Source organism: Hoplias malabaricus, chromosome 11 (assembly GCF_029633855.1).
Source record: "Hoplias malabaricus isolate fHopMal1 chromosome 11, fHopMal1.hap1, whole genome shotgun sequence".
Lineage (NCBI taxonomy): Eukaryota > Metazoa > Chordata > Actinopteri > Characiformes > Erythrinidae > Hoplias > Hoplias malabaricus.
The window spans coordinates 18,469,481-18,532,683 of NC_089810.1; the positions used below are offsets into that span (position 1 = coordinate 18,469,481).

Here is a 63,203-nt window from a genome sequence, read left to right on the forward strand (position 1 = left end):
CTACCTGCAGCACCACCTTACCACCTTCTAAAAAGAATCAAATGAATAAATAGCAGTGGTGGACAAAATATACAAACCATGTACTTCAGTTAAAGTACAGATACTGAATGAAAAATATTACTCCAGAAGAAGTAGAAGTCCTCGATTTAGATCTCCACTTGAGTAAATGTATGAAAGTATTTACCTTCAAATGTAATTAAGTATCAAATTACATATTACAGCTTACGATTATGTCCTGTTATAAGTTTTGTAACAAAACTCATGCTTAATCAATACATTGTAGATGAAAAATCTCTAGTGTCACTCTTGGTTCACTGGACTTTTAATAGAATTTCATTAATTAGTCTGAACACAGAAACGCCAAAGATTAATTACAATGAATGTCATATCAAATGTGATATACACCCATGATTTTTGCCCTCCAAACCAACAGGGGTCACTGTATCCTGAGTATTAGCCCAATTTATGATTCTGCATCAAACCTACGCAGTAGAGCACACATCGAACTGAACCCTACACCATAGCCTGACTAGCACCTCTCCAGAAATATAATTATATGTTACAACAATACAGTCTGCAACAACTGTGAAACATATAAATTCCTCCACATTACAGAGACTGCAGACAGCAACAAATTCACTACCAGAGATTTCCTCAGACAATGGTTTGGATGTCACAGAATGAATAAAAGGGTTAAACCAAGGAAAAGTACAGACATCTCAGAATAAAGAAGAAAAAAACTTACAACAAGGAATGGGAACACATGGGAAAAAATGAATCCTACTGTCAGGATTCTCTGGGGCAGACTGACGTAGGCGGACGCACACGCTGAAACACAAATTACTTTATTTACACAAAAGATACCAAATCAAAGACAGGCAGACTTAGATAGGGAAACACACACGACTTGACTTGACTTGAATTGACTTGAATTGACTTGAATTGACTTGGGGAAGGAAAACGAGCAAGAGAACGAATGAGAATGAATGACCGACAAACAGGACAAGACACAGACACGATACACCTGGACAGCTAACCAGGGGGCAGGTTAACAAATGACACAGACGAGGAGGCGGAACAAAGGCGGGACTAGAACAACAATAAACATAGCCATGTGCTAAAAGAGCACATGGGCGGGAAAACAGACATGATGAGGGCGTGACACCTACCTACCTTTCTTCAGTGCTGAGTCAAGATTAGCATTGACAGAGACTCTGTTCTCCCTATTACAGCACAGTGAAACAGCACAATAATTTTGAAGCTGTAATTTTAAGGAAAAAAATATTACATGGAGTTCCTTTAAGCTCTCAGTTTTGTCTTCATAGTTGCAAAGTATGCCTATTATTTGAGCTAATTCTGCAATTTTGAGCCATCTGTATCTGTAAAGTTTTTAGTTTTTCTGACTTTTTGCCTGATACTTGGTATTGATAATTTACGCTTTAACCTGTTAAACACGGTTAAATAAACCTGCAACTGATTCTCACCCACAGTTTGGATATGAATTTGATGTATAATACTATAACATGAATGAATAATAGTCACTGCTTTCTCTAACTAAATGGTACATTTTGTTAAGACATATTAAGACAAACTTGAGGTTTGCTTGTTTTAGCGCTCAGACTGTATCAGTCCATCTCCTGGCAACAGTGAAATTTGTTCAGACATTTTATGGTTTTACCCACAAAGATTGGTAGTAACACACTACATTTACTCCATTACATTTACTTTGTACTTTATAAGAGTGCTTTTAATGCAGCACATTTTTACTTTTACTTGAGTATATTTGTGAAGAAGGAGCAGTACTCTTACTCTGTTACCTTGAGCTATGTGCAGACTGTTTTGTTCTTCTTGTTGTTATTCTTTGTAATCTCAGCCTATTGAGCCTATTGTTGTGTTAGTGTACATGTAAATACACATACCTACACACATCTACACAAAGTTTATGGTTTACATAAACTTATGACTTCTTTTTCTTATTGCTCTTATTCTTTTAACCTCTACTTATTGAGCCCATTGTTTTGTTATTAAGTTATTGTGGCTGAATTTCATTTGTTACTTTGTAAAGATTTAATTTATTATTGTTTTAGCTGTTTAAGAGATATTCTCTGGCTCTGAATGATCTTGCTGTTTTATATTTTTGTGCATTCAGGTGTATCATTTGAGGTCCTGATTATTAAACATAGAGGTTACTTAGCAGTTACTCAGTACTTGAGTAGTTTTTTCACTTAGTAATTTTTACTCTTACTCAAGTAATTAATTGGGTAACAATTTTTGACTTTTACTTGAGTCATATTATTCTAAAGTAAAAGTAATCTTACTAGAGTAAAATTTTTGGCTAATCTACCCACCTCTGTTTACCCACACATAAACCATTATGAATTTTCATAATGTAGTGGAGTAGAAATAAGGTATTTGACTTTGAAATGCAGTGGGGATAAATTGAAAAGTTGGCCAAAATTCAAATAATTTAGTAAAGTATGGATACATCCAAAAAAAAAGTCCACCACTGATAAATAGGTTATCTTTGATAAACTAAAAATAAGACACCTGAAAAGAATAAACACAGACATTTCTGAAATTATATTTAGTTGTTGAGGTGTGGCATTCTCAAGTCTATTTGTGTTTTCTAAATTTCCCTGAAGCTGTAAAGTGGATGTACATGTACTAAACAAATACATGGTGATCTGTGGCACTGAACTTTTGTGCACTGTAATATAATTATTTATGGTTATATTTAATGTGGCATGTTGGCTGAGTTAAGCTTCTTGTCTGTCATCTCACATTGCACTACACAGGAGGAAATTCATAAAACGCTCCAGATTTAACTTCCTCTGACTGACACTCCACAGGAAATTAAACCTTAGGCACCCTGCATTGCACAGAGCTGATAATAAAGTGCTGAGTTTATTAGAAATCAGTCAAAATTTAGGCTGGATGTTAATTATTTCTATCAAAGCATGCAGTGGTGACATCTCCTTTTCTCTAACTATAACAACATATAAAACATATAAAACCTAGCAAGTATTGTCAGCTGTGCAGCAGCGTACATCTCCCAAACCGCCAACAAGAATAAACTGATTTATTACTAGAACGAGAGAGAGAGAGAGAGAGAGAGAGAGAAATAGGTGAGAGAGAGATAATGTGAGAAAAAAAGAAAAGGGAGAAGAAATGGAAAAGAGAGTTATGAAAATAGAGTAAGTGTAAGAAAAATGGAGAGAGTGACAGACAGAGTATATAGTAATAGACAATAGATCAATAATATGTCAAATAAAACAAAACCCCACATGAGCAATCCCAAAGCAACAGCATCAAGGAAATATTCCCTTGAATCTGAAAGGAGAAACTTAAGAGGAATCATTCTCCTCTGGTCAAAACCATTTAGAAATTGTTGATACAGAGTCACAGTACCATCAAATAAATCTGTTGCATGTTCTGGGGTACTGAAATAATAACAGTGTTTATTGATTAAAATGAACAATAATTCATGGAAAAAACATTTGCATTGTGTGATGTACGTGCAGAGCCAGAAGGAAATATTTATCAATACCACCAGCACCCTAGTGGTTTTGGAGACATTGGCAGTCAGTCTGCTATCTGGAACAGGAAGGACAGGTTGACAGTCAATTACTCGGACAAAAGTAAAGAGATGGAGTTAGTTTTGTTTTAGCTGTATGGAGTATTTGCCGTATCAGCAATTTCAGAGTGAGGGCAATGTGGAAAGTCAGAGGAAATACAGCATCCCAGTTTAATACCTTCCCCATAACCATGAACCCCTAAGTCCACCACCTTTGTGTAAAGGGAACCATCAATTCCTTGCAAGATATTTTACATCAGTAGAATTTCAAAATTAATATGAATTTTTTCTGGAAGCCAATGCATTTCTGATAGAATTACATGATGTTATTATTGAAATTATTTAAAAATATACCTGTTGAACCAGTCAGATCAGGGAAGTCAGCAAGATTTAACATTCATTCATTCATTCATTCATTCATTGTCTGTAACCGCTTATCACATTCATGGTTGCAGTAGGTCTGGAGTCTACCAAGAATCACTGGGCACAAGGCAGGAACACACCTTGGATGGGGCACTAGTCCTTTGCAAGGCGACACACACTCACACCTATGGAAACTTTGGAGTAGCCAATCCACCTACTCATGTGTGTTTTTTTTGTACCAGTGTGGACATGGGGAGAACAAAACAAACTCTTCACAGACAGTCAAGTTATAAAATTAAATTTGATTTGTTTCTGGTGGCTTTCTATCCCAGAAGGAAAACCTCTTTTTGTTACTGTTTTAAAGAAGGACGTTTTGTAACATCCAGCCTTTCACATATTTTATTCACTCCTCGATCACTTCAATCTACGTTTCTCATCAGGTTTACTGGATATGTATAATTGTATGTATTGTATTTACAATATGTATTTTCTGTGTAAGTGTAGAATTAAATGGCATTTTAATGTGTCCTAAATAATAATAATAATAATAATAATAATAATAATAATGGTCCTAACATGGAGTCTTGTATGATACCATTCTCACTTTTGTTTGATTTGTATCTTTTTAAACCGTTATAAATATAAAGTGATTGTTAAGGTTGGATTTGAGGCACTTAGGAACTGAACAAGAAAAATAAAGTAGAGACAGTACGAAGAGGTAGTTAATGAAAGAGTGGATAGAGAAAGTGTGTGTATGTGTGTGTGTGTGTGTGTGAGAGAGAGAGAGAGAGAGAGAGAGAGAGAGAGAGAGACTGCAGTGTATTTGGAGGAGCACTGTGGAGATATCTCCAGAGAAACAGCTCAGAACACTCAATGCACTGTGGCCTGTGCTAAAACAGGAAGGAGTCCAATATTGCAAGGCTGTGGGGGGCTGGCGAAAAAGAGATGGGATGAGTGAAGCAGGGATGGAGGGAAGGAGGGAAGGAGTGAAAGAAGGATTTTGGGCCCTTCTCCTCTTCCGCCCTGAAGAGACTCTTTTCATTCTGAGCAGCTTGAGTCTTCACAAAGACATGAGAGGTCAGTTTGTCCAAGCAGAGTGAGTAAGCCAGCAGTCTGAGAGAGAGAGAGAGAGAGAGAGAGAGAGAGAGAGAGAGAGAGAGAGAGAGAGAGAGAGAGAGATTGAAGTGTATGTGTGTGTGTGTGAGAGAGAGAATGATAGATAAATAAATAGAGAAAGAAAGAGAGAGAGATTTTGCAGGTAAGCTAAATGGTTAAAAAATTAACTGAAGAAAATGGGTAGGTTTTCTATCAGAGGTTCTATTTCTTTGGTTATTGTGGTCACGATGAGGCTTGTTAATATATATACACAGCATTATCAAAAACGTTGGTACACTGCAAAATGTAAATAAAGTGCAATGATGCAAAAAACAAAAGAACAAAAAAGTTAAACCCTATAATGTGAGACATCGTTTGTGTGTGTGTGTGTGGGGGGGGGGGGGGGTTCTGTTTGTTTTTTTTAATATATACCCAGTTAGTATTTGATGCCAGTAACACATTCCAAAAATGTTGGGACAAGGCAACAAAACACTAGTAAAACTGTGTATTGCTACAAAAAATAAATTGGGTTCAGTGGCAGCAGGTCTGTGACATGATTGTGTTTAGAGAGCATTTCAGAGAGGCTGTCTTTCAGAAATAAAGATGGGAGGAGTTTTAATATTCTGTAAACTGCACAGACAAATAGTGAAACACTTCAAAAAATAAAGTAAAATAGCAAAGAACCTGGGGGGGATTCCTTCATCTGCTGTACCAGCATCTCTGATGATTTGGGGTTATATTTATATCTCCACAGATGACAACAGCATTGTCTTTCAGACCCATTGAAAACACTTGGTGCATTATCAAATGAATAAATGCTTTACTCTGAAATGTTGAGCTGGTGAAATCCTAAATCATGCAAAATTGGGAAGTCATTTCACTTTCAAACATATGTACAGAGACAGGTTCTTTGAGGTGCAAACAAGAGCAGATGCAACAAATACTATGCTATGCTATTCAAAAACTATACAAGAATTCTACACACCATATGCTTTATACTCAGCTGATTTTACCCTTTATTATTGGTGAATCCAGCTATTTTAAGGTGCACAAGTTGTGTCTCAAAAAAGATGCATGGAAACAAATGAAAATGAGTTTAATGTCATTGTGTTCAGTGCTGATTATCTAATGGAGGTGTATAGATCACACAAGCACTGGGCTGCGTTCTCTGTGTTTGTATAATGTAAGTAATCATCCAACATCTGTACCTGAGGTCATTAATATTCGCATGGCTGAATGTTATCAAACATGTTGCTTTACCAACCAGTCTTCATATATTTTATCAGAATCTGGATGCACAAGCAATAGACCTATTTCATGGCATGAAAAAAATAAATAAATAAACGAAAAAAAAGGAATGCGCACATGGCCGGACCCAGGCCAGCAAATTCAATGTTTGTGTGTGCACTGTCTGTGGCAAGCTTTGCATAGTGCGTGTGTTTGTGTGCAGCTATTTGTGAGTGAGAATCATGCACAGAGATAACAGAGCACTTGTCAGTTTGGAGCGTTTCCTGCTACACACACTAGCCCAGTTTCACTGCCATCTACATAAATCCATAACAGGAGGGCTCCTAATCACTCAGTAAAGAGAAAAAGACAAGCCAAGCTGAGACAGATAAACAACCACCAAATCACACCATGATCACACACACACACCTAGTCCAATCTACCATGCATGTTAGTGTTAGCCTAAAACTGAACAATCTTCTCACATGATGACTGTGATTTTACTGACTCCATTGACTCAGCTTACACTACTTCCACTCCGGTTGAAGCGAAGGAGATGGAAGACTGGAAGGAAGGATGAAGTGTTGGCATGTGGTTTGGGCAACAGAGGCCAGAGGCACGCAGTGAGACAGGATAATTAGCCCATATAATTAGCTGAGTGTGCCCAAGTGTGTGAGTGACTTTCTCAGATGAGAGGATGCAGCAGTGACGCTGTGGACAACCACAGAGTGGACATCTGAGACCTGAGAACAGTGTTGTACACATGCGTGCCTGCACACACACACACAACATTGTATCTCTTACCTTAATTTTGTGAAGACCTAACACTAACCCTAACCTTAAACCAAACTTAAAGCATGTTTTTACTTTAAAATGTGATGATTTACATTGTGAGGAACAGTCTGTGGATACGACAAGTAAGATAAGTCCCCACAATGTGAATGTGTAAACAGTTTTGCTTGCCACAATGTGATATATTGCTGGTACACGCACACACACACGCACCACAATCTGCAAGAACTAGCCATCCGAAACAAACTAATCAAGTTACCATATGCTTTCCACATGACCTCTAACACGTGGTTTGTCATGCCTTCTGACTGAAAGCAATGGAGGACAATACACATAGACAGGGTTTTTTATATAAACTGTACGTGGTTATATATACATACTTGTGCTTCAACATCTATTAAATTATATCTAACAACACTTATTTAGTATTATACCTATCTGTCACTAGACCACATACTGTATATACAACCACACCTATACACAGCTCAGTAATACTCAGCTGTAATTTAGCCAAACTTACGTAACCTCATATATATGTAGCAATATCTGTATGTAACTACATCTAACTCTAATTTCAACAATGTGGAATTACACCTATGTAAGCTCACCTACATAGGCATATCTAGCTACATAAGTACATATAACCAATTGTAACATTATCATAGACACACAAGGAGTCATATCCCAGTGCATATCCAAGTACAACTAACCCTGTTCACCAACGTACATGCTGTACCACATATAAACATATCACCAAGATGCTTGTTAATGCTGGGCATGAAGGTTTTTGCTCTCTTTTTGTAATCTTGATACTGTAGATTCTTAGGGGCAGTTTTCTGTCAAGGTAAGAAAACAAACCCACACACAGACACACTTACAGTAGTTTAATTGTGTGCAGATACACGTCCACTTCTGAGGTATGCTCAGCATCTAGAAGCTGAATTGGGACTAGGCTTTTGTCATCTCAATGTGAGAAGAAAAGGAGCTTCAGTGGAGAAAACGTCTCTCAGTCAGAGGAGAGCGCTACAGATGAAAATGGATGTGTCTGTAGAACTCTGAGACAGATCGCTTCATAAATGTTACATCATTCCTTTCAGATCGCAGGATTAAATATTAAGCAGCAGGATAATGAACTGCACTGTACCTTATGCAGAACCCCAAGATCCATCCAGCTACATCAGATCTGACAGATAACCAATCACACGGATTCCACGCAAGCCTCAAAGACCCTGACAACCAGCAGGATCCACACATCACTACTATTTCTAGTTTTCATTTAAATTATTTCATGCCATAGTGAATGCATATCAGTAATCTAGTTTGGAAAATAGGCCAGTTTTAAGACCCTTTAGCATTCAGCATAAACAGACTTTATTACTGCCATATAAAATAAAACTGCAATTAATGTTGAATAAACCCTGTGGACATATTTTGTGTGTAATAAAATAAGAACACTGTAATTTTTTATCCACTGAAAAAGGCCAGATAAAAGTGCTGAAGCTAGTCCAGAAGCTTCCTCTCCTGTGTGACATTTTCCCCATTACCTGTGTGACTGCAGCTCTATTGAGAATGTATCTGTGCTCCACATCTCTGCCTCTCTCTGTGTGCCCCTCACACTAAGAGAAAAGTGTGACACTATCAAAGAGGCCGGAGACAAACCTGGGGAATTTGTTTCCTCTCCTCTCTGACCCCAGAAGCCCAGCACACCACACACACACACACACATACACACACACACACACACACACACACACAGCCTTTTTGAGAAACTGATCTTTTATCTGTGTGTTTTATTGTGCTATGAACTGTTTTACTACAAAATAGAGTGTATAGCTATTTGGTTAATAAAAAACTCCAATTAATCATGTCCACCCTCCAAAAATAACATAAATTACTCTCATGTTAGCTTTTGAAAAACTGTCATTTCTCAGGTGTCACCAGCCTGTGTCAGCAGCACTGCCCTTGAAAAGCATTGTAGTAAGCGCAAAATTTCACTGGAAAAAATCACACTGGAATTTGCTCATCTCATTCGAACAACATGCAACCACATGAGCAGTTATATGTCACATGTTCAAAGTCAAGATTTAAAGTTTATATTTCAAAGGTTTATATGAAATATCATGTGGCAAATATGTTTGTTGTTTTAAAGATAAAATGGCTAGGAACTACAGGAAGGGCTTACATTTTCTTACACACTTCAGTACTTTAGCAATAACAGGCATAGGATTATAACACTGGGAATGTATGGGGTTAATAGCATAATATATAACCTAGGATTCTAAATGAAATACACATTTAAATATGAAAAATTGTTTGTTATTTATTTCCATTTATTATATTATTTAATTTTTATAATGAAAGCTTACAAATATTCACCTCTCCATCTGGAGTAGAAAATGTAATTTACACAGGAACTGTGTCTAAACCACTGTTGTACCTTAAAAACTACATTTATACTGTTTCTAACAATAATGTACATGCAGTACCTTCTAAAATTTTATGGTATTAAAATAAAATAAAAAGTGAAAGTGTTTACTATTTTAATCATTCCAAATATATTAATGTAAACAGTTTATTTAGGTAGTGAGTGTTTAAAATAATTAACTCAAATTTTGATGGAATCTGATTCAATTTATTTCTAAAGAATGATAATCAAATCAAACTGATGTTGTCAGAGATTAATGTCCCTGAAATCCTGAACTTAATAAATGCCAATCTACTGTAAAATGCACAGTAAATTTGGTTGTAGAGGAGACTGTGTGTTTTATCGACCCATTGATGGCTGATAAAGCACACAGCAATAAGGTTCCTAATGAAGCAGGGACTGTGGTTAGACATACTGAGTGAAGGTAATGTGCTGGAGAAAAAAAGCCAAGGCAGCTGGTTGGACAGATGTCCTCCCTGTAGGAGGCTAAGGGACAAATGTAACAGAGCAAGCCCAGCACAACACATTCTCTCCAGGCTCCAGCAGCCAGCTTAGGACCCTCTCTGTGGGTCACCTCCAGAAGTTAATGACCCTCTCTGGGCCTGCACTAGCCCACCACAGGAACCATATTAGCCCCATAGCCCTGAAGAGGTGTTTGGGGTTATAGTGTGTAGCGTAACATGGCAGATCATTGGATGTGATGATAGCATCACTTAGATCATACATGTATTATTCATTATATGGTTTATCTTCTCTTCTTACTTTCTCTTTACAAGCATATTTACCTTAATATATGGAGCACAGAAAATGGGTCCATCAGGGCCAAGGTAAACAAAAATATCATATCATATTTCAACAGATGTATGTGCCTGAAACCTGTGCCAAAGGATTAGATTTGAATATCTGTTGAAAACTGTTCCACAGTCTCCACACTTCATCTTATATGTGCTCTGGGGATCACAGCACAAGCCCCACACTCTTAACTCTGCATCACCTGGATGAGGGCTGTATCCCATGTGATTTCAGTTATGCCCCTCATTGTAGAGAAGCCTTGCACAGCTGCTGTATCAGTAGGCCTGATGAATCAATAATTCAGTATGTTGGTGTTAATCTTTGATGAGCAGAGCTCCTGTGGTCAAGCACTAATGAATAGTGGCTGTGCTGGTTAGCTGACTGCGTTTACTTCACTGGGAGTGAAGAGGCTGCATGTAAACTGATGACACGCTGCTACGCTGGTCACACCGGCCTGTTTACTACTATACAAATATCCCTCACCTTTACTCTTCAAGTCCTTCTTATAGAGAGGGGAAATTGTCTTTTCATATCCTGGTAAAGCAGATGATGTAATGCGTAACAACATTGCCCTCCCCTCGATAGACTGAGGGTTGAGGCCCTGCTTAGGCAAGTACACCTAGCTACAACAATATGAATCTTTGGGCAAGACCCCTAGCACTCCAGTTTGGGTTAGCAATTGTGGATTTTCACAAAAAGTTTATAAATACTAACGCAATAATGCAGTAATATTGACTTTTTCTTGCGGTTTCTGATCACTTAAAGTGGAAGTGTCTCCAAATTCGGGAGATAGCCCAACAGCATTTGTGAATGTGCAACAAAATTAAACAACTAGAGTTACAAATGAGTTTCTGTGGTAATGAATAAACAGTAAATAAAATCTTACAGGCAAGTTAAGATTCAGCCACATACAAACAACAGTCTTTGTTTCCTCAAACATACCGTTCCACCTTAAAAGACATGGAGCTTCTACACTTAAACAAACTAGAGACAACTGCCTTTCTCCACAATCATAGATATCCTCTTTAAATATTTAAAGAGTGTCAGACACATATCTTTGATACATTTCAATTCATATAATGCATTTGACTTCTGGGTCTGTATTTAATATAGTACAGTAATAGTAAACATGTAATCATCAGCATCATTCATTTATTCATTTATGTTTGAATTTGATCCCCACTTCTACAATATTGCTCACACAGTTTTAGAATCTATTTATATAGGTCATGCCGTTGGTACACCTACTTATACAACATGCAGCGACTGACCATATTGCCCTTGATACATTTACATATACTGATGCTAGCCCATTTGTAAATGTACCATCCCCTCTGCCATGTTCTTCAGGGAAAAGGATCCAATGTAGCACCTCCACAAGGATATATTAGTAGTGGACCCTTGTCAGCAAGGCAGTGAAACCACCATGGTCATGGTATGGTACTGTTGAGCTGCTATGGTGCTATTGTCACTACTGGGCTCAAAACAGTCCACCAGACTCAAGAACTGATGAACAGTCATCCTGTTGTCTGAAACTGACCACCAAGGAAAGACTAGAAGGTGACCCAAATCATGCATTGCAAATGTCTCTAAATTTATGTCAACACGGTTAAGTATTTTCTATGTAAAAGGGACAGGAAGTGTGTTTCAACGCCAGTAGTGCCCTTTTCAGTCAAGTTCAGTCAGCTTCAACAGTCAACAATGTGTTCAATAGCATACTTATATATGTACTCTGATGCTATATGGAAATTCTCTCTTTTCCCCAAAGCTGTTTCAGACCTCTACTGTGCTGAAATCTGCATTCTTATCAGTGCATCATATACAGTGTTTGTGCAGCCTGCTACAGGCATTGTGACTAAGGTTCTGTATTGTTTTAAGCTTTTTACATTGGAAAAGAGCACACAGAGTGAAAGGCCACATTAGTGCGCACTGATGCACATCCAGTAGTCTTATTTAAATTAGGTTCTTCACAGTTCACCACACCATCTTGGCAAATACTGGAATCACCTTCATTAAAGAGAGCACATTCCTTAAATAATCCCTTTCTCTAATTGTGAGGATTTCTCACTGCAATTTACTGAAATCTTGGAAGGCTGGGGGCGATGGCTTATCCTTTCTACCCCACTACAGCTTATCCTGTGTATCAAAAAAAAGGTCTGCATATGTGAAGTGTTTTAATTACAGTATTTTAATCCATTTGCTGTGGAAAAATAAGAGAAGCAAAAGCAAAAGGACTTTGCGTAGTTTTTACACATTTTCATTAAAATGTATTTGTGCAATTCTTGGAGGTCTGCAGAGCATACTATGACTTAATCATTATTGCAACACTGACATTCACAATATTGATTCTATCTAATCTATTTCATTGTGAACATTCTGAAAAAGCATGGATGTTTTTCCATACTTGGATGAATCAAAGCATTCTCGTGTTTTAACTTAATTAACTTTATTAGCTAAATTAATGGTGCAGGCCAATCGAATTTTAATTTTAATACTATTTCACTAAAGTGTTCTCAGTGTACAGGGAAATGTATACCGTGTTACATTTGCATGTTTATATGTCTAATAAAGAAGTGTTTGTTTTAAAGGGAACTGCCCCATTCACATGAGCAATTTCTAATTTTATACAAAACTTACGCACAAGTTCTAGCAACAAATCTTAAATAAAAACTGCACAAGTATGAATGCATTCATACTTATATTTACATAGATTGTTTTCATTAAACAAGCAACATACTACAGCCTTGTTTTATCATATTTTATTGCTATCCAAAGAAAAGCATGCATCTCCATTTTTATTGATTTCTTAGTATGATTTTATTGACTACATCGTTTGAACACAGCAGCTGTTCTTCATACTGTGTTAAATTTCATGATGAGTGGACCAATAGAAATGCTCCAGAACTAATCTTAATACATGTTAATTCTGTAATATCATTTATCATTAGGTATATCTATGTGATTTTAGCAAATGCAGTAAAATCTTTGCATAAATTAACATAGTAAATGTTGTGACTAGAAACTGAAGTCTAATACTGTTGCTTTCAAAGGTCGTTGGTTCGATTCCCACAACAGGCAGGAAAATTGGGGGTGGTGGGAGTGAAGAACCAGCACTGTCCTCCTCCTTCAATCCATGGCTGAGGTGCCCTTGAGCAAGGCACCAAATCCACAACTGCTCCCCGGGCGCCGGGGATGGCTGCCTGCTGCTCTGGGTCTGTGCTCACAGCCTCTAGTGCACTAGTGTGTGTGTGTGTGTGTGTGTGTGTGTGTGTGTAAACTGCCACAGATGGGTTAAATGTGGAAGACACATTTCGTTGTATATTGTTCAATGACAAATAACTGCACATTATCAGAATTTATCTGCAGAATGGGTCCACCTAGAACAGGGGGTCAGAAAATAAGAAAAACGTAACGTAAGACACTACACAGCAGAAAAAAAGAACGTAAGACACTACACAGCAGACTGTGCCTTTGCTTTGTATGGCATTGTGCTCATGTGAGGTCAGAAGCGTGCTGTGAGAGCTCCTGGAGAGGACTTTTACTGCCACAATCTGGCGCCCATGCTTGCGTTACCAGGACTAATTACTGTCCAGCCCTGCAGCAATACTCTCTATCCACACAAACAGCTGACATATGATAGCTCTCCTTCTCCTTCTGACCTTTACTGAGAGACAGAGCATAGCATGTAACAGGTGTGTGGTATGTGAGAATGAAAGTTTTTGTAAGTTTACTATTGCGGTGTTAAGAATATTTTTTGTTCAGTCAATTGTTTCATTTGCTAGCTGACAACATCAGCATTGTGTTCACACAGGAGATCTAGACCTGTTTCTAACTTTTCTTGCAATTAGACACTAGGCTACTGAGATACTGATTGTAAGCTTAAACAACAACTCATTTTCACTGTCAGTGGATAATCATACTAGTGATATTTTCCCTCACAAGTTTGAAAATTTGACATATCAGGCCTTCAGTTCAGCTCCTGAAGACCTAACCAATTAGACAATTCCATTGACTGGGTCTACTTAGATATTCCTGGCAAGCCTGGAAAACTTTGCATGGCTCTGCCCCATTATCATCATGGCAACATCGAATGCCAAACAGCACACTTCACAAGAGCCAAAGAACCCCTAGTGGCCAAAGAACTGTTCACCCATGTAAGGAATGACATCCACTTTGGGACCTTACACAGCTGCCAGTAGAGGGCTCTGGAATGCATGCTTGGCTCCCGTAGTTACCTCAGATTCTGCAAGTCCGCCTCCAATCCACTGCCAAAGCTTGCCACAGCCAGGGGGCTGGTATTGCACTAGACATCCCTGTCATGACATCACAATGTTAACCACAGTTCACAATCAGATTCACTGAGGCACAATATTGAGGACCAATTGTAATATTGATATAATATTAAATCAAACAGTGAATAAAGAATCTGCAGACAAGTTAAACTTCAGCCATGTACAAACAACAGTCAGGTTTTTCCCTCAAACATACCATTCTATTTTTAAAAATGTGAAGCTTCTGAACATAAACAAACCAGAGGACAGTGTCCCCACAATCATATGTGTTCCCTTTAAATTTTAATGAAATAGTTACCTTTGTCTGAAAATTTGTGTGATCAGTGTGAGATAATTCCATGTTGCACTGAAGCCAAGGCAGAATCCCAAATGTCTCTATACACCCTCCGTAGGACAGGATGTCAGTCATAAAATAAAAGTTTCTGCACTCACATAGTGTGTTTTTGTTAAATATAATTTTGAGTGAGCTATGAAGTTTATGTTTCCCTACATAATTAGCATCTAATTATTATCTGGGTGCAGTTTTATTAGTTTTATTACCTGTTTATTGTCTATGTAAGAAGTATGATACTACTTTGGGACATGGCCCGATTTTTCTACTGACTGACGAACAGAGCTCTGTTGAGGTGAATAAATAGGTCAGGTCTTTCATCTTAATGTCTAAATGAGGATTAAAAGTGTTGACAGAAACAATAAAACAATTTAATTATTCATTCATTATCTGTAACCGCTTATCCAATTCAGGGTCATGGTGGGTCCAGAGCCTACCTGGAATCATTGGGCGGAAGGCGGGAATACACCCTGGAGGGGGCGCCAGTCCTTCACAGGGCAACACAGACACACATTCACTCACACCTACGGACACTTTTGAGTTGCCAATCCACCTGCAACGTGTGTTTTTGGACTGTGGGAGGAAACCGGAGCACCCCGAGGAAACCCACGCGGACACGGGGAGAACACACCAACCCGCAACCTCCAGGTCCCTGGAGCTGTGTGACACTACCTGCTGCGCCACCGTGCCGTCAACAATTTAATTATCACAGATTTATTTGAGTTTTGAGTATAGAGTAGGTTCCCTATATGATGGCTACTCAACACTGTGACATCAACAGCAACCCATGGATTGAACTAATTAAACACCAACAGCCTTTATTAAGACCTTGTCCACATGGATCTAGATATTTTTAAAAACAGAGATTGCCCTCAGAATATGAAAAAAGCTACATTATCATGCCAGTCCAGTAGGGGTCCATAGTAAATTTTTAAAGAGAGCCATCAAAACACCATGAAGCATGAGAGAGGCTTATTTTCAAATCCCTCCATACTCCTTTAAAGGAAAAAAGTAAGAATCTGTCGTGATGTGTGATTTTCAGCCATGACATTATCTGCGTGCCATTATTGGAGTATAGTAACAGTTATTGGATTTTTATAGAAATATTGCTCCATATGACTAAACCATAAAGGTATTGAATTTGCATTACTGCCTCCAAACTCCTACTTGGATATTACCAACCATTGCCAACCTGTGAACAATTCCCAAACTACGCTGTCAGAAAAACTGTCAATGTGGTGGTACCTTTTGCTGTCACTATGAGGGTAGTCTCAAGTGTACATATTTAGTACCTTCAATCAGAGAGCATTTTTGTACCTTATTCTATTGTAATTGTAAATTTTGAAATTGTGCTGAATTTTATATGCCCCATTTAACCTCCAGGTGTTTTTGTATTATGTTGTTTTATTTTACACATTTCTATGAATGATTACAAATATTATCAGTCTGCTTCTGGAGAGGAGGATGTAATGTACATTTAGGGAACACAACTGGATTTTAAACCACTGCTGCACCTTTAGTAAAGGTACCTTTAGTGACAATAACGTACCTCTACTGTATCTTTTTTTCTGAGAGTGTATAAACCCCCTGAATTCCACAGCTGGGTGCAGTACAGCAGGTACAGGCATTTTACTTGACAATTGTAGGACAGTTATATATGGTGTATGATAAATTATTAAATGATTGTGCCTTAGATCTGTGACTGTGTCCATGGAAGTGTGTATGTATGCAACTTTGTTTGTGTGTATGTGTGTGTGTGTGTGTGTGTGTGCATATTTGTCAGAAAGTGTTTGTGTGTGTGTGTGTGTGTGTGTGTGTGTGTGTGTGTGCATCCACTGAACAATAATCAATCAGTGGGGCATGGCTGCCATTGCGCTGATGATAAATGAGGCATTGATAATTGTATTAATACTCCGATTCACATCCAGTCGCTCAGTTAAACATTTGGGCTATGCTTGTCTACAGAGGGAACAACAGATGGACTCACCCTATGAGGGGGAAGTGTTAAAGTCTTTCTCTCCTTCTTCTTCCCACTCTGTCTCTGGCTCTCTCTCTCTCTCTCTCTCTCTCTCTCTCTCTCTCTCTCTCTCTCTCTCTCTCTCTCTCTCTCTCTCTCCACCCCCTAGACATCCCACATATAAAAGGGTGCAAGGGGCCTTGTCAACAAATTCTGAAACCTGTCTACATTTAGCGTCACTTTCCTAGTGACTGACATGCTCTCTCTCTCTCTCTCTCTCTCTCTCTCTCTCTCTCTCTCTCTCTCTCTCTCTCTCTCTCTCCCTCCCTCTCTCTCTCTCTCTCTCTCTCTTTCTTACTCTCTCACTTTTTCTCAGTTCCTATCCCTCTATCCTCTTTTTTTCCACAGACACCACATTCCTCTTCATTTTTCCCTTGCCTCTCCTCTTCTCTATTGCTGTCCTTTTCCTCCACTTCTTTTTTCTGACAGCTCCAGTTGGACCCTATGGAGAGGCACCAGCACAAAAGGGCCTGCTTCACTGTGAGAGGGGCTTCTGACCAAACAAAGCACTTCTGTCCACCATACATACATGCAAACACACAAAGCAAGCATTCTTTTGAGGGCCAGCGTGCGTGGTGGAGTCTAGCTTAAGAGCCATCCGTCAAAGCTCTGGACCAGCAGCAGGACTCTGAGAAACTGGATCAGGATCAATCTCCAACTGACAAGTGGATCATGGCATTCCCTCTCAGCAATAGAGATGGAGGAAAGGAGTTTGCCAGTTTCCATTCACATGTGGTACACTCAAGCATTAATTGCATTATTCACAGCAAGACCAGTAATAACTTGAAGTGACAAATTACATAGTTGCTGAAAATATGATAGATACTTTCAGCCATATCTATTTTGGGTTTGTACTACTACACAGTGCTTTTTTTTATTAGGAATAGGGATATAACTATACATATAGTTTAAGGTCCGACCGTAGGTTCAACCATAGGACCTTAAAAATTCTAAACAAAATTATATTTTTATCCTGAAAAAGAGTAAAGTTCACATACTAATAATTGAGTAAAAATCTGGACCAAACCGGTTACATCATTCATTCATTCATTCATTATCTGTAATCGCTTATCCATTTCAGGGTCGCGGAGGAGCCAGAGCCTAACCAGAATCACGGTGCGCAAGACTCGAACACACCCTGGAGAGAGTGCCCCTTTGCAGGGCCTGTTACATCAGTTTTCATTATATTTTTACTAAATTAGTTCTAGCACAAAACTAAAGAAACTTTAAGCTCTAAACATGTACTGACTACATTGGGGTTTAGGGATGAATTATGTAAATTTAACATGGCACTGTTTCTTAAACCACATGACTCTGAAGTGAGATTAAGACCTCTTGAAATTTAAGACCTAACCTTCATGTTAAATGCCGCACCTGATGATCCACAGTCTTTATTAAAGTGTTCTTGTACAATTTATATTACATGGTCCTGTTTACCCACAAGCTTTGATGATAAATCCCAAAACACATCCACACAAATTAGGCTGAAAAGCATGCCACATTCTGTTTTGGAAACTTCTGCAGTGAGTCACGCTGGAAGTGTTCATATGCCTCTGCAGACGTTTTAACTGGTGACAAAAAGATTAAACAATTCACATTAGTAAGCTCCTCATAAATGCCCTACATCTGGAAGTCACTGTTCATTCATAACAGCATACATCCCTATGCAATAACACCAGCGCCTCTGGAAGTCTCATGTGGAGCCGTAAACGGCCTAGCGGATTATCTATCATGTCTGGAGGACAGAGAGAAAGAGAAAGGAGGGGGGAAAGAAAGAGAGATCCAGCATACCCCTAGAGGGGTCCTCGCTGAAATAATTCCTCTCCGGTCTCATTGTTTTAGAAGCAACCTCAGTGCAGGTTTAATAAATGCTGCCTGCTGCCTCTTGTCTGGTTGTACATTACTCATCTAAAGCAGACACCACTGCCAGGTCACCGTCACACCGCCTCAGATGTCCCCTGCTCCCCTCCTGGCCCCGGGGCCCCAAACTTCTATTTATTATTAATTTATAATTTTTTTAATTAATTCATTTAGTTTGTTAGTTCGTGAAAGCAGGGGTGAACATCATGGTATATTATATGATTATAATGATTTATTAAAGTATGACAATATAAAAATATATATGTTTTCATATAAAAATAAAACAAGCAGTATGTATTAAAATTAAATATTTTTGAATTAGCTATTCAAACAACATAAATGCATTTTAGACAAGTAAATAAATGACCTGTATCTCAGATTATCTCATTGTCTGTAACTGCTTGTCTAGCTGTCTTATACAATTTACTTTCTTATTTTCTTATTTATGCTAATGTATATGTATTTTTACATTCATTCATCAATTCATTGTCTGTAAGCACTTATCCAGTTTAGGGTTGCAGTGGGTCCGAGCCTACCCGGAATCATTGGGCGCAAGGCAGCAATACACTCTGGAGGTGACGCAGGCCTTCACAAGGCAAACACACACTCACAACTACGAACACTTTTGAGTCACCAATCCACCTACCAACATGTGTTTTTGGACCATGGGAGGAAACCGCAGCACATGGAGGAAACCCACACAGGTACAGGGAGAACACACCAAACTCCTCACAGACAGTCACTCGGAGTGGGACTTGAACCCACAACCTGGAGCTGTGTGACTACCTGCTGCGCCATCGTGCCACCCCTGTATTTTTACAATTATTCAATATATTCCTCTTTCTGTACATTAATACATCTTTAATGTGGCACTATGCCTTGCAAAGCTCAGAAAATGACTTAATTAAATGTACAAGGCATGGCTCTTTGGAAATCTCAAAAACTTTTTCAAAGCCAAGTTAATTTTCATCCTGCTTAATGTTAGTGAGTGAGTGAGTGAGTGAGTGAATGAGGGAAAATGAATTTTATCATGGTGTTATTTTTTTACGCTAACAATCACTGTCATGCTAACACTCTGCATGCATTTGTTTTCAGATTTAAATAAATATATAATTCAGGGGAAAAAAACATATTTTCTTGCATGAATGCTTCTCGTCTCACCGGGGCATCAGCTCTGTCCCCTGTGCTGCGTGTACGAGTCACTGAGCTAAAGAGGCAGAAGGCAGAAGACTCGCACATGGATTGCTCACAAGGTCTGACGCTCACCCCGTTCTGCCTGTTTTTGTGTTGCTCTGTGTATGTGTGTGTGTGTGTGTGTGTGTGTGTGTGTGTGAGAGAGAGAGAGAGACTACGAGAGAGAGAGAGAAAGAGAAAGTGAGATTTTTATCCTCCCACGAGCTTTTGATGTATGCAGTGTGTATGATTCTTTGGCATCAATGGTGATTGCAAATGCATTGACGACATGCCATGCATCTGAAGCAGCCGAAGAAACACACACACACAGACAAACCCTGAGTAGGCCTACTTTAATTTCACCCAGTAAAGAATTTTTTTTTTCAAATTCTCCTCCACACCTCAGCAGTTTTGCACAGCACCCAATCATTAATACTGATTCAATTATTACATGTTTCCACCTCAAATGTACATATTTGCACTTTTCACATAGTTGAGCTCGGACAAATGTGGGGGAGGGTGCATGCTCCTGTTCAGCCATGCATGCATATTCCTCTCGTCCAATCACGGCCCATTCAAGAGGAACCACAGGCTTAAATACTTGCATTTTAATAACAGTCACCGAACAGCATCCAAAATGTGTAATTTTCTCTCCCAGCCAATGCCCCCCACCTCCAAGTGGAGAGAGATGAGGAGAAGAGGGAATGTGGCGGTGAAGGAAGATTTAAAAAACCCACAGTCCCAGGCCAGCCCTGAACATTCATTCACTAAGCCCCAGCCAGAGTGGGCCGATGACTCTCTCTCTCTCTCTCTCTCTCTCTCTCTCTGGACAAGTCACAATGATGCTCTGCGGGTGTTCACTGGGTAATGTCCTCTGAATGGATTAATTAGGGCCAGAGCTTTAGTGGAGGGTAGACACATAAATTATTTTTATATATTTAAAAAAATATTGATGGAGTTAATATATTTATATAAAGTTCATCAAATATTAAAACACACATGTACACGCTTGTATTTTGCTCACTTTCTAGATGTTACTGTGCCTTACACAATGTGGTGCTCTCAGAGAATGACACTCCACTCAGAAACATCTTGTGTTAATTGTTATTATGATTTTAAAGTTGTAAGTTATGAAAATTGCACGATCTGAAGGAGGTTTGGGAACAAACATGGGATACATTATAAATAAAAAGCAGATAATCAGAATTTGCTCAGTGCCTGTGGATCCACCTTAAACCAAAGACCCTCACCTGACAGCCTGGATGGCTGGCTCAATACCTCTATGCTGCCAACTTATCTAGAGTATGGGTTCATAGTTATTGCCACCTTAAAATCCACAGCTGAGAAGGCCCTCAACACACTTAGATCTCTCTGACCTAAAGAGAATTTATGGACAATGTGTCAGCATGCACTTTCTGCGGACAGTAGAGAAGCAGAGAAAGACAAGGTAAATGATGAATCCTTTCACACTTTCTACATGAGGAGCCTAAGGAAGACGACAACAACAAAGCCATCTTGCCTCCTGAACAAGTGTCTTACTAAACGTGTCCTTGCCTAGCAACTTTTACCTTGTTGAATTGTACAATACAGCAGAAAAAAGAATCTTTTCTGATGGTAAAGGCTGCCTGCTCAGTCTGCTCTCACCAAGCAGCTTCTTCTAGCACTGCCAGCTTGCCTGGTGGAGATAAGGTAGCACCGGAATAGACACTGCTTTTAATGGGCAGCTTGGGCTGTCTGGCAAGGCCAGTGATACACATGAGCAGGGGTGTGCTCAGCCCACCCAATCGAAATTAATGATTTTTTAATGGAATAATAGTACAAAAATTATCAGTACCATTTCTAATAACTTCTGATTTTGTTGTCAGTTGCTTACTACCCAACTTAAACAATAACGGTCATTTCACAACAGGTTTTAAGTCCTGCCCAGATGCAGAGCTACAATGGGAGTGAATGGAGTGTGGACAGGTGTGTTTTGCGTGGTATTTTGCACAGGAAAATAAAAACATCTTTGTTTATTGGACATTGCTAAGTTGAAGACACTGTTCTATGTCTGATGATTGGGAGACAACTCAAAGAAGGCGTGGGAGCACATAACCAACTGCCTATCACAGAATTACTATGAACTTTAGTAGTATTAGACAGTGTTAACTTTGACCTGATTTTTAAAAAAGGCTTTTGATGCTCATGCTTTTTAGGGGAACAAAGTCATGAAGCAATGGTCAGGACCATTGTCCTGTCCACTCACTCTCCACTCTATTAGACACACGTACCTCATTGGCCCACCTTGTAAAGTCAGAGGCAGTAGTTCATCGGTTCCTGCACACTTTGTGTTGTTTAACATAGTCCTTTATCCATAGCCACTGGACGCTTTTGGTTGGCGAACTACTCACATATCACACAAATGTATATAGCACCCAAATTGCTCACCTATTATTTCTGCCAGCCCACCTAGACCCCCAAAAGATCACTGGTTGCACATCACCTGTCCCCAAACAGGAAACTGGATTTTCTTCACTCCTGACCAAGATGGAATTCTTTACAGCCTCTGTCTGACAGAAGATTTGTAAAACCTTGGCTCAGGTACTCAAGTGCCTTCTCTCCCCTGTTGGCATACTAGTTGGAGCTGTTGGAGATGTTGGATTATCGTTCCCCACAGCCCACATTCTAGGAGGAGATCTGCATAGTCACTGCATTTCACACAGCACCAACCAGAGCTCCAGGTGCCCTATGGTTCTAGCTGTGGCGAGTGATAAAATGCTGTGGGTTAGGTTTTCTGACCGGAGTGACAGAGAGAAGCTAGAGATTCTGGAGGCTCAATCAGAACCCCAAGAGACTTGAATTGGACAATCTTAGGCAGGTAGGCACTGTTTGTTATATACAATACAAGAGTTGGCTAACAATATAGAAGCCCCTCCGGATTGGGCCATAGTGCAGTGGAAGTGCATCTTCTGAGCTGATGTAGCACAACCCAGTATCTTTAGAATTAGCTGGAATAGTTTTAGGGCTCAAGAATTAATATCGGTATCAGACCTCACTAAGATTTATGTTACTGAAAGCAAATTAAATCCTCATAACAATGCTTCAAAATTGTGTGTAAATCATTCAGTTTAGTAATATTTCTGACTGCAGCAAAGGGGAATAAACTCCCTAATAACACCCTTGATAGAACTATCATCCTGTGAGCAGGTGTCTATGATCCACATATCTAATGTTTCATTATTCCAAAAAGGAAATATGGACCATTTCTATTGCTCTATTCCTCATAAAAACTGCACATAATAATGTGAAGGGCAGCAGGTGTTTGGAAATGACATAAATTTTGTGAGGATTTTTTTTTCTTTTTTTTTTGGGGGGGGGGGTGTATGTTCTGTGCTGAGTTGTATTTAAAGATAAACAGGTAGAATTTCATCAGTCTCTCACCACCCCCTCTTTCACATTTTCTCACTCAAACACACTCTCTCTCTCACTCTCTCAGTCTCTCTTTTGCTCTTGCTCTGTCTTTTTCTCTCTCTGTCGCTGGTTCACTCTTTCAGGAGGGCATTCATCCTCTGTCTTGTCTTGTTTAACCTGTTACAGGTGAGTTCAGGCAAGTTTTCTCTCTCACTGTTCTCTCACAAGATCAGGTTTTGTTGCTAGGAGACACAAGCATCGCCAAGGAGAGACTCCTTCCTCAAAGCGCTCTCTCTCTCTTTCTCTCTCTCTCTCTCTCTCTCTCTCTCTCTCTCTCTCTTTCTCTCTCTCTCTCTCTCTCTCTCTCTCTCTCTCTCTCCCTCTTTCTTTCTCACTCTCTCTCTCTCCCACACACACACGCACACTCGTATCTGCTCTCGCGGACTTTCTCGCGTTCTCTCCGGTAAAAGGCGGGAGAATCTGCGGCACCTCTAGACCGCAGCGCACGGATTTATCTCGGACACAGTAACGGAGGTTTGCTGGGTCTTTACAGACTACGGAAACTGAACAGTAGACCCGAAGAAACTGCGCTGTACAGCAAACAAAATACCAGGTATCTTCTTTAATCACTTGTTTTTGTTGTGAACGTTTATAAACTCTAATCTCTGCTGTTTAAAATTGACGGTTAATTCTAGATGGGGGGGGAGTTAACGTTAAGCTGCAATTTACCAACAGAGAGCGTGGGAAAAGCACTGAGAAAGGCTGAGTTGAGAGAGAGTAAACTTTACAGTTTTAAATAAAAGACAGCAAAGCTGATCTAACTCGATTTTTGCACAGTGGAGTCGGTGGGCAATGTAATGGCAGATCATTGTTGATATATATATATATATCGTGGTAAACGGGAGACTTTTCTGAGAATATCGTCAGTAAAGTCCACAAACCACAAATGTTTCATTCACTTTTTAACTGCATTTATTTGCAGTATCATTTAACACATCTGGGGGATACATGATAACCTGTATGCTGTGTGTATTGTTAGAAAATTTCGTTCAGTGTTGTGCTTATATAATTTCGCTTCATACTTTCTTTTTCTCATAGTTAGTACATAGCTTAATAAACTGGGGGAAGTCTGAGGTCAAACTCGATAATTAGACTGCGTACTAAGACTTGTTCTTGCGCATTTGTGGAGTACAGTTTTTATACAAAATAAGCTTATTATTTGGATTTATTCAGAAAAAATACTGTTGCTTAAGGAAATTAACGGCTAAAATCGTAAGTGTAGAAAATCAAAACTGACAACTCGGTGTATTGTGTTTGATGTAGTTTTGTGTCATGTGGGACACGCAGGGTTGGAAGAGAAGTATACAGAAATCATGATTGAAACAGAATGAAATAGAAAACGGGAAAAGAAAGAAATAAACGGAGAACGCTATAGGATCTGTCCTCGTGCGGAGTTATTTTCCCCCCACCCCTTCTCCGATAAGTCCCACCCTTGCTTTGCTGGGATTGGATAATAGTTCTTACCTATCTGATAGCTTGCAGGTCAGTGTGGACTCCTAACCAATCAAAACACATGAGAAAACGACCAGCCAATCGTTTCGCAGAGAGGGAGAGCAGTGCCGGAATACGGGTGGGAAAAGAAATGCGCGCTGCTCCTCAGCGAGCCGTTTTTCTCCAGCGGTGAGGGTTGTGTGTGTGTGAGTGTGTGAGTGCGTACGTGTTATCCTTGTTAGGACTAAAAGCGATACATGAGAAATTATCGCCCCTCAGGTTTTGTAGATTTAAATCGTTTTACCAGAAATCTAAAAATGTAAGATTACCAACACAGCATTTTACTGAGGTTTACTGAGGTTATGTTTACACATGGTATTAGGTTTAGATGTAGGTACATTATTACTTGACTACATTAATATAGAACTGAACGGAAGCCTTAGTGTGACTACAGAATTTTGTGTTTGTGTGTGTGTGTGTGTGTGTGTGTGTGTGTGTGTGTGTGAGAGAGAGAGAGAGAGAGAGAGAGAGCGGCGAAACGTGGCCGTGTGTTTTTTTGTAAGATGTTAGAGGAAGACGCAGATGGTACATAATTTATGACGCCCAGCGCCTGCGCTGAATTTTAATCCGGCTGGTGGTTTCAGTATTGTGTTTGAACTGTGAGGTAAAACGCAGGCGCAGGAGACAGAGAGAGGTGAATAAAACACGGCAGGCACGTGACTTCTTTAGGACTAACTTGAATGGTGCAAGTATTCTTGTGAGAAAAAGGTACAGGATACATGTAGTCTAAAAGGGGCAGAAATGTCATTGAGGCCCAGCTGCGTACGTTTTAAATACATATATGTCATTTATGCCATGTGATATGTTTCTGGTTTTTCATAGCTCAACTTTTTAAAGGATGAATTCAAGTTGGATTTAAGAGGTGTACTGAGTCCGTGGATTTTATACAATGTTTTCCCACCGCACACCCCAGCTACCTGAAGACAGCCAGGGTGTGTGGTGGACTGAAGATTGTATGGTGAATCTTGAAATACATCACCGTATTTCAGCCACTCTTTATCCCTTAGAATAATGCAGCTTAATGATTTTGGTTGCTGTGCATTTGAGGGGGCAGCACAGTGGTGCAGCGGGTTCGAGCCCGTTCTGGGTGACTGTCTGTGAGGAGTTTGGTGTGTTGTCCGTGTGGGTTTCCTCTGGGTGCTCACTTTTCCTCCCACAGTCCAAAAACACACATTGGTAGGTGGATTGGTGACTCAAAAGTGTCCATAGGTGTGAGTGTGTGAGTGAATGTATGAATGTGTGTCACCCTGTCAAGGACTGGCGCCCCCTCCGGACCCACCGCGACCCTGAGCTGGATAAGTGATTAGAGAAAATGAATGAATGTGCATTTGAGTGAAACACCTAAATCATGTCTGTTTGCCTTGTGCCTCATTTTAAAAATAGTGTAGGCTGAAACACTCTATAATGTCAGTGTGAACAGATGGGCTAGACTTTTTTCAGACAGTGGATATGTGCTAATTTGTGTCCCAAACTTTATATTGTATTACAAATATAAGCTTTGCAAGCTATGCTATTAAGGACATTGACCAAAAATAATGTAATTAAAGTGTTCTTTCTTTAATGAGGCTGAAAGTGTGACTCTCAGTGCATAGCATGGCATGGATAGAATTACAAAAACATATAAAATGTATCTTTACCTCCAGAATACAATGTTATAACACACCGGAATCAAAAGGGGAAACATGATTCTCATTGCTTTTTGAAATTTTACCAGATTTTTTATTGTATTTATTATTTATTTTTCGAAAAAGTGATAGGAAAGTCTCCAATTATATGAAATATATAAACATTGTTCAGTGATGTATAATTTTATATGTGTTTGTGTAAGGTTTAAATTACACAGCTGCATTCAAAACAGTGTCTGTGTGAGGGCAGTAAAGTGGGTATGTGCCTGTACTCAGAAATCAGTTGGATGAGTTGTTGGCCTTGAAGAGGGTAGAGCTCCCTGTTGAGATTTCCGTGTGTGTGTTTTGCTTCTGCCTTTCTCTTAACATGCCGTAGGCCTACAGACAAAAAATACCAATGGGTTTCTACTTCTCACGCTGAAATTGCACATGTCCATAAGTGTAGGCTTAAAGAAAACAGTCTAGATAAAAATCTATTGGGGTTGTTTGCATGCATGAAATGTGTTTCTACATCTGAGCCTTTATAAATAAAAGTGTATACACCTATGTCTGTGTTATATTTGAAATGTTGTGTTCAGACCTAGACGTCCTTGGCCTTGGCTTTGGCTTTGAGTTGTGCTCCTCAGCTCTCAGTGCTGTGCTCAGTAGAAATGATGCAGTAGAAAGCAGTGCTGTAATAATTAGCCATTCAAGAGCATGGCCTGCATAGTGCATATAAATAAGTCCCGCTTAGCCCTCACTCTAAATTGCCGTGCGTCAGGGCTTTACAGACACAAGAATGTTGGCCTCTTCGCATCCTCAACTGTAGGCTGTCCGCTCTTCAGATGAGGAGAGAGTAGTTTATAAATAAAGACAGCACACTCACAACAAAAGAAGATATTTGCACGGCCCTCATTTTTGTAAAGCTTTAATTGCCTTATTGTAAAGTGTCCTTGGATGACTTGAATGTCCATTATAAATCAAATCCTATTAATATTATTACAGACAATAATACATCTATAGGGTTGTGCTAGACATGAACCAAATATAAAGCGATTTCATGCCTGTGTGAGTTCTGCTAGTCAGATCTTCTTAATCCCTATATGTTTGCAGCTCTGAGAACTCGAGAGATTTTCTTCCTCCCACGCATGTGTTCTCTGTTGAGGGAGCCCACCTTTGTCAGACTGTTTCCCTTGGATGAAGCCCATGGGTATGAAGCTGTATTATCAATTCTGCTATAGTCACGTACTCAGAGGCCCCATCAGCTTGCAAATGCCTTGTCTCTCATTCATTAATATGGAGGGAAAATGGTGCCTAAGCCCAAAGAGTGCCATATAGCCTGCCAAAGGAACATGCATATGCATCATCCAATATGTCACATACCAAATGGCAAGGCGTGCATTGACAGTGAGGCTCAAAACCCATACCTGCACATTAAGCCTATAAGTATATAACATCTGTATGCATGAGGAAGATTGAGGTGTCACTGGTATGAGGAGTGGCCCACCGAAAATGATTCTGTAAACGAGGCAGCCCTTTTAAAATTCCAGCCAAACAGGCGATAGTGCTGCAATAAGTCTTGCGTCAAAATCAGCAAAGAGCCGTGGTGCTATACGCGTCTATCTGTGGGTATGCACAAACAGAAGTGTGAAGAGATTTCAGCAGGCTGTCAGTCCCATTCGCTGCCAAGCAAATCCGTTTCTGAGCAGAAAAAAAGAAGAACAGCTTTGTAGTTGTGGAGTGTTTTTCTTTTTTTTTCCCGCTCTGTTTTGGAGGGGGTGCTGGGTGTAGTTGCTGCAGAGCACAGCTTCACATTCTCCTCTCTGCATCGCTCACATGTAGGTTGGCTTTAAAGGCTAAGCTTTTTACACACCAAATACCTCTTTCACAAGTGCGGGTTTGTTGTTTTTTTTTTTTATTCTTCAGTGCAACTCATCCCAAATTGAAATTCATTTGAGGAAGACCCTGCTGAGTCTCGTTGGTGTAATAATTGTACCCATCAGTGGGCGAGAGGACGAGGGGGGGATTTAGACATTGTATCTTGATGAAAGAGTTTGCTTTCAGCTCACAGCGAAGTGACGGATTGGAATACGTTTGAAGTGCTGAAGGTTTTGACAGGGTGGAACACGCAGTTCTTTCTAAACACAGAGATGAATATCTTTCTACCCAGACACAGTTCTGCCTAATGATAGTGATTATTGGTGGTAACTGCTGTATGACAAGCCAGATTACATTTCCTATGGAGTGTTGTGAGGTGGGCTAGCTCAAAGGATTTTGTTATTTATCTGATGTATCTGATCTTCTTGTAAGCTGTAATTACTGGTGTGTACTGTGATTTCGTCTAACTAGACTCATCACCAGTTTCACCTCATGACATCCTAGAGTTGAAGTCGGTGAAGTGATTGTGTGTTTGGATGTGTTTGCGTGTCAAAATGATGTGTTTATGCTCAGCCCGCTGACAAGGCCTCTCTCAGGGAGCACTGCAGCATTTTTACCCACACTCAGCCGTATCGGTCTGTAGTGGGCTTCCTCTCTCTCTCTCTCTCTCTCTCTCTCTCTCTCTCTCTCTATCTCTCTCTCTCTCTGCCTCTCCCTCACTCTCCATCTCTCAGGTGCAGTTCTCTTTTTAGTTAAAAACCCCAATGATAAACCAACATGCCTGTCCCTTGTGCTCACTTCAAATATCTCACTGATCCAATGCATATCTACTAAAGCGAAAACACTAATTCCTAACACTTGTTTGGTCACTGGAGGTGATACATCCTTAAACATTAAGGTTCTCAAATTGTTCTTAGTCAACATTACATTATGTGGAGTGTTTTAAACTTCTAAAAGGTTCTTCCAACTCTCATCTAACTTGCAAAAGTGTTTCCTTTGAACCATGCACTGAAAGTAGGTCTTCTATGGTGCTGCTTCAAAGAACCCTTTTTCGGCCCTATTATTATTAAGAGTGTATGAATATTAAAATATCCTGCATTTGATATCTGTTGCCTGAAATCCTCATATAGAGCATGTATGTGTGTATATATGAGAACCATACTAATAAATTTTAAATAACCATTTTCTGATTTTGCTTGGTCCTTTTAATTAAGTGAACAATTTTGTTAATGTTTAAATCAGCTGTTTATAATAGATCCCTGTCTGTTTGGCTGTCCTGTATTGCACCTCATTCCAAAAGCAGTCTGCACTGATTGACTCGATAAAGAGTTAGTGTGAATAGATGAGGCTAACCTGCCAGGGCCTGAATAAAAGGATATATATATATTAGCAAATTCTGTGACATCGCAAAAACAGTGAATTGAAATTAAACTCAGTCTCAGTATGTTGACTGTGTGGACTGTCAAATGAATAGAATGTTTAAACCTTTAAAAGAGAACAGTTTAACTGAGGCCCATTAAAATCCTCACTTCACCTCTTTCCTACAGCTCAGCAGGACATCACCTCCTTTCATGTCTGGTAAAGGGCTAACAGTAATAGCACAGTTCTTGCTCTCTGTGTCCAGGACTCTGCTGCAGTTTTGCTGTGTGTGAACTTTCTCAGTTGTTCTCTCTACCACCGTGTCCTGTTTATGGATCAATGGCCATAGCGCTGTAAGAAGTGCTCTGTTAATATTTAATAGTGTCCCTCACTATTGCTGCAAAAAACCCTGGCTTCCACCTAATCCTACCCCCACTCAGCTATGTATTGTGTACAACTAAAATTTAGTGTGTCTTCCTGTCTTTAGTATATTTAGTTATAGGTACAGGTTCAGATGAATAAAACATTAGGGCCATAAAAAGGGGTAAATATTACAGGAGGGAAGTTTGCATTCTCGAACAGAAACTCTACAGTCCTTTTGCACTTCAGTGGACAGGACGATATTGGCATTAAAAAAAGAAGCAAAAGTTGACTTTGTACTGCTACGTAGTACAGCAGGAAGTGACATTACAGTAGTATGTGTATATGTGCATCTGTGCGTGTGTGTGTGTGTGTGTGTGTGTGTGTGTGTGTGTGTGTGTGTGTGTAATAGTAAAGCTTTAGGCCTCAAACTTTGCAAACTCTCACCATGAGGTTCTCAAGTGGATCCTTTTGTTAGAAACGATATGCTTCAGTGGTGTAACTGTGCTCATGCAGACACCCCTCTCGCACACATACACACATTCATACAGCCACAGAAACACAAACAAACAACCAGTGGGCAAATTTTTCGATTGGAGTCTTAGTGTGCTTGTGTTTTCTGTTTTTCTTTTCCTCAGATCTGAAGCAAAAACTTGATTTGCCCAAAGATGAAAGCTTCATGTACTTATTATCTGATGGGGATTGTTTGTCTACTATGTCTTGCTCTGATCTTATGAATCCTAATTTTCTAAACATTTTAGATGCCCAGGACGTCATGGAACTGGCTTTAAACTCACTCACATACATGCATAGTTAAATACTGAGCTTTTAGAACTGCTCCACATGGTCTCAGTTCCTCATTCAGTTCTTCACATCAAAAACGATGTATCCTTGTAATTGTTGTCTTTAAACTCCAGTTAGGACTTTTATGAATGTTCTTATTTTATTTGAATTTAAAGAAATGTTGAGCTCTGTTTACTAAAGTCATTTTTTTGGTGCTTCACTGTAGCCTAAATCTGAAGCCTAACAATTTATTGCTGCCTTACACAGTTTCAGAGTAGGGTTATTTTTGTTGTTGTTGTTTTTTTAAACAAATAATAGTAGTATCGTAGGGAAAAGAATGCAGCTGAGGAATATTGGTTCTGTGTTGAGCGCGAGCACTTTGGGATTTTGTTTGGTGCCCAAGTTTGGAATTGATTTTGTGAGCTGACTGTTTGATTTAAGCATGCTGTTAAGGAACTGCCTGCAAGCAAAATCCAATTAATTTCAGTGGCTCTCTGTACCCAAAAACCCCCTGTACCCTGCTCCTATCCTACCCCACTAAGCTAATTAACACGATTAGCCAAGGGGAACTTCTTAAAGATGGGCTAAAGTATGTGGCTCAGGGAGCGACCTAGCATGCCTTGTAATATTTGCTGGTCAAAGTTACTGTGCTTGTCTTACAGTTTAGAGAATGCATGTGGATGTTGGTGAAATATGATGGAGTTCTGACCGAGAAGGGCTCAGTAATACAGAGTTTGTTTACTGTTATCATGATAACAGCCTTTTCAGTACTGATATTGCAAAAGGTAAAAGCAAAGAAACTTTCCTGATTTGAAAAAGTAATTTACTCTTAGTGCAACAAAAGTTAATCTTTTTGTCCAATCTTGAACCACGTTACAACTGACCTTCACCTTTCTTTTCTGGCAATAGACTTTTAGAAATGTTCAGCTGCAGAGCCATGATACTATGACTGTATATCCATTCCTTAAAGCCCTAGAAATGAGATTCTGTATATGGTAATGTCTCAGTCTCATATCTATCTTTATTTTTTCCATTCTTATAATGCACCCAGACTGATTGGAGCATTTTGATGGAATTCTATGCATAGATGGCTCATTCAGATTGTTCTAGGTGCTTTGACCATAACTAGCTCACATCATACTGAACATCAAGAACACCTCTCAGAATCACCCCCATTTCCTTGCAATCTGTGATTTGTTATTTTGTGTCTTTCATGGCTAAGGAAACCCAGCACAAATTCCTCTCGCCCAGTGTGGCTTCTGCCATCTCAATGTGTTAAAATGGTACCAGTCAGCAGCTCTTGAACAGTCAAAAGCTTCTGCCATCAAAGCAAAAATCTCAGCCCACATCCGTCTTGTTGCTGATCTCTCAGGAGAGCGAATATAGAGGAGAAAAAAAGTGTGAGGACATGTATTCTGAAATGTAGGCCCTCACACACACACACACACACACACACACGCAGTGTGAGAGTGATTGTAGCTGTTCAGCTGGAGTTTGTGGCTGGCAGACCGAATCGGCAGAGAGATAACAAGGCTAGCTGCTGTTAACGCACAGCCACCAGAGGCCCGCAGGATGGCGGGTTTTGTGTAGCGTAGCACCGTGAAGATAGATAGCATCGCCGGGATGAGCATTAGGCTATCTAGCACTCGAACCTTCTTCTTCATCCTCTTCATATTCTGGAGTGGGCCTGAAGGCTTTATGAGCCTGCCAGTGTGCTGAAAACCTGGCTGGCTCCTAGTAGGGGCTTCTAAATGCCTCCTCCGCAAGGGAATGTGGGAGAGGAAATCAGATTAGAGAAGCTTTTCCAAGCCTTGAGATCAAAACACTGGCTTAGATATCAGCTGCACATCTGAGTGGCTTCAGCAGCTTGTCGCCAGGAGTGGAACAGCAAGCATGGATTTGATCCGTCAATTAGAGTGCCATATCTTTCTGAACAATGAAAGCACACTATTTGAACAAGTATTTATCAATGCAGAGTCTTTAATTACTCACTAAAACAAATGCATTTTATCTCAATTTGTAATATTAATAATAATATTTAAAAATGCTCAGGAATGTTAAAGACACCGAATCAGGTTTATTTACTAGTGGGTCTGTACAGTATACGTGTCTTGATATATTTAGCCCTGGGACAGAAGCTATAGAGTTTGTTTAAATGATTGTAAGAATCCTGGTAGTTATTTGCGGTCTCTAGATAGTATTTGGTTTTCAGGTACTATTCTTCTCTGGCCTGTCCAAACTCCAGCCTCAACCTGTTACCAGATTGAAAAGCTTTACATAGTAATAAACATAATGAAAAATTGTAGCTCACGTTTAGCCCTGTCAGCTAATGTGAGAGTTGTAGGCAGTTTGCATTCTCCTCCAGTGTGTTAAGTTGTTGAGCCACACTGTAATAGTAGAGGGTTGGAAAAAAAGCAGTTGTTTTGCTTCATGTAGCTTGCAGGGAGCACTTGTTTGCCCCCACCCTCCCAAAGGCTGATGTGGGAGACTTGCTGTCCATGGAATTGGCAAAAACTAACAACTGAGGGGTGAATTTGGCAAACATTTTGGAATAAACAAAAACAAGCAAACAAAAACCCCCAAGCAGATTAGAAATTAATACTGTGCCATCAAGCTGCAGTAAACTCATTTACATATCTGATCATTGTGACCATTCACATGTGCACAAAATAAACATTTTAAATGAAGTTGAGGGTTCTGTGACAGATTCACATTAGTGCGAAAATATTTTATTAGTTTAAATAAAACCTTCCAAATGTCCAGCAGTTGCTATGGAAGAACAAATATGGGGAGCATGGATTGATCATTTCATGTGCACCTACAGTCTGTAAGGATTGTTGTAGACCTGCCCCTGGAGCTAAATGTTGCAGAGACAAATCTGTAATGAAGGATGCAGTGTCAGGATGGATGTTGGGAGGTTTACTGCATATGTATTCCTATGTCAGAATGCACAGATAGTTGAGGTTTAAAAACAAATTTTCATTATTTATTTATTTATTTATTTGCTCTTTAGCACTGACAGATATTGCCAGTTTCTTACTATGTGTACCCTTTTAATTCAACATTTTCACCCCCAGTGTAGCATTTTCACCTTCTCTCAGAGGCGGTGTGCTTATTGATTTATGTTTGTGTGTTACTTCATCCTTGTGTATCTGTTCTGACATATCTTTTCACAGGTGTGGAGATGAGGGAGGGTGAAGCTGGACTCTCTCTCTCACTCTCTCTCTCTCTCTCTCTCTCTCTCTCTCTCTGTATGTGTGTGTGTGTGTGTGTGTGTGTGTGTGTAAAGCATGCTGTTTTCAAGGGTTTAGCGAGCATATATAGTGGTTTACACCAGGTTCCTGGGAAAAAACAACCTTGGTATTAAACTTATATTTAGGTTATTTAAATTAGTTTTTCCCACTAGCACGTCTCACAAAAATATATAATAAGTAGAATCAGTTGTTCTTCTGTGGAATGACTTCTAAGAACCTTTTGAGAATATAATGAGAATTTTCTTTTCTGTCTAGCATTGCAGCTCCATCAGTTTCAGAATTAACACATTTCTGTCCAATGTTTTTGTTTCTTGTTCTCTCCATCTGTCCTACTCTCACCCTCTCTCTCTCTCTCTCTGTTTCCTTCTGTCTTTCTCTCTCTGCAGGTGGTAAGCTGACTTCCGCTAAGTGTATCTTAATGTGTGATCAGACAGAACCCTCAGTGTCCTGTCCATGGCTCTCCCCTGCCTCTGACATTCCCTCCTCACCCACTCTTTCCCTCATAAAGAGTTACACGGCCGTCTGTGCTTGTTCCGTCTCCGTGTAAGCATGTCATCCGCAGTTCGAGCTCTGCTGCTTGTGCTGCTAGGAGCCGGGGTCCTGCTGTCCAGTGGAGACTCACCCCGTCGGGAGATTAAGATAGATGGGGATTTGGTACTAGGAGGCCTCTTCCCCATTCACGAGAAGGGCCTGGGAATGGACGAATGCGGCCGCACCAATGAGGACCGAGGGATTCAACGTCTGGAGGCCATGCTCTTTGCCATCGACCAAATCAACCGGGACGTCAGCCTGTTGCCCGGCGTTGCCCTGGGAGTTCACATCCTGGACACATGCTCGAGAGACACCTATGCATTAGAGCAAGCTCTGGAGTTCGTCAGAGCCTCACTGACCAAGGTGGATGACACTGAATTTATTTGCCCTGATGGTTCTTACGCCTTTCAGGAAGATAGTCCACTGGCTATTGCTGGGGTCATTGGAGGGTCTTACAGCAGCGTCTCCATACAGGTCAGTGCTAAGCTAAGCTGCTGTGCACATGTACAGGACACAATATTACCAGTGACTAGTTAAATGAAAGATCAGACCAAGCTTTCCACATATGGACCCACTGTGACACTGAAGTGGATAAGCAGTTACAGATTATTAATGAATTTGTTAATTCATTCATTCATTAATTGCCTTTAATCACTTATGCAGTTCAGGGTCATGTTGGGTTCATTGCCTACCTGTTATCACTGGGCATAAGGCAAGGAAGCACCCTGGACGGGCTGCCGGTCCTTGTTGTTATTGTTAATAGTAGTAGTAGTACTTAATTATATTGATTAACAGAAAATGTTTTGAGTTACAAATTTTTGAGTTATATCAAGCATTAATTTAATGCACACTTCTGACATTTGAGTTTATGAATCTAAAAAATTCAAGGCAACGGATTGCCTTTTTTTCTGTTGAGTTTTGTTAACTTACAAAGTCTAACAAACATGTTTGCACACATTTACTGGAGAGGAAGACTGTACAGGTTAGGTGAAGAGGTAGCCCAGAGGTATCTCTACATTGACCCTGTAAGAAAATACAGAACACGATTTTTGTAAGAAAATGTAAGAATAATTTGTAAGATAATGCAGAACACATAATAGCAATTAAGAAACACGACAGGAATGTGGCACGAACAGAACACGAGGACAAGACAAGTACACTGGGACTGTAAACAAAGACTCGTGGAAACAGATCCGAACAGGGAAACAAAAGCAAAACAAAGAAGGGTAGGGCAGACACCTAACACCCCTTTTTACCTTTGTTCTTCAGTGGTCAGTACAGGCCAGTGAAGAATTATTAAAAGCCAGTGAAGGATTTTCAGTCTGAGAGCTCCCTCAGCACCCTCCAAGAACTGAGTAAAATACAACAGCACAGAAACCTTGCTCCTGTCTAGCTCCAGAGCACCTGATCCATTATTTAAAGGGCAGCATTACGAAAAAAAAAAAAAAGTCTGCCACTCCTTTTTCATTCTTCCATATTTAAATCCATCCAGCTCTAGCCCTATTTGCTCCGGTTGCTTCCCTCGTGCATACATGTCTGGATTAGCATTGTGACTATGCTATTGTACGCTTTGTGTGTACCTCCTTTTTGTGGCACTGGTAACAGAACTGGGTGAATGTGCATAGTTTTACATAACCTCCATCTGCGGCACCATAAAAGCCAGTTTTTCCTATCAGTTCCAGAATCCATAATCTGCCTTTTTCTAATTTTCTCTCCCCTCCCTCTCTGCCTCTATTCTCTATGCCCTTTCTTCAGAAAGTTAATGCCTTGTGTTTCTGGAGAAAGGCAGTGAGGACAGTGACCTCACTGTGGTCTCTCATTAGATATCCATTGTTATCAATCCTTCTCTTCTCACAGGCAACAATTGGTCACTGTTTATTCCTTTCTGCTGTTGTTTGACCATCCTATCTGCTCACTCCCTCTGGTAGATACACTCATGAAGGCTTTATTTTTTATTCTTCAACATTCCTATTGCAATAATATTATAGCACATATAAATAGGGAAAAAAAACCTTCTTCAATTTAGTTTTATGATGGAAGAGAGAAAGGAAAAAGAGAAATAACATTTTTATCATTGGATGTTTAAAAATGGAGGTTGCTTAAATGTGAACAAATAACTTAATCACTGACTAATGCAGTGTAAATAACAGATCTGCATGAAACAGTTTATAAGATTAAAACCAGTACAAAGAAGGTGATGTCCAGTGTGGGCAGTAAGGGGTAAAGCTGAAAAACTACATGACCGAAATTTATGAACAGACCTTGGCAATGTTTTTTTTTTTTCAGCTGCTGTTTAATGTAGAATATGACGCATTAAACAACAGATGCGTGTCCTCCAGCATGCCACAATCATAGAATGCCACGTTTCAAAATTTTACTACGCTAGACATGTCCAGACCAACTATAAATAATGTCATGGTGGTCTAGGAGTGTGTGTTGTAAAGGTCTAGGAGCAACATCAGCTTGTCCCTGAAGGAGTGGGTCACACTATCGTTCAGATCAAGACCTCAGAGTGCTGCAGTGGTTAGTAAGTGAAAATGATCTGTTCTCAATTGAGCTCATGACAGAAGGCCTCTGGAGCAACATCAGCTCAAGTACCCTTTGTTAGGAGTTTCACTTGATGTCTTTCCATGGTCTGCCACGGGCTAGGGTCACAAGGCACAATGAAAAGCCTGTCATAAACAGTTTTCCCAACAAACAAGGGAACTCCAGTTCTGTTGAAGACGATCTTGGACAAAAAATAAAGCCTAAACAATGTCTGAGCGGGCTGTTTAGGTTCTGGACCAAGGAACTCATCGCCAAACCACCAAACCTTTGAGATGAAGTCAAAGTCATGTGTAAAGCTCAGAAGATTGATGAAAGATATTATATCTGGAGATTTTATAAGGTTCAATAACAGCTGTTTTCACAAGAGCTCATTTTGACTAAGTATGTGGAAGCTGAGCGTACGTTCACTGCCCATACCTCATTACTTCCATATTCTGTAGAAGCCATAACCATTGAGGCCTTGAAACAGAAGAGTAAAGCATTAAAATTACCCTCAAATGTGCCTTTAAATCTACAACATTTTTCATCTAGACACGTCAGTGTAGCGTAAAGTGATGGAAATAAATAAAAGCTGACTGTGGTGACTCAAGGCCTTCTGCACTGGAGAGCCATATACTGTAGACTTCATCTTTTAAAGTAAACAAGTCCTTATTGTCATGAGTATATCAAAATTTCATGAGCAGCCGTAATAAGCAGCAAACCATATATTTTACATATTTACATGGATGGCAAAATGAGCAGCAATAGATTAGTCTTTCAAGGTAGATATTTGCTAAATAAATTACAGATTTACATGAACTGCAGAGTGGACTGTCGTTCGAGATTACTGTTCAAATTGTACATGCAGTTGAGACTAGATTTACAGTACAAATAATGTGCACTCTGTGTTTATGGAAGGCTGTATGAGCAGGACAATTGCCAAATATTAAATTATGAAAAAATAATACTGGTTTATTATTTTTAATATTGTGTTTATTTGTTTTATTCTATCTAAACTTTGTGAGGCTTTCCCTTTTATCCAGAAATGTCGTGTATATTATGATTATGGTATGGAACATTCACCCGTTGTGCACTACTCACTTTTGTAAATCACTGTGGATAAGAACATCTGTTAAATGATGTAAATGTAAAGGTTATGATACTGTGTTTTCTCTCACAGTTCTGTTTGAGAGTTTTTATTTGTCTGAGCCAAACCTGTCTGTGAAGATTAAAAGAATAGCTCAGTACAATTATTGTGTTTTGAACACTCAGAATACCAAATTGGACCAGATCTTGATCTCAGAATTAAAAATAAGTTTGAAAGCCAAAAATATCTGAAATAACCGAATATCATATGTAAGTCGACTGTTTGTACAGTGATCTTAACCCTAGCACAGTAAAAGCTGGCTTCTAACATTGCATTAATTTTGACAGTCTGTAATGAAATAGACAGATACTGTGCAATGTGTTATTTAATTGCATGTAAAATAAAGTCATCATACAGGACAAACAGTCAGTTCTACAAATAGCCTGATCGCGATGAGATAAAAGGCTCTGTAAAAGGATTGACAGTGAGGATTTTATACAGGCTGACAGCAAAGTGCTCAATACACTCACAGTCTTTTAGCACTGTATGGCAGTGGCAGCTTCCACATCACACTCGTGAGATATTTGTGATGTGTGAGAGCCAAGCTGAGTCTAACCAAAGAGAATCCTCCCCTCTCTGTCTCACCCTACTGGGATTGCTTGCGTACTCCTAATTGGGCTAATGCGATCTGATCCAATCAAATGGCTAAAAAAGAATATTTTATGTATCATAGACTTTGGATAATTAATTCATAAGGTGCTGATTTATTGATTGTAACAGTATTTCTCATGCAGTGCCTGAGTGCGATATGTTTTTTCCCCCCTCTTTTTAATCCCAGGTTGCCAACTTGTTGCGCCTCTTCCAGATCCCTCAGATCAGCTATGCCTCTACCAGTGCTAAGCTAAGCGACAAATCACGCTATGACTACTTTGCCCGCACTGTCCCTCCAGACTTCTACCAGGCAAAGGCCATGGCTGAGATTCTGCGTGCCTTTAACTGGACCTATGTCTCCACAGTGGCTTCTGAGGGTGACTATGGAGAGACAGGCATCGAAGCCTTTGAGCAGGAGGCCCGTCTGCGGAACATATGCATTGCCACGTCAGAGAAAGTGGGCCGCTCTAATGCTAAGCGTTCCTCGTATGAGGCAGTGGTTCGACAACTCTTGCAGAAACCCACTGCCCATGTGGTGGTGCTTTTCTTGCGCAGTGATGACGCACGTGAACTCTTAGGGGCTGCCACCCGTCTCAACGCATCCTTCCTGTGGGTGGCCAGTGATGGCTGGGGGGCGCAGGAGAGTATTGTCAAAGGCAGTGAGTTTGCCGCTGATGGGGCTATCACCTTGGAACTGGCTGCCCACCCCATTCCTGAGTTCAACCGCTACTTCCAGAGCCTCAATCCGCTCAACAACCACCGGAACCCCTGGTACAGAGACTTCTGGGAACAGAAGTTTCAATGTTCTTTGGGTGGGACCTTGACATCAACAGGGCAGGGCACCCCCAAACAACCCTGTGACCCGGGGTTGGCAGTGGATGAGTCCAACTTTGAACCTGAGTCCAAAATCATGTTTGTGGTGAATGCAGTGTATGCAATGGCTCATGCCCTGCACCGCATGCAGCGGGCACTTTGTGCTAACACCACACGCCTGTGTGACGCAATGCGCAGCCTTGATGGCAGGAGGCTGTACCGGGATTTTCTGCTTCACATCAATTTCAGAGGTAATGCACTGAAATCAAATTAAATAATTTTCTGTTTAAAATGCATTTACTGTTTGTATATATATATATATATATAACACTAAACTGAACACATTACTAGAGGCTATCTGATACAAACCTACACTAAATTATATTTCAAAAGGCATCATTTGTTATAAAGGCTGCTTCAGTCAGTTTCAGCAAAGAAATTTTGAAACAACTAATGCTTGTTAGAATAAGACTTCATAAATATATTTATTGATATATGTGAGTTATTGCTCTGCATACTTTGCTTGCCTCCTTTTACCCTGCTCTTCAATGGTCAGGACCCCCACAGGACCACCAGAGCAGGTATGATTTGGGTGGTGCAGTGACACTGACGTGGTGGTGTGTTAGTGTGTGTTGTACAGATTTGAGTGGATCAGACACAGCAGTGCTGCTGGAGTATTTAAACACCGTGTCCACTCAATGTCCACTCTGTTAGACACACCTACCTCGTTGGTTCACCTTTTAGTCACCCGTTAGCTTATCTGTTGCTGCACAGTTTCTGTTGGTCATCCCCTAGTCCTTCATCAATGGTCAGTGGAAGATGTGTCACTGCAGTATGCAAATACAAATGGCTATTGAGCTGTTTTCTTGTTCCGATTTGAAAGAACTACAAACTGAAGATCTTTTTAACCCAATTGTCTCTCCAGTTTTAGTAACTGGCAGTTCGGCAGATTGAGTGGTATAGTGGCTTGGTTCATAGCACGTTTTGATCTCAGCACTGGGATCTTGGGTTAAAGTTCCATTTGGAAGGAGTTTCCATGTTCTCCCTGTGTCATGGCAGAAACATGGCAGACATTTAAGTGAATTGTCTGTCTAAACTGTCCTAGTGTAGGTGAATTAGTGTGTATGTGAACCCCCTAGTGCCTGACGCAGTCCTCGAGGTGGACGGTCGTTCCTGGTGCAATTGGCTGTCACATCTCACCAATGTGTGTTGATTGAGTGTTGGTATGACAGAAGGAATTAGGTTCTGTGCAATGTTGAGCTAAGTGAAAGTGGAGAGAGAGGAGAGTATTTGGGTTCTCTTGGACTACTCTGAGTTCAGCTGCATCACATATAATAAATATTCCTTATAATTGTTAGTGCCATTATAGCTCTATTCATATTCCATATCCACCTTCTTTCCTGCTCTACATCGGTATATGTCAGGGTGTGTGTCGGTGCTTAAGGATCATGCTGTATTTCTTTTGTCAGTCTGTGGTTAATGTGAGTGGAGGTGCATAGTGGCTGTGTAATTAGAGCCAGTGTGAGAAGTGATTGCTGCAGTGGCAGGCCTGTGGCTGTGACAAGAACTAGAGCTCAGGCTAACACATGCACTGCCACTGAGAGGATTGCTTTTGACTGACAGGTGGAGAGCAAGGGGAGCAGGTAAAAATAAACCATGTAAAAGTGCTCAAGCTGGTGCGTCAATATTAGATGAGCTTATGCCACACTTATCCGTGACTGTACACAAACACGTACGGCGACGGAGGTAGAGAAAAGCAGTGAGGGGGTGGAGAGAATTCTAAACTCCCTTAAGGCATTAGGGAAAGAAAGAGTTATTAAGACATGAAAAATGGAGCCAAGCTGCAAACTGTTTATGAAGATAGGATATAGGAATTATAAAAAGAGACTGGGATATGTATAGAGAAATAGAGGTGCCAGTGTACTGAGGAAAAACTGTGGAGGTCATGTGCAAGGCTGCGCACACGTATGTGAGATAGAAGGGTGTGTGTGACTGCGTGCAAGCATGGAGAGGGAGAGATGGAGAAAGAGTAAAAGAGAGAGGAGAGAGGGAGACTATAAGAGATAAAACGATGTTAGAGAGGTTGAGTGGGTTGGTATGCGTCAGCAGAAGAAGATTCTCTTTGAAATTCACCATCTTCATTTTTCAAGCGCAGAATCAAAGACGTGTGGGGCTTGCTGTCTGGGGCGATGGGGTGGCAGGAGCGAGCAATGCAGGCGAGAAAAGAATGACACTATCTTGTAGACAGGAGGAGGTGGAAGAGAAGAGAGAAAATAGAGAAGAAGGCAAGCAAAAAAGCTGAGAGGGAGAGCACCCTGGGTGGGGGGAGGAAGAAGAGGAGGAGGGAGCTGTGGAGAAAGGAAATTTTAATGTGCAGAGCAGCAGCGCAGAGGACTATCACAGAAAAGGAGCTGCTAGCTGATCTAGCATGGAGACTGAGGAGAAGAGAAAGAGAGCTTAGGAAAGGAGTAGATGGAGTAAGTAGCCCACTAAGATTCCTCATCATGGTCACAGGCTCACCTTAGACAAACACTGCGGGAAAATATCGCTTGGTTTATTGACATTTCTTTATGTGGTAGACTTTGGGAAGCAGGATTTGGCTGTGCAGAAGACTGTTTGAGGCCTGGCTGTTGCTCGTTCAGATTTTGTGTTTGCCTAACCACTTCGGAAACTCTGTTCTTTAACATTAACCTTGCTCAGGAACCATTTTTTGGTTCCATAAAGGACCATTTTGCTTATATGTTTAAATGCCTAAACAAACCTAAGATTTAGTGATGGATTTTTAAAAGGTTCTTCACACTCACCCTTAAACAAAAATGGTTCTTTGTGGAACCAAAAGAGGTTCTTCAATGGCATCGCTCCAAGAATCCTTTATAGCACCCTTATATTTAAGAGTATACAAGGTGTGAAGCTTTTTCCCACAAATCTTGGCAAATTTTCCCATCAACTACATTTTTGGGTGATTTACTTGTTCCAGCTTGGAGGAGCCTATTGCTTATCTCCCTGGAGTGTTGTTAAACAGAGTTTGATGAGAAAATGGATTTTTGCCTTTTGTTAGCTAGCCTTTTGTTCTCCGCCAAGTCATTTTCCCACGCTTTGTTCTCCTCTTCTCGGAATTGAAACAGGACTGATATTTCACTTTGAAACACACATTTTACGAACTTGGCAGAAACCAACATATATATCTGGCAGCTCACTGGCCTTGCTTGGTAATGGAACATGGCTAGAGCCTTGTTAACAGATTAAGGGACGCCAGCTTCAGTTTCAGCTCTCTCTGGAGTCATCTACAGGGACACCTCACCTTCTCAGGGGTACATAACTAGTGCAGTCTCTTACTGGCTCAGTTTTATGGGCAGTGCCTGATAAAGAAATAGAGTTTTTCACACAATGTTTAAAAGAAATTATCATCTACAGGCTGCCAGTACAAATTTAGTAAAACCTCGAAAAATCTCAACTTGGCTAAATGGAAACTTTGCAAAAAAGGAGAGCACATTAAAAACAAGTGTTATTAAGGTGCTGCACAATGAAGTGGTGCTGTACAATCCAATAATAGGGATATATAATCAGTAACATGGAAGAATATAAATCAGTGCATAGGAAAAGGCCACTTTACATTTGTAACCAAAAAAAGTAAAGTAATATTTTTTATAAATGTATGTAATGTAATAATATATTCCAAGTGAATTTAGATACTTTGTGCCATCCCACTTCTCATCACATGACCTATAAAATAAAACAGAGTTGTTGTGTTTTTGCAAAATACATTAAAATAAATAAATTGATTAGGGATGTAACAATTCATCATGAAACAGTAATATCTCAGTGCATAACTGTGACAGTGTGCAAATGTGTAAATAATCAGCAGCAACTGGCAATCTAATGTAAGGAATCAAATTGTGGCCTGAAGGAATTGATATTAGTTATGCCCATATAAAAGAAGAGAAATGCCCTGAATATTTCTTTAGTTTCTTTGAGACAACAATTTGATCAGATGGAAAGATAAAGGAGGCTTTTGCTTAAGTCTCCTGCTGCTCTAATATTTCTCTCGAGGAAAAAAAAGCCCTGTAATCTTGTATTTCTCTGCTTTTGTTCCAGAAAAGATTTCAGTGAAGTTTGATTTGCCAAGATAATAAAACTAATGATGATGTGAAACTAAAGAAAGAGGCCTCAATACAATCTCCACCATTTGTCATTCAACACTAAGAGCATGCCCAGTTTTAATGCTGTGAATTTGTAAACATTTTCATTTAGGCCAGAAGTGTCTCATGTCCCTTTTTTATCAAACACATAGTTACAATCACCTTTCTGTGATTACTCCGATGGCAACAGTATTATTTTCTTCTAAAGAAAACATTAGTTGGATGTTTAGGACTTTTGTGTGTCATGTATGATGGACTGGGTGTTGCGTCAGAACTCATCTTTAGTATCAGAGTGTGTCTCCCAGCTCTGAGTTTGCCATTTTTCCAATGCTATGCCACTCAATACTTCTCAGACTAATGCAAGCAACATGCCGTTGCTATAGTAATTGGGTGTGCACATGGCACCAAATGGTGAAGTAATCCTATAGAGTGAGAGGGGGATATTCTGTCAAAAGCTGAGAGAGAGAGAGAAAGAGAGAGATATTTTGCGTCAAATTATGGTGATTGCACACCTACTAAGTAAACACATGCCCATGCACATGTAGCAATATAAGCACCTAGACACACACATGCACCCAAACGCACACACATGGATTATTCTCTTTTTTTCTGTCATAAAGTCACAGTGTTCTCTCATCCACCTACAACAAACAAACACACATAACATTCTCCAACAGAGGTAAATTAGGACAAAAATCTGTATCTGTACACCTGGCTCTCTAGAAGGTAAATAGTCAAATAGTGTCGCTGTCAGACAGCTCCAGGGTTCTGGGGTTATGGGTTCGAGGCCCGCTCGGGTGTCAATAGGTGAGAGTGAGTGTGTGTCACCCTGTGAAGGACTGGTGCTCCCTCCAAGGTGTGTTCCTGCCTTGTGCCCAATGATTCCAGGACCCACAGCGACCCTGAATTGGATAAGTGGTTAATGACAATGAATTAATGAATGAAGTATGTTGTGGTTTGACTAAAAGTGGCTTACATAACGTAGGGCCTGCCACAAAAATAAAAAAAAAAGCTACCAATATGTTTACAGAACTCACCTTGATACAGACACTGCCTTAAAGCCCTCTAAAGCCTTGGAGGATTGGAGTAGTTTAACTGGGATGTGGTTGTAATGAAACATATTACATGTATCCATAATGATAAAACTCATGTGTCTGGACTGCATTAAATTTAAAACAGTGCCTGTGAATCTGACCAGATTTCTTGCATCTAGAAGAGGTTCTGCAACTGCCCACTTCTGATGAGTTTGTTTTGGCCAGAGACTTCTGCCCAGATTTTGGGTATTTTAGCTGGGTAGAACACAGGTCCTAGTACAATATCTTGGGTGTAGAGTGGCATGTACACTACAGTTTCATTGTCAGACACCTCTCATCTCTCATCCACTGTAGGGGTGTGTAAATCCAGTCCAAAACCAGGATATCACTCGGGGTATTGCTCCGGTAAGCGATGCCACTATCTGACTTACAGCTCAGAGCGAGCTGCATATAGGTAGTTTTGGAGCTTTTAAATCCTGTTAAATAAAATGACAGTTGCATGTAAAACATCCATTAAAAGTCATAAATGCATTTTCCATGGCATCTTTAATACATCCGTACGTTAATGTATATCATGCATTTACAATGTATCACATACATTTACATATTATAGATAAACATGTTTTGTTATACCCTTTAGGCATGGATGTTGATTATTTGTAGAGTATGTGGGTGTGGGTGTGTGTATGTGCGTGCTGTAAAGCCTTTAGGCCATACTGATCTGTCTTTCTTTCTTTCTTTCTTTCTTTCTTTTTTTTCTTTCCTTCTTTAATTGTATTTCTCTTCCTCTTTGTCTTTTTCTGAAACATGACCACAGACTGCAGCAGCTTTTATCAAAATAAAAGTACAGAAAAATGAGGAAATGCAATTAGCAAACAGAACACTCAGCACCGCATAATCTCCATATTGCAATCTTAGTGTGTACTAGGCTCCAGCATCTTTACTCAATGAAATCAGATTGTACACCGTTTTTACCGGCCCCCTCCTCCATGCATCCTCTAATGCTGCAAACCAATGAAAGTGTAATCAGGGTATAGCCTACATTAGGAGCATTCTAAATGTATATGTGGGAGGACAACATCAGGAACAGAGCACATGTGCAGAGACATTATCATTTTTTTTTATTGTAACATTCTGCCTTAGAACCATTTAAATATTTATCTCTTAATAAAAAATTATCATATACGATGTAATTGTTTGACATTAGTGCAGTGGTATTTGTCTGACAAGTTTAAAAGTATATATGTAAAATTACTGGAATTTTTGGTCATCTTGTAACTCTGATGAATCAATGGTATTCATGGTTTATTAATGGCTAAGGTAAGTATTCAAGCATTTATTTTTCCTAATAGAAGAGAATGTAGTAAACCCCAATTCAGTGTAACAGGAACCAAAAGAGACAAACATTGTTTTATACAGAAGCAATTTCCAGATTGTCAAAATAAAAAATGAGTGCCTTTTACATACATTTACATGTGAATTTAACAGTAAAAGAAAGGAATTTTATAAACATGCTAGAATCCAAATGCCTGTAAGATTAGGGTTAACTTCATGTACTGTTTAATAATGTTATTAAAATATTAAATATTAAATATTCCGTGCCCCTGAAATTGACAAGCGGAAAAGATGATGAGATGAGATATTAAATTTTCGACATGTAGTGTCGCAGTCACACAACTCCAGGGACCTGGAGGTTGTGGGTTCAATTCCTGCTCCAGGTGAATGTCTGTGACGAGTTTGGTGTGTTCTCCCCGTGTCCGCGTGGGTTTCCTCCGGGTGCTCCGTAGCCCTTTACTGAGATAAACAACCCATAGAAACAAGTAGTTGTAGTTGTAATTATGTTGCATTTCACATAAAGTAAGCAGATTTTGGCCAGAGTAAATTGTGGAATGTCCTGTAGTAATTGCTTAAGCCGAGGCTACAAACTGACGCCCACCTACAGAGGTCTTATTCTTGTTTTGGGAAGTTTACATAGTGAGAGTTTATTTATTTATTTATTTATTTATTTATTTAAGTTACTGCAGGAATAAAAAGAAAGCTTTTATTAATACTGTGCACAGTCAGTGGGAGATGTGTAAATTAGTCAGCATAAACAGTCATGCACTCATACAGTAATGCATACACACATAAGTGGCTGAAATGGATGGTTGTGAATGGGTGTAATTGTGTGTATGTTTGCAAGATGTCCTTCACTGCAGCTGAGCCAGACAAGATGAGATGAGGAAAATAATATTTACATAATAAAAACTTGATGGTTGCGAATACACCTATTTAAATTATAATTAAACACTTGTGCACACTTGCTCAGTCATATAATTGAGGTGTCTCATTTCCTTCGCTCCCCTTGCGTTCTCTCTCTCTCTCTCTCTCTCTCTCTCTCTGAATAACAAATAACAAACAAAATTCAATAATACATAAAGGCTATTTATTGAATCCACATGCATTTCTAGTGACTGAATCATGTTCGGAATTCTTGACTGCTAGGACACTGCACATAATGTTGCTCAAATTTGCACCAAATCTGATGATAAAATCAGTTCATCTTCGTATATCTATACAACCATGCATACATGCCTAGTAGGTGTGCATTGCAAAGAGACCATTTCATATCATAGAACAATATTGATGTGCAGTTATATAATAAAATAATACACTGCTTTGCTCTGTACTAATTATACCACAAATAAATAAATATTGTATAAGTATATAATACACTGGCATAATACATTCACTCATTAATTTTCTGTAATCACTCTGTCATTTTGAGGGTCAGCGTAGGTCATATTCTGCTTTATCACTGGGTGTTTTATTTATTTTATATATTTCAGTCATCATCTTTTTAACACGTTGAGATTTGGTCAGCAGGGGGAGTAGTGTTCTCACTGCGCTCGAGCTCTGTCTAGGAACAGCCTTGAATTCCATCTTTTTATTTGCCCATCTCTAAATCATTCAGCCCAGTCAGATCTGCACTCATTTTATGCATCTCCTACTCAAACCTAATAGGAAGTAATCAGAAAAGAAAATCACATTAAACACATGTAAATGGAACATTTTTGTCATGTGTATAAAATTTTAGAACATAATATTTTTTAGTGAATAAATGAGGTGCTCTGCACCAGGGAAGCACTCCACACTAAGCTTGTACCTTTGTATTGTGACAGTGTGTAAAATGAAAACTGTATAAATGTGTATAAAGTAGTTTAAATTCTGATCTCTGATTGCACTTGGGACAAATTACAGTGAACTCGACTAAAACATGATCTGGAAATGAAACATGCCTTTAAGTGAATTGTGTTAAACACTAAATACCAGACCAAGTTCTCTGTCAGAGGCTTTGTACGTAACCTCTCTGTGTGGGGGTTTGTGTGTGTGTGTGTGTGTGTGTGTGTGTGTGTGTGTGTGTGTGTGTAAGAGAGAGAGTGAGAGAAGGACATCAAGGTCTGAATGGAAGATGTCAGCTGTGGAGGTGAGTGAGAAGATGTGAGTTGCCTTTGTAAGAGCAGTGCTTTAGACTTGTCTCCTCCTGTAGGAGATGTTATGGCACCTGAGGCCCGTAGATCTCTTCTGCTCCGTTTCTGCATGACAAGACTGACAGGCAACAGGGCACAGTGTCACCATGGAGTCTAAGCAGTTTAAAGTGTTCCTGACAAACAATACTCTGGCTAGGGGAGGGCGAGGAGAGCGAGAGCGAGAGCAGGAGAGAGAGAGAGAGAGAGAGAGAGAGAGAGAGAGAGAGAGAGAGAGCAATTATGAGGCAGTCACTGTGACAGAAATATTTTATGTATCTTGTCAAAGCTGGAATAATATTTGACTCATGTTTCTCTGAGTGAGAGCTGTTTTCAGCTACTTTCAGGAAATTCTGCATAGTTGTGTGTCTGTGTGCATGTGCATAGAATATGATTCACAATAATCCACAGTTATCTGTTTAAAGTCTAATAGCTAAGAATGTTTTCATTCTCTCTCTCTGTCTCTCCCTCACTCACTCTCTCAAAGGAAAAACCACATTTGTTTCCCATTGAAAAAATGTGTACAAGAACATTTTTAATTTAAAAATGCACAGTTAGGAGAGAATTACTTAAGATTGCCATATAAAACTTGGGGTATAATACTCAGCTTATACCAATATGAAATACTGGATTAGATATCAGAAGAAAAGGAGAAGATATTGGAATTATTGTTTCCAAACAAAAATATGACAGAATTTCCTTTTAACAGAAAATAACACAAAGCAAAGTATGTGCCCAAAGCCCATTATTAACATAAGTCACTAGCTTATATACAGAAGCTGATGATACTGGGAACGTGATGCGGCACGGTGGTGCAGCAGGTAGTGTCGCAGTCACACAGCTCCAGGGGCCTGGAGGTTGTGGGTTCGATTCCCACTCCGGGTGACTGTCTGTGAGGAGTTGGTGTGTTCTCCCCGTGTCCGCGTGGGTTTCCTCCGAGTGCTCCAGTTTCCTCCCACAGTCCAAAAACACATGTTGGTAGGTGGATTGGCGACACAAAAGTGTCCGCAGGTGTGAATGTGTGTGTGTCTGTGTTGCCCTGTGAAGGACTGGTGCCCCCTCCAGGGTGTATTCCCACCTTGTGCCCAATGATTACAGGTAGGCTCTAGACCCACCGCGACCCTGAATTGGATAAGCGGTTACAGATAATGAATGAATTTCCAAAAGGAAACAAAGTGATTGCAAAGCAGAAAATTTGATCAGAAACTAGTACTTGCCCAGAGAAAAAAATCAACAAGAAACAATGCAAGGAAAGGAGGAGTCAAAAATGTGGAGAAAAGGGGAAAGAATGATTAAGAAAGAAAAAGAAAGGAAGTATAAAATAAAAAGGAAGGAATGGATCAAGGATCTGAAAGAAATAAGTGGTATGGTCCCAACATTTCATTTTATTCACTCTGAGGGCTCAGTGCTGAGAACGTTTACTGTGATCTAAACTCTTCCAATTCCATTTAGATCAATAGAGCTATTAAAACCTGGGTTTGAGTTATTAGCCCCGTTTTAAGAACTAATAAATTGTAATACACTTGTCATACACTTCTATACTGATCATAAAGAAGAATATTTATATGAATAGGGAAGTAAATCCTCTTTCTTTTTCCTGTATTAAAAAAGCTTTGTTGGTTTACTAAATGCTCACTCTGTCCCCTGGAGGTTCAGTACAAGCTGATTAACTCAATTTGTGATTGTCACAAGTAATTATATTGTGGCTAATTATCCTGTTACCAGATGCTGATTACTTAATCTAAGGGTGCGTGGGGTGTCTGCTGAGTATGAGGATTATTAATTATAAGTGTGGATGATATTAAACAGGGAAATGCACAGATGAACTGCAGGCAACTGAAGGTTAATTTGATCCCGGTTGTAATGAAGTACTCAAAAATGCATGTGTGTATATACAGAGTGGGTGTATTCTTGCATTCCCCTACATTTGAAATATGTGTGTGTGCAATATGTGCATACGTTTGCGTGTGCATGAATGCTGACATTGACAATATATTCATGATTGATGTGGTTCATAACATCTAACCTCCTTTCCCTATCTGACGAGTCATCATTCCCTGTAGAGCTTCTAGAGCCCCTCTGAGCAATTATAGCCTCCAAGTGATAAATCACATATGCACCATCCCGAAACCATTTACTCTTAGTGAGCCCACTCAGGTCCATTCTGCAAAGTCCATATGAAGAAATCTTCACACTGTGCGTGTTTACAGCAGCTTCAATTATAGAGTTGACAATTTAGAGGTATCAGTTATTCAAATGTTTGATGTAGATTCATTCTTGGATTCCTTAAATTGGATGAAATATTCTTATACTTCAAGAATTCAGAGAAAGGGAACTGGATTTTCAGTGCATGTCTACCTTTACTCCAGATAAGGCAGGACTACAACTTAGGTGACAAATAACCACATTTTGTACAATATTTAGCCCTGAAACGTGCTGCGCTAAGAAGTTTAAACATTTATCATGTACTTATTTATTGGTAAGTACCCAAAGAGAAAAGTTCATTCATTCATTATCTGTAAGCGCTTATTCAGATCAGGGTCGCGGTGCGTCCAGAGTCTACATGGAATCATTGGGCGCAAGGCAGGAATACACCCTGGAGGGGGTGCCAGTCCTTCACAGGGCAACACACACACACTCATACATTCACTCACACCTACGGACACTTTTGAGTCGCTAATCCACCTACCAACGTGTGTTTTTGGACTGTGGGAGGAAACCGGAGCACCCGGAGGAAACCCACGCAGACATGGGGAGAACACACCAAACTCCTCACAGACAGTCATCCGGAGCGGGAATAGAACCCACAACCTCCAGGTCCCTGGAGCTGTGTGACTGCGACACTACCTGCTGCACCACCGTGCCACCCAAATTCATTTCAGGGTCGTGGTGGCTCCGGTGCCTACCTGGAATCATTGGGCACAGGCAGGAACACACTCTGGGGTGGGCGCCAGTCCTTCACAGGGCAACACACATTCACTCACACACTCACACCTGTGATATATTGCTGTATTTAAAAATCGTCCTGCACCAGAAAAAAAACAGACTAGGTGAAAGTTTGTGTTTTTATAAACGTATTTATAGGAATCTGAGAAATATTGTACACTCCCAGAATATTAACAATGATTTTAATACAGTTAAAAGCCATTATCAAAATAATTATGGCATACGTCCATTATTCTTACATTTTATATAGCTTATATATCATCGCTGTCCAATCAAAAATATTTATCACCATTTTTGTCCATTTTTAGTTTACTACATCATTCATTACAATGTGTAGAAAACGAATGACGAATTAAACCAATAGAAAGGCACCAAAATTACTTGGAATAAAATATTTTTACTTTGATTTCCACTGATATTTTAGGTTTATATCCTTCTCCTGTAAAGTTGCTATTTTGGAGATACATGTTTTTAATTTGGGCGGCATGGTGGCGCAGCAGGTAGTGTCACACAGCTCCAGGGGCCTGGAGGTTGTGGGTTCGATTCCCGCTCCAGGTAACTGTCTGTGAGGAGTTGGTTTGGTGTCTGCGTGGGGTTTCCTCCCACAGTCCAAAAACACACGTTGGTAGGTGGATTAGCAACTCAAAAGTAGGTGTGTGTGTGTGTGTGTGTGTGTTGCCCCCTCCAGGGTGTATTCCCGCCTTGCGCCGAATGATTCCAGGTAGGCTCTGGGCCCACCGCGACCCTGAATTGGATAAGCGCTTACAGATAATGAATGAATGTTTTTAATTTGACAGCCACTATAGTATGATATAACGTGTGTCCACATGTTTGTATACAACCCTTAAAATTGGTGCATTCACCTACTTTATGTTGCACCTATTGTAGAAACAAAATTTCAGCTGTGTAACCAAGATGAAAAGCAAGTAATAAATGTTCTGGAGCTGCACATCAGCCAGCCAATGTTGTCTATGCATGCCCAATACAAAATGTGGACTACAGATTTATGAAACCCCTACAGCTTTGAGGTGAAGGCAGATGTGGGGATGCTTAAACCGAATTTTTTTTAAATATGACATAGCGATGTAGATGTTTTTGGGTGAATGAGTAAACTCTAAACAGGAGTAAGTAAACAATTATAAAAGTGGATGGTGCAGGGATGTGGTTCTGGGGACAGCCATTCATATTTTTGCTCAAACCTGTCTCCAGACAGACCTTAATAGAGAACAGCACATACATACTATAGATGTGGTGTAAGTTAGCTTAAAGCATAAGTGTGGACTGTCTGGGAGGACCTAAGGGCTAGTTTGAGAACCAGTACACTACGCTATCCAACCATATACAAACAGCATCACTCACGTTGTCTCACCAGAAAAAAAAATGCTGCCTGAGTGCCATCTTGTGGGCTAAGAAAACAAAATTGTTTTAGTAAGCTATTTGAGGAGCACCAAAGCAAAGAGCAGTGTCAGGTTCTAAATATTAACTTAAAGGGCATTTAAAAAAAAAAGAAGAAGAAGAAGCACCATTTCAATTGAATATGTTTGTGTTAAATCCTGCTATATAAAGAGCATATCGTCACTGTCCACTGAAAAACATCTATCTCCTAAACAATAGCTTTACAGGGTAAGGAAAATACCCTCTTAAATTCTAGTGGAAGGTGATGAAAAAATGCTTTAATTCCAAGTACTTTTGGACTATTTCTGTTGGTTCATTCATCATGACCAGTTTTCACACAATGTGAAGGACAGCTGCTGTGTTCAAATGATGTAGAAAACTAAATATCGACAAAAATGGATATGCTGTGGACTACAATATAAAATTTGTCCAACAACAAAAAATTATGCAGTTAATGCAAGTAATAATGCAATTATGGCGGCACACTGGCGCAGCAGGTAGTGTCACTGTCACACAGCTCCAGGGACCTGGAGGTTGTGGGTTCAAGACCCACTCCGGCTGACTGTCTGTGAGGAGTTTTGTGTGTTCTCCCAGTGTCCACGTGGGTTTTCTCCGGGTGCTCCGGTTTCCTCCCACAGTACAAAAACACACGTTGGTAGGTGGATTGGCGACTCAAAACTGTCCATAAATGTAAATGTGTGTGTTTCGCCCTGTGAAGGACTGGCGCCCCCTCCAGGGTGTGTTCCTGCCTTGCACCCTATGATTCCAGGTAGGCTCTGGACCCACCGTGACTCTGAACTGGATAAGTGGTTACAGATAATGAATGAATGAATAATGCAATTAATGAAAGTATAATAATTACAATTTATAAATAAATATATTTTTATTATAAAATAAAAAAGAATCTATTGTTACAATGTAAAACAAAACATTTTCCTTTTAAACAAAATATAAATATAAAGATTTTGTTTAAACATGTGTACTGTACTTGGTGCAATAATTTAATGTCTGTATCCCACAAATATTTAAATATATAACATTTTCTGAATCAAATTCTTTCCCAAATTAATTAATTAATTCATTCATTAATTCTATTCATTGTAAAATTTTAATTGTGAAATCACTACCCTTGCTTTGATTCCTTTTTTTTCTCTCTCTCTTGCTCTTCCTCCCTAGCTCCATTCTCCCCTCCTGGCTCAGAAAATGTTGTAAAATTTGACCAATACGGAGACGGCATGGGTCGCTACAACATCTTTAACTACCAGCGCCTGCCAGGTAGTGACAGGTACACCTACGTCCAGGTGGGTGAGTGGGCAGAGACACTCTCTCTTAATGAGTTCTTGATTGGATGGCCACGGGCAGGAATGATGCCCACGTCTCAGTGCAGTGACCCATGTGCCCCTAATGAGATGAAGAAGATGCAGGCAGGAGAGTACTGCTGCTGGATCTGCACAGCTTGCGAAGCCCATGAATATCTGCCGGATGAGTTCACCTGTGCTCCCTGTGCTCTGGGCCAGTGGCCCCGGGCTGACCTGGGCGGCTGTTACGACCTGCCAGAGGACTATATCATGTGGGAGGATGCATGGGCCATTGGGCCCATCTCCATTGCTTGTGTGGGTTTTGCCTGCACGTCCTTAGTGTTCACTGTCTTCATCCGACACAATGATACACCCCTAGTCAAGGCCTCAGGCAGAGAGTTGTGCTACATCCTGCTGCTGGGCGTCCTCATGTCCTACTCCATGACCTTTGTCTTCATCGCCAAGCCCTCACCGGCTGTATGTGCACTACGACGATTGGGCCTGGGTACCTCCTTTGCTGTTTGTTACTCAGCACTGCTGACCAAGACCAACCGCATCGCTCGCATATTCAGTGGAGTGAAAGAAGGTGGGGCACAGCGGCCACGTTTCATCAGTCCCAGCTCACAAGTCTTCATCTGCCTATCGCTCATCTCCGTGCAGTTGCTACTGGTATCTGTGTGGCTGCTGCTGGAGGTGCCAGGCACGCGCCGCTTCACACTGCCTGAAAAACGCCAGACGGTCATCCTCAAATGCAACGTCCGTGACTCCAGCATGCTGCTGTCACTCAGCTATGATGTGGTGCTGGTGGTGCTTTGCACCATCTACGCATTCAAAACCCGCAAGTGCCCTGAAAACTTCAACGAGGCCAAGTTCATCGGCTTCACTATGTACACCACCTGCATCATTTGGCTGGCCTTCTTGCCGATCTTCTATGTCACATCCAGTGACTACAGGGTACGTCTTAACATGCTGGGAAGTGGTGTAAATAAAAACAGTCTAGTTTAAGAGTTGATTATGAATGCCCCTAATACTTGAGCACATAAATCAAATTAAATTTCTTGCTTATAGAGTTTTTTTACAACAATCACAACAGTTACACCTCAGCAGGAAAACTACAGATCACAGATGTGGGCTATTTACTACAAGCAAATATGTTTGCAATTCAATACATTTATTTGTAGTGTTACTTGCATACATGCATTTGTGCACATATCCTGTCCTTCTCTAGGCATCCCTAAGCTAACATTTCTATGCTGGCACAATTGCATTCGACTGCATCTGATGACAGGTACATCACTCTTATCTGTTAACCTTCCACACACAGTTTACACAGCCCCATGACAACAGCAAAAGACATAATGCAATAACATATAAAGATCCCATTCCACAAAGCAATGACTCTTTTGTAACCTACGAAGGTTGGCACTCAGTCACTGTCTCCTGTTTAACAGGTTTGTCCACAAGGGGGACAAATAAATACCGAAGTAGCTTTTGTGTGTGTCATTGAAAGGGCAGAAACTGACATAAACATTGACATTCACATGGGCAACAATGTGACAGAAATAGGTCATTTTTTTTGTGAGTGAGTATTATTATAATTATTTTTAATATAACCGAGCCTATTGGGAAGTGAAGAAAAAAAATGAATGGAATGTAATTGAATTGGTTTGTACTGGATTGAAAAAAACCCTAAATGGAGTGGAGAATTAACGTTGCTGTTGAAACCACCAGGCAATTGGGTTCCCCAGGCATAGAATTGCCTTCTGTTGAGTAAGATATGCATAATACGCTAGAACATCCTAGGACACACAAGGGCATGCAGAGTGAGTAGAATAAAAGAAGGGAGGGAATTTAAATCCATAATAAACATTGCACTTAATCGGTCATTCCTTCACAATGAATGTGTTGAGCCTCAGGCATCAGTGTAATTCAAGCACTGAAACTCAGCATCTTTTCCAACAGAATTAGTCACGGATTATACCAAGTAACAGTGAAATGTGATTAGCTCAGTCCCGTGTCGTATATACTGCATACACATTCAGAGGCCTGCGAGTCATCCTCAGTAACTCTGCACTGCTGTATAGACACATGTACTGCTGATGCGCAGGACTTTTTTTTCACTCTATTCCGTCTGCTCTATGCAGGTCTTCCAAGGCCGCAGTCAATGAAGTGGGAAAGTGAAGCCTCTCTGTTTGAGAAGGCCCAGTCTTCAGAGACTGCTTTAAACAGAGTGCTGATGCCTGTAGAAACACTGAATGACTTTAGAGAAAAGACCAGATCAGAGAACTATAGAGAAAGACAGACAGACACACCGACAGAGTACAAGGCAAAAATCACTAGTAACTATCATCTTGATCTGTTTAATGCCGTATGTCTAGCATAGTGTGATTACGGAAGCCAGAGGACTGACTAAACAAGATTAGACCATTCTCTTTATTCCTTTCTGGGTGAATGCATTCTAAGCTCATTCATTAGCTTTGGTAGAAGTGTTTCTGTGTTCTCAGTGAAGTTATAGCTGCCTCCAAGGAGGATACCCCTTCCCATTTTAGTTTATTTGATTATAATATAGTATATTTGTTCTTTTCCTGTTTAGTGTCTGAGTCACAGCAGTAATCCATGAGCAAGTGGCAGGGAGGCAGTAAAAGAGAGAAAATCTACACCTTGAGTGGCAGAGAATAGCCTGTTAATGGAAGGTGGCCAAATAGCATCTAATCAAACTCTATTTATGCAGCCACAGTGCTAACTGCCATTGCAATTATCTCCCAGGATCCCTCAATTTCTCCCACTGTTCCACTCTTTATTCTACTTTACTTAATGTCATTTGATTATCAGCATGTCTGTAAATATCTGTGGAGATCCTGAAGGTGAATAAGTACTGGGTAAATGAGCTCTTTAACATCCACCTCTCTCTCTCTCTCTCTCTCTCTCTCTGTCTCTCAGGTTCAGACGACCACAATGTGTATATCAGTCAGCCTCAGTGGGTTTGTGGTGCTGGGATGCATGTTTGCTCCTAAGGTCCACATCATCATGTTCCAACCTCAGAAGAATGTGACCAGCCATCGGCTAAACCTCAATCGCTTCAGTGTCAGTGGCCCCGCCACTACCTACGCTTCACATGGTGAGAACTATTCTGTAAAAAATGTTTTTGTTCATTTTTGTGGGAACAAGAAATGTAACCAATTTTCCTGTCAAATTAATTAATGGATTATAAATATATGAAATGTAAATGTAACTGTAGGGAGTGTTGAAACAGAGGCTAGACAATATTTACATGATACATACCTCAGCAGTTGGTGTTCTGTTGAACTTGATTCACCATGATTCTAGAGAAAATAGTCAGCTTAAAAAGTACAGCTCTAAGCTCCACGTCTTTTAAGGTGAATCAGTATGTTTGAGGGAAAATAACGACTGTGGTATTTACGTGGCTGAAGTTTAACTTGGCCTTAAGTTCTTATTGAAATATCACAAAATCTCAGTTATAACTCGAGCTGTTTAGTTTTGAAGCACCTGAGTTTTTTGTAGACAACAAACAGAACAAATAAGTCAATATTACATACATATGGAGCAGGAATAGAGCCATCCTCATTTTGGTTCATGCTTTTCAAAGTTTGGAGTTCTGTCTGCTATTTAAAAGAACTCTAGATGCCTAGAGAGAGAGAGAGAGAGAGAGAGAGAGAGAGAGAGAGAGAGAAAAACTAGCATACCACACCAAGCCAGTTTGTTTATTCATTCATTTAGAGAATACGCCTTTAAGCCCTCACATGGCATTGCATAAGAATGTGTCATGCTGCTGTGTTAAATAAAGCCAAGTGGTCTCAGGAGTTATCTGGGCCTAAGATGAAAGGCGCAAAAGCCAACATCTGTCAGAGTAAGGGGTTGTATCAGTTCCCATAGAATGGGTGATTTGTGAAGGTCCTGCTGGAGTCAAATAGTGGGAATTTAGAGAGACATGCTGCCAGAAGGCAACACCTTTTCTTGTGATATCTGTGGTTCTTAGCTTTTCTGGACACACTGTTTGTGTTTTGAAGGTGTCAGAATCAGTGCTTAGCTTTAAATACAGGGATTGAGAGCTGTTCATTTTCAGGGGAAGAAATACCAGATATGGCACAAGGCCAAACAGATGGCGGAGCTTTCTTTCTGCTGTTATTTAAGCAGTTACTTGTCTTTGATTCACTGATTGAAGGCACACTTGGGGCATTAGTATTTTCACCTTATGAGGTTGTGTATGTGAGAAAGCATCGGTGATTCTGTTTGCTGCACAGTAATAAGCCCTCATAAACAGAGCCCTCTGCATTTGCTCTAATGTTTAATTCATAGGCACAAAAAAATCAGGTAAACATTTTCATCTTTATTTATATTTCACTTCTCTGATATAACAGACACTGCAAAAGGATAGAAAATGCTGCCTGTACTGACAGGGTAACATTGGGGAGGTACACAAAGAGCAGACGAGAAAGTCTGAGGATTCTGAAATTGATGAAGTTTGTGTTTGTGGAGTTGTTTTGCTTTCCTCCTCTCACATCTACGACTCTTTCTCTTTCCAGCATCTGTGAGCGCTCACTACGTTCCGACAGTGTGCAACGGCCGGGAAATCGTTGACTCCACCACTTCATCTCTGTGACCCTTCCTCTTCTAACTCCTGCTCTTTAGTGACTGTTAGCCAATCAGCACACATTGTGCACCACCCAAGAACTCCGATCATCCACAGTGTGTAGAAAGTGTGTATTATTATTATTATTATTATTATTATTATTATTATTATTTAATTATTTTCTAGGGCTTGTACATATTTACTGACACTGTTGTAGAGAAACAAAAGAACAAAAAAAATTTCTAGAGTGATTTTGGAGACTTGTTTTTTGATAGCTTTACTATGTATGTTGTAAACGACCATGAAATGTGAGTGCCATTGCAATATGATCTACATATTCTGACTGAGGGGAACAAGGGTGATTGAACAGAGGGGCCATGCCTGCAATACTGGAATAACTGGTCGTTCTTTTGTAGGCCCATTGTAATAATCTATTCTGTATGTATGTATTTGTATGTTGTATATTTTGTACATAATCTTACTGATGGTTTTAACAGCACAAGTTGACAGTGTTTTAGAAAAAAAAATTATTATTCTGTTAAATAGTATGATGATGTTGGGAGTGTAAGGAAAGTGTAAAGAGGGAAATCTCATGCCTCAACTTCCACGCTGTCTCATTCCAAGCTGAGGCACGGTCCTTTTAGTAAGCTTTCATGTTGTCTGCCAGTGTGTTACATGAACTGCTTCTCACAAAGCTTGCACATGCCTCTACAAAGTGGTCTTGATTGTTAACCTTTTAAAAAACCATGTCATATTTATAATGTATGAAGCATTTGATGAGATAGGACTAAGTGTAAGTGGTGATCCATTGTTTAATGGCTCTTTGTGCCTTATCTTGTGTTCAGTAGTTTGATATGAAAGCTTCCTCTACACCTCTGGGCAAGGGGAGGCTGAGCCAATTTTTTTACATCTGTCTTTTTTACATCTCTGTGTTTTATACATTTCTACATTCTGGTGTGCTTGGGGCTTGGGTTTGGTTAGGGGTGGGGGGGTGGGGTTATTATTTTATTTGACAGGTCGATGACAAATGTGTAGTCATGTCACTGGTTTGTTTGGTTCTGCTTTGGACTGATCTTATTTTTAGTCACAGCCAGTTGTCTCTTCTGATCATGACGGTTGGTTTAATTGTGAAGCTCCGTAAGTCAAAATCATTTTAGGTCTTTACAGTTTTTTTAATGGCACACACGATAAACTGACATGGCAAACAGACACCGAACAGTGACCTAGAAAGCGGCATTCATCATTTACCATTGTGACAGCAAACACGTACAGCTGTATGTCAACTAACAAGAAGGATGTGGAAGTGAATATGCACAGCGGAATGATGAAAGGAGAATAAATCTACGTCTTACAATCATTAGGGATAACTGCCAGATCAACAACACAGATTTCGTCTTCCAGTAAGATAATGTGCACACGTACCTACACTGGTACATATACAAGTACACAGTGGAGTACCTAGTATTTTATGGGCCCCAGTGCAAAAAAAATTATTAATCCCATCAATAAAAAATTACTTTCAATTATTAAAAAAAAGGCAGTATAACTTGCTTGCCATTTTCTTCACCGAGTTGATGATCTCAAACTAGCATCTAACATTTACATGTGTATGTTAGACTGGTCATTTAGGATTTTAGACTTGCAAATAATGACTATATCATGTTGCAGGATGTGAAGGATCTGTTGGATCCATGGTTACCATGGATCAGATGAATTATGAAGAAGAGGCAGATGAATAGACATCAGGGCTGTCTGTGTGATGTTGATAGAAGCTAAATCCTTAAGAAATCGGATCTTTCTGTGAGTCATGGACATATCATTGTATAAGTGTGTGTGTGTGTGTCTGTGTATAAAAGTGGGCTCACCATGAGCCTTAACTCACCTCCTTGTAATAAAAAGAAGGAGGAAGTATTTATATCTATGGGACATTTTAGACTCTGGTGCCACTCAAATGACTCAAAAGAGAAATGGTAAAACTAAAATGTGGAATTTAGGACCAAAAAAAGAGACTATAACCAGTACAGATTAAAAAAAACATCTGAAATATAGGGTAAATTAAAGGAAAACATTTTGAAACAATAGTTAGGCCATTGCATGTACATGCATTTAACGTTATCTGAACAGTATTTCGTAAAATTGGATTCATGAATCGCTTGCTTCATTTGTCATTTCTAACTGTAAATGTCATTTTTTCTTTCGGTATAATCCTATACGCCATGTGCAATGATTTGACTAGAGGAGAATAGAAAAGAGAAGTAAACAGACAAGGATACAGAAAGATGGAAAGTTAGAGTTTGCTGATAAATATGAAAAGAGAGTGAGAGACAGAGAGAGAGAGAGAGAATGCACTGGATTATGGAAAGCAGTTCTGGCCCCATGAAGTCAAAGCCGTTTTTTTTATACTGTTCTGCAACCCTCTGCAGCCTGGGCCTTCTTTGTTGTAAGCTTTATACCTCACACTCCCCCAAGTAAGTCTGCAACTCCCTGATTCTCTCTGCATGTCAAGTTGCTAGGGGACAGCGGTTTACCAGAGCCCTTTTAGGAATGCTTTTGTGAGGGAGAAGAGCAGCAAGAGGAGTGGAACACCAAACTGCTTTATCTGAATGGCTTAGAGACATTTTAGAAACAGCAAGCTGTTGGGAGACAGTAATCGGAACGTATCCACTCATCCCCGGGCCAAGTTCAGCCCCTGCAGTCACCTCCTTACAACAATGAGGGATGAGTATTCTCTTCATGTCATACTAGTATCTCTCAGAACAAAAATGGACAAGGCTGTTCACGTCATGGTTTAAATTTGGTCGTTTCTCAGGCTTTGTTGGGATTGGGTTCCTGTTTTGAAACTGATTTTGGCGTATAATTAATCCCTGTTTAATTCAACTGGAAGCTTCAATTCGGATAGCTGATTTTAAACTGTATCTTATTCGGGCTACTCTCAGTTTTTTTCATATTAAACCCCTTTAAATGGGTGGGTTTTACTAAACATAGGTTAAGCTTAGTGTTGGACTAGTCACTATTGGACAATTTTCTTTACTACATATTAGTGTAAACTAGTTCTTGAAAACTATCCCTTCAAGGCCTGCCTTTGAGGCCACATTTAAATTAGTCTTCATCGTAACTATGTATGTATTACTGCAGTTACTGAATAATAATTTATGAGAATTAAACACAACTAACACAAAACCCTAAGGTTGCACTGGCACTAGAACCAGTGCAGAAATTCAGAAATCTGTCCAATCTGACTGAAATTATAAACTTGGTGCGAAGGTTGACACCACACGCTCAAGCTACTTTCAGGTTAGTGTCCGAATATCATGTACCATTAAAGCTCCATACCACAATGTTGTCATGTTGCACAGGAACATAAAGAAACACTTTTGGTTCATGACTGACAGATGGCACGCTTCTCAACAGTATGAGTGGGAATCAACTCTCTTCTGGGTAAAACGTTTTAGGATAGATTCTGTGCACTGTGTGTGGTGGACATGGTGGAGTGCTATTGCATAGAAGATGATTCCCTCTCTAACTGTCATCTCCCAACTTGTAAACAGTGTAATGTAACGTTAAGGAACCCTGTGTTGTCTTGGGTGATTCTGAACTCTGGTCGAACACAAAAGCAATAGAACAGTACCCATGGTGCATTGTGTGCAATAACAAGGACATCGTAATAAACAATAACCTACTGCTGTCATACATCTTGGTTTGTATTTTCTCAGCATTTTGTGTGTGTGTGTGTTTTGTACTGAATATGCAATGACGTGTTTATTAGTTACGCTTACCTTGCATTTACTCAGCAGGCGTAAAAACACTTTGTACCCTCATATTACACACTTACATAGTGAGTATGGCTTATGACTTACGCAGACTCATCTTTTAGATGCTTCCCATGAATGACTTCCACAACTTTAAGGTGCATCCATTTCAAACACATTTAGACTCATAGTTTGTAAAAAAAAAATGCTATGGCTTAGAGAAATGGATTATCGAGCATTAAAATCAAATTATCTGTAATAATACCTCCGGTATTTTTAGGAATTAGTTGGAGTGGCTACATGTGTCTAGTAACTAAACTAGAAACTCTGTGTGGAAGTGTGGGAATAAAAGTATATTAAAAAGAAAGAAGGTCTCTGAAGGTCTCACACACACACACCTCCATATCTCCTCTTAGGGACCTTGACTCTCAATGGATGAAGGAGAGATTGAGCCATCCTGCAATGACAAAAGCCACATGGCCTTTTTCTTCACAAACGTCAGTTCACTCATGCTCTCTTCCCTCATGCGGTGAATTATTCCGCTGATGTCCAATCAGCCAGCTGCTGGGTTTCTAAAGAGGGCCCGAGTGTAGATTATGAGCAGGGGAAATGGAAGGCAAATTTTGCCAGGGATTTACTGGCAATTTCTGGAATAATGTAGTGGAAGTGCTGAAGCCTTTGAAAAGCCTCCCTTTTATCAGCCACACCACCTCTTCAGAGAAAAGAGAGGACAGGTGAGAGTGAGTGTGTGGAGAGTGGGGTTGCAGAGAGAGAGAGAGAGAGAGAGAGGTGTTGAGGTGGGAGACGACTTTTAGTA

The 63,203-nt window shown here is 40.0% G+C and overlaps 1 protein-coding gene across 1 annotated transcript; it reads left to right on the plus strand.

Annotated features, from left to right (window-relative positions):
* The first annotated feature begins 23,800 nt into the window (after positions 1-23,800).
* grm3 (glutamate receptor, metabotropic 3) lies at positions 23,801-59,596 on the plus strand. Its single transcript, XM_066684745.1, has 6 exons — positions 23,801-23,944; positions 34,507-35,125; positions 39,103-39,979; positions 53,925-55,000; positions 56,987-57,164; positions 58,591-59,596. The coding sequence occupies exons 2-6, from the start codon at positions 34,670-34,672 to the stop codon at positions 58,665-58,667; spliced, it is 2,664 nt and encodes an 887-aa protein (XP_066540842.1). The 5' UTR covers positions 23,801-23,944; positions 34,507-34,669; the 3' UTR covers positions 58,668-59,596.
* The last annotated feature ends 3,607 nt before the right edge of the window (positions 59,597-63,203 follow it).

Coding starts and splice junctions, on each gene's coding strand:
- grm3 (XM_066684745.1), top strand. CDS start 34,670: ATGTCATCCGCAGTTCGAGCTCTGCTGCTTGTGCTGCTAGGAGCCGGG. Junction 35,126..39,102: donor ACAGCAGCGTCTCCATACAG/GTCAGTGCTAAG, acceptor TTTTAATCCCAG/GTTGCCAACTTGTTGCGCCT. Junction 57,165..58,590: donor CACTACCTACGCTTCACATG/GTGAGAACTATT, acceptor TTCTCTTTCCAG/CATCTGTGAGCGCTCACTAC.